Consider the following 72089-nt stretch of genomic DNA (forward strand, 5'->3'; position numbering starts at 1 on the left):
CATCACACCGGAAATAGGTAGAGAAGTTGCCCGTCAGTGTGAACTCCTCCCTTCTGTCGTCTTATTGGTCTAATTGCCCTTTCGCAAGGACTTCTGGGTTGGTAAAGTGCGCGAAGCCTGCTGCAGTGCGGGTTTCGCAGAAGACTAAGCGAGAATGCGCAATTTAAGGCCACGAGACCAAAAGTCCACATGAAGTGCGCCATTTGGGACAGGGCCAAAGTAACCAAGGGGACTATTTCAGGCAGTGCGTAATTTTTACGCCAGAATGAGAGTATAGTTCCTAGCCGTATCTGCCTAGAAAATCGCAGCTAATAATTTTTAGTCTGTCTTAGTACACGATGTAACTACAAAAGAGTCAAGTTTTAAATGGGAAAATATTGAAACTCTTTAGTTATTTTTAGCATGATGCTATACGTGTTTTACATTCAGTTTGTCCTGGGACCTCTGATGGGGCCACAATTTTTTTCACTGCTGTACAGTATGTATAGCATTACTTTTAATGTTATCTTGCGCTGCCTGAATTCTAGTGTCAGGCTCCTCCCTCCTGCTCAAGTTGTTGACCAAAACAAAATGCAACGTGACTATGTACCTGTCTTTGTAGGCTACTTTTGTCAATTTGTATGTTTATCTGTTTAGCACAGCAGCACATGTTAGCTGTGTTGACTTAAAGGTAAATTAGTTCCCTGCAGCTCCTTAAAACTCCACCACAGAAATAACTCATTATATGTTAGTGTTTCGCTGCACATGGCTTTAGTTTAACACCAGAGACAGTTACGTGTGCGTGTTTGTTTGTTTGTTGTTTCGTTTACCACAAACCACAGCTGGTTAAGTTCTCCATCACTGTTTGTGTTTGGAAACAGATATCGAGGCCATTGTAACTTTACCAGTTTATGAATATGATTTGTGTAATTCACTTTGACAAAGTATCACTGTGATGTGGGAAAGTAAATGTCATCACCTTTATAGTCATCTTAGCATTTTAACAGATTCCATATGGACAATTGAAGATTCTTCCTTGTAATTAAGGAACGTTTTCATAACATTTCTTTATAAGAGAGTGACCTTTGGATTTGTGGTTTTGACCACCCTGAACGAATCCTGGAGTTTGATGCTTTTATTGACTAATGTGGCTCGAATCTGATTAGTGCCTTCGCTTGAAGCACATAACTGTCTTTTTACACATCTTTCCTGATTTATATTCTTGTATTTTTTGCGTACAATTCTCACAAATGCCATATAGCTCTCACGAACTCCAAACGGTTCAGTTTACCACAGATCTCGTAATTTTGACTTTAACGGTGGGATTCTTCATATGTCAACTTGTGCAATTTGCATGCATCTGCTAATAGTTTGTAGCCTCAGTTCACAGACAGGATATTCTTACATTTTCATTCTTGTTGTGACATTATTTTTTAAATTGTAGAGAGCTGCTTAAATTATGAAATTGTTTGCACCTTCTTCCAGACTGAGACCGTGATGGAGACCCCGTGGGGTTGTGTCAAGCACAGCATGGTAAAACTTTGGCCTCTGATGTTTATGGAGGTGAGTGTTTACTGCTTTTTCTACTTGTGCAGTGGTTGTTTATATTTAAATGAACTCGTAAACATTGTTTTATTTGCACATTTGCACTTCTAAAGTAATAAACAGACTTTTTGGAGTGCATTTCCTGAATCATACTTTTTCTTGAGGGATTATTTTTGCAGTCACCTGGCTTCACTCTTAAAAAAACACACTTCCTAAATTGTTATACACCTTAGTTAACTTCAAATTCAAGGACCTTTCAAGGACTTTCCAGGTCCAATACCCTCAAATTCAAGGACTAAATGTGGGGACACATTTCAAGTGAGAGCAAGGTTACATCGTGTTACCTTTTAAGATACATTGTTACAGTTCCCTTTCGAGGGAACTCGCGCTGCGTCACTGCGGTGACACTTTGGGGACGCCTCCAGGGGTAAGTGCGTCTGAATGTGTATATCAAATTCAACCAATGGTGAGGCTTAACGACAAAGACAGGGTGACGCGGGAGCCAGGAAGTATATCGCTATCTGAAATATTGCCAAAGACGGCATTACAGGGACGCAGGGAGTATGGCAAGGGAGACGCAGCGTCTCGTTCCCTTCTCAGGGAACAACAGTTACATACGTAACCTGAGACGTTTTCATGTGTCAAACACAACTATGCAAAAAAACATTTTGGTATGAATCAAAATTCACATACAGAAGATATAAACATTTAAAAAAAATACACAGTTAAGCACGTGTGCTTAAAAAGTCTAGAATTTAATATTATCGTACACTACTGTAACTTCCCAGGGCCTTAAAATTATTTCCCCCAGATTCACAAATTTTCAAGGATTTCAAGGACCCGTGGGAACCCTATTTGTTTCGCTGTATGGTTCCCTATTTTGCATTGAAAAATCGTTATGCAGACTATGGAATGGTGAGGAATTTTTTTATTTTAGGAACCTTTGACTAAAATGGTGATGTGATGGTGACACCATTGCAAGGAATGATTTTTACATTTATGCATTTGGCAGCTGATGCTTTTATCCAAAGTGACACTTTTTTTTAAATGTGTGTCCTACAGAGATAAAGAAAGGGTTTAGGTGTGATGGACAGTACCTGATGATTAGAGATGATGAAAGATGAGAGGACGGCATGTGAGAATGCTGAAAAGTGCAATGCACACACATTGATTGATGACTCCCTTGGGGCTATCTGGCATGTCGTTTGGCATTTGTAGTTTGTACCTCTATCATCAGAGGAAGGAGAAGCAATACGATCACAAGCCACAGAGGACGCTCACATAAACACTACTGCTATCAGCTAAACTAATACAAACACACTGTGGATAAATAACCGGACATAAATAAACATGCCGAACTGAGTGAAAAATTGACACATGAGCAAAAAGCTTGCATGCGTCCATAGACAAGCAACCGCTAGTACCTGCTGCGTATGATCGTGGCACAAATAAACCAATGAAGTGTATTTCCATTAGAGAAGAGAATAGAAGAGCTCTTTACGCAGAAACAACAAGGTAAACAACTCATCTTTTTTACCCAGCACTCACCCCCCATCTTTCTGCACAGTTTAATGGGTTATGTTGTCTTGTGGCATCAATACTGTTGGATGGATACAGTGAGTAAATGAGCTGAAGATCAGGTCAGTCAATAATAATGATGGAAAGCCCATTTAAATGTGTATTTGTGATGCGGTTGTCCTATATGTTATGTCTATCAGTGTGGGTCTGTAAATTGATTGATACATGATGTATGGTTTTGTCCCAGAGGCTATACAGTAACTACTCAGAATTATGATGATGAATAAAAAGGTAAATGATAATGCCTATGAATATTGTTAACCTTCAAAAAACATGCTTACACAGTGATGTTGTGACAGTGCTCCTTGGTAGTGCATTGTGTAGGTAGTGCATATGTTATAGGTTTGAACCCCAGGGACCACACACTGATAAAATGTATAGCATGTGTAATGCACAAAGTCGGTTTGGATAAGTATCTGCCAAATGCATACGTAAATGTAAATGGCTTAATATTATGGTAATTTGATATAGGGTATACAATGTACTGAATGATTGCCATATTTATGCCCCAGGGTACTTTTTCATGGTCTTACTACTGAAAAATCCAGCTAAGACCTGCATAAACTGGTAGCTAGGTTAATATGGCAGTAGCTGGTTTAAAGCAACACCAAAGAGTTTTTTTTACCTTAAAATAACGCTTCCAAAACAGTTTCAGTCGTTCATCCACTCTAAACAGGGTGAACAGCACTTTCACATTCGCTTAGCAGCCCTCTATCGGCCAAAACCGCACTAAATAAGTTTCCAACCGTCGGGTAGCGGTCCTGTAGTCCGAGTGAATACTAGTGCTGTGTTCAAAATATCGATACGACGATACATCGTCATGGACGCCTTCCGTATCGATTCGGATGTACTTTTGAAAGTAACGTGACAAATTGCTGTTGATCCGTGATCCATATGGAAAGGACGCATGTGTCCCGCGGAGTACGTAGAGTTAAAGGTGGCGGGGTATACTTTCACTTTGCGTGTCTGTCTCGCTGGCGCACGTGTCTGCATAGTGAGCCGCTTACTCGCGCTCTCTCTCTCGCGCGCGCATTAAAGTCAATGAGTTCAGTATGAAAGCGCAGATATCTTAGCCTATACTACTGCAAAGGGCTTTATTAGCCATGCTCTTATAAAACAGTACTAACGCATTTGAGAAGAAACACGACAAAGATTTGCATGTGAAAAGTGTACGTCTAGAGAAGAGATACAGAGCTACTTCAAACTATAACTGCCACATTAATAATCTGATTTCTATAAAATAGTATTGAGTCTGACTGCATGTTTATAGATATATTCATAGATGTAGCTGAGAGACAAGAGTAAGGCACCATCTTTGTAAAACTGCTTAAAAAAAAACATAAGTTAAGTACTAACTCTGGGATTTAAAATATTTCTAATAGCTAATAAATGAATGGCAAAAGCACAACTGTTACAACACTGCTTATTCAATGTACAATAAACAAATAATAATAAAAATAATAATAATAATGTTACTAAATTCTGAACAAAAATGTAATTCAAAATAGTCTTGTATCGTGATGCGCATCGTATCGGGATACGTATCGTATCAGGGAATTGTTGGCGATACACAGCCCTATTGAATACTACAAAAACTTGCTTTACGGCAGACCTACAATCCAATCAGAGCCAGCTATGCCTCAGTATTTATGACAGTGGGTAATGGACAATTACGCTTCTAACCTGTAGGGGGAGCAAAGAGCAAAAACTCTTTGGTGTTGCTTTAAGCTGGTCCTCCCAGCCTGGCAAGTCTGGTGGGTTAGCTGGTCTTTCAGCAAGTCCAGCTTGACCAGAAGTGACCAAAACACAGGTATACCAGCTAAAACCAAGCTGGGAGACAAGCAAAAACCAACCCACCAGCTTATCCTGGTTTCAGCTGGTTTTGTCAGTAAGGCTCCCTGCTGAAAAAAAACAGCATAGCAGCAATACCAGCATATGTTGTGTTTTGGTGCTGGTTTGCTAGTGAACACCAGATAAACCAGCATCAAACCAGCATCAGCACCAGCATTAGCACCAGCCAAACCAGCATTAGCACCAGCTAAACCAGCACCAAACCAGCATTAGCACAAGCATCCCATGCTGCTCATACCAGCAAGACCAGCATAATTGTGTGACTGGTGACCATGCTAGTCCACTCTGGTTTGATGCTGTTTTTTTCAGCAGGGCTATGTCCAAAAAACATGATTTTACCAAATAGTGTACCATGTGTTGGACTCTTTTGACAGTGTTGGTTTCAGCAGAGAACACTACCCTGCTGAAAAATCCAGCAAAGACAAGCATAAGCTGGTAAACTGGTTCTGGGTCTCCCAGAATGGTTTTAGCTGGTATTGCTGGTGTAGCAAGCTGGTCTAGCTGTGTTTTGGTCACTTATTAAGCTGGTCTAGCTGTGTTTTCCCTGCTGAAAAACCAGCATCAAACCAGCATGGACCAGCATGGGAATTATGCTGGTCTATGCTGGTGGTCACAGCATGCCAGCACCAAAACACAGCATATTATGCAGGTATGACCAGCATGGGATGCTGGTGCTAATGCTGGTTTAGCTGGTGCTAATGCGGGTTTGTTGCTGGTTTAGCTGGTGCTAATGCTGGTGCTGGTTTGGTGCTGGTTTAGCTGGTGTTCACTAGCAAACCAGCACCAAAACACAACATATGCTGGTCTTGCTGGTATGCTGGTTTTTTCAGCAGGGTTGATCGCTTTTTAAGCTGGTCTAGCTGGAAGACCAGCTGACCCCCCGGCTTGACCATCTTTGCCAGGCTGGGAGGACCAGCTTAAACCAGCTTCTGCCACCTTAAACAAGTAAAACCCAGCTACCAGCTTATGCTGGTCTTAGCTGGATTTTTCAGTAGGGCAAAACCATCATAAATCAATTTGTGATAACGGGTGTTTTAGCATGACTGTGGTTACATAGTAATTTTTTTGGAACTGATAAAACGTGTAAACGATATACAGCAATTTCTTTAGAAGTAATTAGTATATATTGAAATGTAAGTGAGCGACCCAGAGTTTATCAATTCACAACTTTATTTCCGAACAGCGTCCGGGTAGATAGACAGCAGTGACGTCTCTTCATCACCGGTCAACCAAAATAAAGCATTTTTTACTTAACTTCCCGGATGGGTTCAACACCCTCCGTGTCGATCAGGATGCAATAATATGCGACGATGATGACAATATGTGGAGGAATGGACAGCGGCCGGACTCTTTAAAAGGGTTGAAAGGAAGGGGAGGGGGCGCGTGAGGTAGTCTCTGAGCTCGCGCTGATCTTCAGTCAGTCAGTTAGTACTGCGCGCGCTCGCTCACTGTCCGCGTTTCCTCAGCTGCAGAGTGATCACTTTCTTATTTATAAAGAGGAAAAGCAGCAAGACTTCTGTCATCATTCATTGGAGTATACATTAACCTCTCCAAAGCGACATGTGGATTTACAAAATTTTGCTCTGTGTGGCCGTTTTGGTTTACTCAGGTAAGTTTTTGGGGGGACCATCGGTGTCCACTTAAAGAACACCATTGTGATATAACACTTAGCAGTATGATGTTGTATAGCAAATATAAAATAAAACTGTGTAACATTTATTGTTGTTTAGTTATTGTTACTGCTACAATTAAACACAATTTTCAAAGGTGACGTATAATAAAATATTATGATATGCTGTATTGACAGTTTTAAATACTTTTTGAGAGAGTGACTTCAATATTACTTTTTTTAAGGTTTAGTAGTTTCAACTTAAATCTCATGTCTTAAAAACCATGGAACCATGCTTAATTATTGTAACTGTGTTCTGGAGATCTGCAGCAGGAGCGCGCTTTCTGTGCGCGAGCTTACAGCATGGATTTTAGCATGGATTTTTACATGAACGGTGTACTGCATGATACTTTCGGCAATTTTTGAGTTTTTTTTCTAGTATTAACATCTTTAAATGGTATTAAGCTTTGAACTGCTTTATTGGTCAACCATGTTTCCCGGCATTCTGCAGTTCGTGTTTATAACTTATGTATCACAATAACATTATGTTGCAATTAAACGTCACAGTTTCCAGACATTACATTGTGTTTTACAAAGTAAAAGTTCACAGATGTTGACATTCAGGTTGAGTGGGCCGTTTTTTCGTAAAACATCTGGATAAATGAGTCATGGACGATGTGCATGGAGTTTAAGTGAGAGTTAGATGAAGTGACAGAGGTCTGTGGCTTCTGTATGGCTAATAAAAATTCACAGAGAAACAAAAACAGATTTATTGCACAATGTCTTAGAAATAATATTGTCATATTTAATCAGCAGTACTTTAGTGATTTGGTTTGAATGCTTGTTGGGTTTAGATCAGATTTAGGTTTATATTTTTAATTTGAGAACAGTCTGTATAATGGGATAGTAATACCTTTGCTGAGTCATAAGAGAATAACCTGTGTGACAGTGGGGGCTTTACATACAAAATTAACCAGGAAATTTAGGTTAATGACAAAAGTCATGCTTTAATGCAATTGCTATTTTAGCAATTGGATGTTACTAAAATGCAGTGTCAGCTGCATGCAAGGATTGTAAAGTAAATGGAAAGTTCTGAAACTGCTTACTGTATCCTGTTGCTTAATCTGTCCTGTACAGTGTTTTCGTCAATAGATGTTTATACATCTTGACTGAAGCTTTAGTCTTCAAAGAGCATGACTGTCTGAGTACTTGTTTCACATTAGAAAGCACGCTTGTGTCTGGTCTTACAACATGATCTCTGTTGTCATGAAATCTGTGCTCTCCAACCATGTGCTAGACAGACAACTCTTACCGCTGCAGCTGACCATTGGAGGATAGATAGACCGAATATTTGGTGCTGTACAGCAGGATAAGAGCTGATTCCCATTGGCTTATAAAGTCATCTGCCTGTGTTACGATCCTAGACAGTGATTGATGCCCGTCTACTTACACAAACAGGATTCATTTTAATTAACCTTATTTTTCTCTCCACTGGCTTTATTTGCAATTTACTAGAAAAAGTACATTTGCTAGTGAAAACAATGCAATTTCATCATCTCACTTTCCTTTTTTATGCAATATGGTTTTTCATAGTCTCTCCTAAGAGACCTATAATGAGGCTTTTATTAATAGCGGTAAAATCAAGAGCCACCTGTTTCAAGCCAGATGTTTGGATTTTATGGTTAGTTCCCTCATTCATGTGTGTTTTGTGTGGCAGAAACTAAGAGGCATGCCCTGCAAGACTACCAGAAGACCGATGGCGTGCGTCTGGTGACGCCACCCGATTTGTCCTACATGTCCAAAGGCCGCAAGATGAGCGTGGGAAAATGTGCACGTCGTTGCACTCGCAACAGGAAGCTCCAATTCACCTGCAGGTACTGAGGTTTACAAAGTTCAACGCACAGAGACGCCCCACCTCACACACAGTCACGAACATACTGAAGGTCTAAATAAAAGATGCACATTTCTAGTTTACACCTTTACATACATATTTTGATTTGAAATAGTACCGGATTGGCTAATTGTGTGGTAGAATACAGTCCTGGAAGCAGAATATATTTTGTCAGTGGAAATCGCAGATCAGCAGTCCAACTGTTTCCTATTTTGATGTTTTAAGTCGATGACCCCTCGCTACTTCTGCATAATAATAAAATGCGCCCCTCATACATATTGCATAATGTCGCATGACAGTTGGCATTTAGCACTACTGCTTGTTTTTGTGGAAGTATCATGTGACTTTAACAGAAAAAATATTAGACAGCAGGATGAAAGTGGCAAAAATGGTTTGTCACAGCGATGCAATAAAAGAACCTTTATTCTATGCAGCCTAAGTTCGGCTGTTGATGTCACAGTCAGTTTTGTCATCCTGATAGCCATCTCTTTGTCTTCATATGCATAATATTAATATGTCTGCCATATGTCTTCGCAGAGCATTCATCTTTGATCAGAAAAGTACAAAGTGTCATTTGCTGTCGTACGACAGCCTCACTGTTGGCGTCCGGATAGAGAATGACTTCAACTTTGACCTCTATGAGAAAAAAGGTAAAAGATGCCTTATGTAATGTCTGCTGTTCTGAGGTTCATTTTATAACTTAAATATCATTCTGTTTAGATTTAGCTCCATACATTTTAGGAACCCTAATTAGAAACAGCTTTTTTGTCAAACAGTATACTAATGTTAGTCTGGTGTCTCTGCACTGTCCACTATTCTGGTGCTTTAGTCTTATAAACTATATATGTATAACTATATATGTATTGGCAACATTTCTTTATCTGTACACTGTTAGTGTTTGAATCTTTTTACATCTCAGTTTCAACACATGTAAAAGTGGAGCTTATGCTGGCATGATCCATTACTGTGGGATTTCATAATATAAAGAGCTGTTCTCATACCTAAGCCAAGCATCATTCATTGAATTTCAGTGTGAACAAATGTGAGATCAGTGTCCATGTGATGATGGCACACTCATGTAAGCACACACTTTGTCCATAGACACATTCCTTCATTCTGTCACCAATGTGACATGACAGAGCAAAATGATTTTTGCCAGTGACTCTGTAGAAAAGTCAGATTTTTCTTTTGGGACTTTTTGTGCACTGCTTTCGTCTATTTAAATCTACTGTATGTCCATCTTTATGATCGTTTTTGTGTTCATGCGTTTATGTCTATAAAATAGTTTATTTATATTTTTTCTACAATGTGCGTTGTAGCAAAGCAGCTTTAAAGGGACACTCCACTTTTTTATATAAAAATATGCTCATTAGACATTGCTAGTTAGACACTTGATTTTTATCTCTTAGAATCTATTCAGCTGATCTCCGCGTCTAGCGGTACCATTTTTAGCATATCTTAGCATAATCCATTGAATCTGATTAGACCATTAGCATCACACTCAAAAATTACCAAAGAGTTTTGATATTTTTCCAATTTTATACTTAAATGCCCGAAAATAGTCCCCTTGGTAACTTTCAATAGCTGGGGACTATTTTCGGGCACTGCGTAATATCATTGTGCCTGCTGCAGCCATGTTACGGCAGCAAAGTCTTTGATTAGTACGCCAGAATGAGAGTATAGTTTCTAGCCATATCAGCCTAGAAAATCTCAAGTTTAAATTTCTGTTCTTAGACTAGTACACAGTGTAACTACAGAAGAGTCAAGTTTAAAATAGGAAAAATATAAAAAGTCTTTGGTCATTTTTGAGCGCAATTCTAATGGTCTAATCAAATTCATTGGATTATGCTAAGCTATGCTAAATGTAGTACCGCCAGACCCGGAGATCAGCTAAATGGATTTCAAAAGGGGAGCTGGAAAATGAGAGCCTATTTGAATAAAAAGTGGAGTGTCCCTTTAAAGAAATATTTTTTTTAAGTATGAAAAAGACAATATTCTTATAACCTATTGTTGAACACTTGTCATCCTGTAGACTTTATGAAAGAGTGTATTATTGGCAATGGATTGAACTACAAAGGGAAGCGATCGGTGACGAAGTATGGAGTCCAGTGTCAACTCTGGAATTCAAAAACGCCCCATGAACACAAGTAAGTGCTTTACTCACTCTCTTCATCTCTCATTCTTCATTTGGTTTTTCTCTACGGGTAATTAAACTCAATTACCTACTATTTGTATTTTTCTGGTTGCTCTCAAAATTCTCTGGAGTGTTTTGAGGTCTCTTTGGTATGTTTTAGTTTTTTCATTTATGCACATATTTTACTATTGGATTGCTAAAGGCAAAACAGGCTACATGAGTTGTAAAAATTTCCATTAATCTCTAATGCTAATGAATGCACAGGTTTATTCAACTTGATTGACTCATTCGAGAGTTCACGCTTCTGGACTGGAGCACTGTGGAGACAATTAGGTCAATGACAGGAACTCCAAGAGCAAAGACTTACTTCTGTACTCATTTTACCAAAAATAGATATTTCTGTACAATCCCTTTACATAAACATTTTAAATCAAGTTTTGTCAATAGATTTGTTGACACAAATTTAAAAAAAAAAATTCAGAACTCGTATGGAGCGCTGGAGCAGATGTCATGTTTAGAGGATTTAAGGGTTAGTAAACAAGTGGGAGTTTGAGTGAAAGCAGAGCAAACATAAGATTTTTAACGCATAATGAGTTTTTGATAAGGGTTCATTACGGACTTCATAAGGGATGCTTAAAACTGCATAGTTGTTATTTCAGTTTACTGCCGTTACTATAAAGTGAATGTAGATTTTTGCTGTATAAAAAGCTTTTACACTAAATTTAAATGTTACCTTTCATAGTCTTTGAAACTTATGCTTTCAACTTCTCTTGTCCAATTTTTCTCTCTTCTTTTACTCATTATATCTCTCTAATGGACAGCGCTACTGTTTCAAAGACAGCTTTTGATATGCTTGACTCTGAAAGATCGCAGACACGTTTTATCAGCTGAAAACCAGTGGACCTAAACGTCCCAAAATATCACGCAGGCCTGTAGCTCACATAATTTGTAAAAGATTGCTAGTTTATCTTTGTTCATCATTCATTGTGAAATTGGTTAATTTATGTTATGAATGCCAGAGGCATACACAAAAGATAATTACTGCTTGGCTACAGGCATCAATTTATTAATGAATTACAAATCTTATAACCATGGATAAAAGATTTTTGGAGAAAAGTATCCTGACTTCTTGTTCTAGAGTGTAAAGGTGCACTGGAAAAAAGTTTTACCTCTAAAGAAATAAACAGTGATTTGAAGTCCCAATGACAGCCAAGAAAAAGTTTTATTCTGCCGAATTGAGACATACCAACTTTTCCTGCTGGAGCACCTGTTACTGAACACTTAAAGCATAGTTCAGTCCGTCAAATTTTTGTAATCGTGCATACTTTTTACGCGTAATGTAGGTTATGCCTGCGCGTACAGGAGAATGTAGGATGTTGCTCAGGAGATGCATTGCATTTTGTATCAATGCGCATTCACCGAACGTCTGTGTATACGTATGAGTCAAATAAACTATATTTTGCAAAGCTCAAATTTACTCCTTGGTTGTCTAACCAATGGTAAACATAAATAATGTCTCAATTTTAACATGCAGGTCTTTCAAATGGTATGTTTGTCATGGATCTCTCAAGCATCTGAGTTCAGTCTTTTTGATGTTTCTCTACTTCTTTCCATTAGTTTCTTACCCAAGAGGCACAAGCACAGAGATCTGAGTGAGAACTTATGTCGTAACCCAGACAATACTACAACAGGGCCCTGGTGCTTTACAACAGACCCCAGAATACGCCACCAGGACTGCAGCATCCCACAATGCTCGGAGGGTGAGTCTGCGCCTATATTCCTATATGCAATTGACTATATTATAAATGCTTTTTTTTTAAATGTTGCTCTTTCTTACCTCAAAAGACTTAATGAAGTTCTCAGTTATGTATTTTTCAAGAACCAACTCGATGTGAAACGTTCCTTTTAAACTAACTTATAATACAAATGGCTTAAGACTAAAAATAAGAATAAAAACACACAGTAAGACAGTTGTTCAAATAATCGCAAAGTTTATAATTGATTCTTGGATAGAATGTTATGGAAAACACATCCATATTGTAGTCTTGATTGCGGACTTTAGTATATTGGATGAAGATGTTTGAGTCAGCTTGATGTCTGAAACTTTAGAGGGGACATACTTTATATGATGTTCCTATGGCTTAATATTCAAGAGAAAAATCTATAAAGCACACTTTACCAAGTCTTCATTTCTCCATATACTGTAAAAAGCCTCTTTGATGTTGCTTAAAGTTATTTGGTGTATTTTGTGTAATGTGTTTACGTGGTTTATGGTTCAAAAACACATTATTTTCCACATACCGTCTCAGTGGTCTCCAACATGGTGTCTGCTTGTATTTGCCAAACTGCATGCTATGCACAAAATAAGAAATGCACACATTTTTGATGCAGGCACTAGCAGCAAGGACATTAAGACGATTTCGAGTCCCATATATGGTAAAGACAAAGTCAGCTGATACAGCTAGATGATCAGTCACATTTGCTACATCAGAATTTATTCTGCAAATTCATTTCCATCTACCATTATTCGCATTTACTCTAAAACCAACTCAAGCGAGCGTAAAAACTTTCGTTTTTTTGCGAATTTAATGGATAGTTCGGCCAAAAATGATATTAAACCCATGATTTACTCACCCCCAAGCTGTCCGAGTTGCATATGTCCATCGTTTTTCAGACAAACACTTTTTCGGATATTTTAGAAAATGTTTTAGATCTTTCAGTTGATTAAATGTAATGTAACGGGGTCCACGACCTTCAAGTCCAAAAAACGTGCATCCATCCTTCACAAAATAAATCCGAACAGCTCCAGGATGATAAACAAAGGTCTTCTGAGGGTAATCCATGCGGTGTTGTTGTAGAAATATCCATATTTAAAACTTTATTAACGAAAATAAATACCTTCCGGTAGCGCCGCCATCTTAGACTCCTCTGTATTCAGGAGAGAGTATTAGCGTAGTGTACGCACTTTTCTTAGTGACGTATGACATATTCGGAGGGCGGAGGCACAGAGCAGCAGCAGAGTAGCCTCCGTAGGCTGCGTAAGCTCTCATCCTGAATGTGGACGCGACTAAGATGGCGGCGCTACCGGAAGGTATTTATTTACGTTTATAAAGTTTTAAATATGGATATTTCTACAACAACACCGCACGGATTACCCTCAGAAGACCTTTGTTTATCATCCTGGAGCCGTTTGGAATTATTTTGTGAAGGATGGATGCACTTTTTTTGGACTTGAAGGTCGTGGACCCCGTAACATTACATTTAATCAACTGAAAGATCTGAAAACATCTGAAAACATTATCTAAAATATCCAAAAATGTGTTTGTCTGAAAAACGATGGACATATGCAACTCGGACAGCTTGGGGGTGAGTAAATCATGGGTTTAATATCATTTTTGCCCGAACTATCCCTTTTAAGACTTTTTTATATGTAATTTGGCTATTTCATCACTCGTTGCGATACATCAAAATGCACATAAAATTGGGATGATGGAAACTCAGCTAATAACTCGTGTCTCTGAGACTTTGGGATTTGTAACTTTGCAGATTGTTTAAATGTACTAACGCACACTTACACACCAAAAAAAATGTAAATGTAACAGAAAATAGGTGCTTTTTAATATCATTGCTCTTAGGAGAAACTGAGTTGACAAAGAGGTGTGTGATTTTTTTCATCTTCCCTATGTATTTGCGTTTTAACACGGGAACGGTTGAGCATGAGCGAGAACAACTAACACTATAGTTATTGTTGCACTATATAGCACTATAAAGTTATTTAGCATATTAAGAACTTCTTTCTCATGTGAATTGCATTTGCTTAAATTGGATTTAAACTTAATCTTTTGCAGAAAAGTGAAAGTGTTTTGATTGCCTGGGGATTTTCAAATCGGCCGAGAGAGACACTTAAATAAAGAGGGGCTTTCGGTAGAGATAACAATCCGATCAACATAAAAGAGTCTCTTGTCTGTTTCGAAAGTTGTGGGGTGAAATATTGCTTTTATCCAAAGCGACTTACAAAGATAATGAAACAATAAAGCGATTTGTCACATATATAAAGAAATGTGCAATTTTCTATAATCATAAACACACACAATGATTTGGTGAAAGTGTCCGGCATTAACATCTGTTTCTGGTACAGCAATCTGCTCCTAATACTGCCGTTTGTACAAGTAATAACGGGCTTTAGAGACATCACTCTGGCTGTGGTGACCCCCATCTGCTGTAACGTTTGGTTCGGCCCTGCAGTGACTAAGCTCTTACTAAGTTCTGTAATAATAATTACACATCGCTTTAACCTTTCATTATATAAAAACTGTTGGAAGCTGCAATGTACCTTTGGGGTTAAATGGGTGGTACGCCTGCCCGATAAATTGAGGTGTCAGATGATTTATTTTTACGACATATTAGGGTCACATATGTCTCATAATTGCTCATCTTTAAGATTAATATGATTACACTCCCAGAAGTCATTAATCTTCTGTGTTTAGCCTACGCATAAGTAACATGCAAATATACTAACAGTATTCTGACAGAGTTGCATTCTTAACATGAAACCCAGGGTTCAAGCCATTTGAGTCATGCTCCACAAACATCCTAATGCAGCTCAGCTGGAATCTTTTTGGTCTGGTTTTCCTGGTTAACATTCTTGGCATGTTACTTATCCATAGTGGAATGTACAACATGTAATGGAGAAAGCTATCGTGGACCCATGGACCACACGGAGAGCGGACGGGAATGCCAACGCTGGGACCTTGAGGAACCGCACAAACACCTTTTCCACCCCAAAAGGTAGGAGCCCACCGGAAAGGGGCAAATCCTAAGGGACGACATCAATCAGCTAGACTTCAGGAGATCTGAGGTGGTCAGACTGTATCAATTAGCGTGGGAGGCTTTTTCAATTTAGCATGTTAAACGTTTGTGGGCATGTTATGGTTTTCACAGAAAGGAGAAACACACCTGTAGAAAGATCTGCCGGGATTTGTTGAGCAGAGGAAAATTGGGGTTGTAAATGTAACTGTGGAAAACATCTCCGCTATTCTGTCTAAAATCATAACGTGATGGTATACAATGCTATGAAAGCATTTTGTTTCGGAAAATATAAGTCACTGTAGTCTGTTTGGACCTTATTTAAGTCCAGTCTTTATGCATTTTACCAAATTACATGGTTTGTGTACCATAGCCAAAAAATAGTTGACCTGATGTACAAGTAAGCATTTTCCGACCAATAAATAGTGTTTTTATTTAACATGACCCTCCCAGTGCCCCAGTTACATCTTTACAGTTCTGGGAAACAACAATATTGTTAATGTTGAAATAAATGTCAGTTTGTTTAAATACTCTCCCTTAAGAGTCTCTAAACACACAAAGACACATTTTTTACATGTCAGATTGTGTGCATTTACCTAATCCGGAATGGCATTTGTGAGCAACATTTAAAATATTTGAAAACTCAATACTGTGTTTCCACTTGACCTCATGAGAACTGTGTCATGTCTCTGTTTGATATAAATTGGGAAATCAAATGACTTTTCTGTGAACTTGCCCTTAGCCTAGCCTGAACTACAAGACAAAAGCTTGTCGTCCCTTCATGTTTAAGGTCTGAAAGATTGTACGTGGAGGGAAATGAGCTTTTGTCTGGATTAAGAAATGTACCAGTAGCCTGTTTTGAATTTTGATCAGGTTATCAAAATGTTATACTGACTGTGTACTGGGATATCTAATATGTGTCATGCAACTGTTCATGTTGCTCTTTCTCTGACAGGTACCCGGATAAAGGTTTGAAGGACAACTACTGTAGGAACCCAGACGGGCGCCAGAGACCCTGGTGTTTCACCACTGACCCCAAAACACCATGGGAGTACTGTAACATCAAACAGTGTGGTGAGTGTGTGCGCGTTTGTGTCTTATGTGTAAGATGAAGAGAGCGGGAGAAGGACAAAAAGAAGCGAACAAGAATCAAAAGAGGCAGAGTTTGCCAAATTTACAACTTCCTCTTCCTGAAGCCTTGGCTCCCCTCTCGTTTTGGGACCCTCACAGGAATGTTGTTTGTAACCGGCAAAGAGAAGGAGGGTCCACCTATAAAATTCTCTCTATCTGTCTCTCCACGGCTCTTGCACCATCGTTTTAGTAATGTGCCTCTGTGTTTATTTTTCCTCATCAGTGTAGTAATGCATGCCCTTATCTGCATGAGAGAAATGTGCTTAAGTTTCAAGTGCTATGTAAACCTTCTACGCCAAAGACAAAACACACGTGTGCGTTTCTTCCCCTTAGCGTTCTCAAGCAAGCTGTGCGCGCAAGCGCCCGAAAACCTATTATTGTAATGACACCCCCCACCTGCCTCCGTTTATTTTTATTAGCGAGGCGATGGCGTGTTGGTTCAAGCGGAAAGTGAGGCAGAAACACAGGCGTCTGAAGGACGTCGCAGAGCTTTGTTTTTCAGAGCTATTTGGCATAGTCGCATCGTAGCCTTAAGCGCAAATCCGTGACTGATTCCCCAAGACAGTGTGGATTACCGTCCTGGGAGAAACTTTTCAGCGCAATTTTCCCGTTTGCCAAAGCAGAGTATCTTTTCAAACACCTCGCATTTGTCTCAATAAGCATCTTAGCCATGTATGTCCCTAACCTCCCACCTGTGGAAACTATCATAGCAACGTCTACTTAGCGTCTACATCCTCCTTAACAAGACAATTTGATCCTTTATAAAGCTAGACATACTCTTAAAAATTATCACAGCTCTCAAGGAAACACAGCTAGGCTTTAAGGCACAAAATGCCTCTTTGTTTCCCAGCTGCTTGATCTTTACGTATGTCTGGATGGCGATACACACCACTGCCTGATTAAAGTGCTTGAACGGTGCTAAACAACGCTAAGCTAGCATTACTCAAATATAATAGCAGCGCATACAGTGGGATCCACTGTATAAACATTTTTTATATCTCTTGAAATGCTCACAGCATGTTGGACAAGTTCGACTTTAGGCATCATTAGCAGGATTCTGGCCCATGCTGTTAGCTACGCCAATGGGAGGTAAAACAAAAACTGTCTCTAATGAACATAATTTATTGCTATGAGATGCATAGGCAAAAACAATAATATATCTGCATTGTTTAAGCCTAAAATAGCTCTCAAGACTACTGTTTCAGCATTTTTCATAGACTTACTGATGCATTGACTCAGTTTGAAAACATTCATTGTGGACAAAGCTGTTGTTATTTCTCCCTGAGGCCATGCTGTCTTAAAGTTATAGGGAAGCCATGATTCACGTTCATCATGCCTAAGGAGTGATATTATCCTGTATTTTCTCACTCCCTCTGTCTCCATGTTTATGTCTTATGTTTATGTCACCGTTTACTCAGACCAAGACAACAGCAGCAACATTGACAACACGACAACCTGCTTCTTTGGACGTGGGGAGGGTTATCGGGGGACAGTGGGTATCACTCCCGACGGAGTAACCTGCCAAAGATGGGATGCCCAGTTTCCCCATCGACACTCATACACTCCTGAAAACTACAGCTGCAAGTAAGAACATAACTTTTAAAATAGCAACCACATGTAAAACTGTCTGTTCATGGATATTCAGACTCTCCAGGGAACACATACTGTGTGTAAATTAAATGCACAGTAAGTCGCTTTGGATAAAACATCAGCAAAATGCGTAAATACAAAACGTATTGTTCAAACCCTAATCCTATCATAAAATGTGGTTACACAATTAAATCATTTGTACAAGCATCAGATTGTTATTGTGATTGTATTTGTGACATGAATGTTTTCTTCTCTAGACTGTTAACTAATGTCATAGTCAAGGTCATAATATGTAATTTATGCGTTTATGTACTACAGGGATCTCAGGGAGAACTACTGTAGAAATCCTGATGGTCGTCAGTTTCCATGGTGCTTCACTACTGACCCCAATGTACCTGTTGCATTCTGCACCAACATCCCTCGCTGTGAAGTCACAGCCTCTGAATCTGAAGGTGAGTAGTTTTGAATTTAGACAACACACCTGCAGTTCACCCAAATACTGTATAATGCATATGACTATGCATATTGCATACAAAAGTGTCAATCTTTGCAAAATGGCAAGCTCACATACGTCTGCTGCACCTTTATTATATTGTTAAACCATGCAACCACTCAACCATTTCCAAATGTTTCTTAAAAGCATTATACTAAAACTTAAAACCATTATTTAGGGAAGTTATGTGAGTATAGTTATCATGTTCATGACAGTGGGGAATGTACAGTCCCACCCAGAGCTACTGCATTAGTGCTTCTGTGTTTGAACTTGGTGAACTTGGTGATCAGGGAATGGCATTGCCTTATTGGGTAACTTTAATGTTGAAGAGTTTTGAGTTGTTCTCAAACCTATTTGTCATGAGAAAGTGACAAGATGAAAACCACTATTTTCTCTTACAAACTTTCACATAGCATCTTTAGGTTATAATAACATAAAAAATTTAAATCCATAATTCGATTTTCAAACATTTATTATAAAAAAAATCTGCAAAATACAATAAATCCAAGTTTTTTTCTCCAAAATGCTATAAATCTATTGAATTAATATATAAATGTGCATTTATCTTTGCCATGTTATATTCATTTAGTTAAGTAATGGTATCCACTGATAAAAAAACATTAATGGCATTCATCAAAATACTTACTTTGTCATATTAAGATCACTGTCATTGCTGATGTCATCCTTGGGACATCGTCGCTTAACATTTTTCGACAGTGATCAGCTATAAAATGTTTTGGTCCTGCTCGATTTTCGTTGACTTTGAGTAAAATAATGGAAAGATTTTCATAAGATCCTCAGGGGTCAAAGTTTTATCATGAAAGAAGCTTGATGCTGTTGTGTGAGAACAAGCAACAGCCGGCATTTTTCCTTCGCCCGAGTGGCTTACATTTCTACAGTTTATCAATGCCATCAAAATTATTATTTTGTTTTTGTTTGTTTGTTGATCATGAAGTACAAAATAGATGAGAAAAACTATTAAATAAAGTTTAGTTTCACGTGCGCACGTGAAACTATTGCATGCTCACGTGAAACTTTCCCTTTCACATGCGCACGCGATAGTTTCACTTAAAAAAAATTCTGCACATGAAGGTTCAGTGTTTCCTCTAGCATTTTTTTCCAGCTGTGGCGGCAGGGAGCGCCCATGATGATTATAAATTTACTTTATTTTTTAATGTAGAAAATAGGCTACAGTAAACTAACATGTTTTTTTTTTATAATTTTCATGCTGTCATTTATATTTCCTTATATTTATAGCATATTGCTTTTCTATGTTTGATCTAAAATTGTATTTTCTTAAAAAATACGTTTTACAGCTTCGTACGGATCTTTCATTGTAGTTTTAATTTAGTGTGCAAGTTCGTGCTTGTGTTTAGCGTTACAGAGCTGTAGCAAAGTCACGCACAATCCTGTTTGATAATATGCACCGCTGTGATTGACAGAACATCCGAACAGTTATCCGACATCAGCAGCAATTTTATTCCACAACCGACCCGTTTGACATAAAGACCCCGACCCGGTCACACCGCAAATTGCGCAGTTAAATATAAACCTTTAACGGTCTAACATTTTGGTGTTGGATGTTAGACCCACAATTAACTCTATTGAGTCCCGACCTGCATCTACAACGCAAATGACACGTTAATATTATTACACTCGTTACCTCAAATATTATGCGTTTTACCCCGACCCTCCTATCTAAAACAGATGAAACAGTCTCACCTTCTGCCTCAAGTTTTTATTACCAACGTACTTCTCTTCCCACAGGAATAATGCAAGTTTCCTTCCAAACAGATTCGACTATTAATGTCTTGCAGTCCCATATAAGTAGTATTCAGTATTTAGCCTTTTGTTTTTAGACAAATATCTTATCATTTAATGTGAAACTTTGTGAGTGTCGATCTAAAGCACAGAAGATTGACAGCTGAGTGGTCAGCAGTGCGCTGCGTTTATAGCCTATATTCTGGATAACTAATGGCCTGATAAGTTGATAATATGAGTACAGTGATTACAAATGAATGTCCAAAAAACTCGTAATATGTTAAATCGAAAAGTTTAATTATGTCATTTCTCGCAGCCCTGCGCTGCGTCGGTGTAAATGCGCCGGTGAACATCATACGCGTGATGACCTTGCACCTTAAATTAGCCTAAATTTACTGTCATACAGATAAAAGTAAAACAACATTCGAAACTGTAAACTGTATTTTTATTTGTGTAAACTAACAATAAGGAGAAAACATTGTGCTTATTTAAAATAATTAAAAACATGACGTGCTTTCTGCTGCTTTGGTTTTAGAGCGCGTCACAAAAAAGAACAGAAACTCAAATACTTTTTTATTCGTTTTGTCAATCTGATAATTATTTAAGTGTAACATATTTCGTGTAGGCTTATTTATTTTATTATTATTTCTCAAAACAGAGACGTAGCCTAATCATCATCTGTTGATTTAAATCTATTTGTGCATTAAACTAAACCCGTGGGGGAAATTATGATATTTTAGGCGATTTATTTATAAACGAGTTTACAACGCGAATCCAGAAAGGAATTTATGTATTTTTAAAGACAGCCAGTCTGACAGGGCTATTTATTTTGCGAGCTGCCGCGGGTTTTGTCTAGAAGGGATACAGCAAATGCAGAAAAGTTAATGATTAGATTTGGAGGTAGGATTATTTGGATGAAAACAGCGGCTCTGGCTAAATGAGATACAAATACATCCTACAATCGTGTGAAAGTTTGTGTTTAGAGTTGGGTTTGGGCGAAGGATTAGGACAAAACAGTGCTCATCCGGCAAGATTTCGTTTGCTGTATCCCTTCTATCCACAACCGAAGGCGTGGCGTGGATGTTTTAGGCGTGGCGGGCCGCCACGGTAGAATGTATATAGCGGAAACATTGAGGTTTTTGTGTGAGCACATGAAAGTTTCACGTGAGCACATAAAAGTTTCACGTTAGCACATAAAAGTTTCACGTTAGCACATGAAATTAAACTTTTGATTTTTTTTACTCCAATGTCACCTTAGGGGCTCGGTATGATACAATACTGATTTTGGTGGTAGCTATTTTTTTTAAATGGCGTTTATTGCGTTTTGGAACCAAACTCTTCATATATTCTCCATTATGTATTAATAAAATTTGATTTAAGGGATATTTTAAATTTGCATTTGGGCCAACATTTATGTGATTGGCAGAGAGATGTGCAGTAAGTACACCTCATTTCCATGCCGGACCGATCGCCGTTTTAATTCCTGCTGGGTTGGGTGTGAGTAGGACCGGTAAGTAAAGTAAACCTCACTCCCCAACTACAAGAGGTGGTCTGGCAACAGACGCTGGAGGTCATGGCCTTTAGCCTCCTTGTTAGAGCGTCCAAATCCCATGACGGACCGATCACCGGTTCGAGTCCCGCTCGGGGCAGTTGCGAGTAACATCTAGTATACATGTGTGTTCAATGAGAGTCGAACCTGTGACCTTAGGGTTGTCAGTAGCATGCTCTACCAATTGAATTGGAGACTTGTGTGTTGGTACTAGGCAGATTAAATGTTTTAGATCCACAGTAAGTTCTGGTAGTGATGATTTCAGATATCTCTGTGCTCTTGAACAAAGTCATTTAAACCTCAATTGCTTCCAAAGTGTTAGGGCATGTTTGACCCTTACTTTGCCTCATTTCTGTATAGATGTGTATTTCTGTACTCGTGACTGTGAATTATGCAAGAGAGTAAATTCCAGTACAGCAGGCGACTACTTTGACGGCGACCGTATTACTAACTCTTATTTACTTTGCGGGAAGATGTTTATAATCTACTGCCTCAGTCTTGTTTTCCATGATGTTATGATTGGAATTCTTCCAAACCGATTTTCACTGCATGTGAAAAGCAATAAAAATGAGGCCATACCTTTTGAAGTCCTGCCTCTTTTGCATATCAAAAACAACCCTCAAAAACTTCCAGGCCTTTGTTCATAATAAACCTCGCTTCAAGACTTGGTATATATGCAACTTTTTTCATGATGCTATAGAATATCGTAGGTACTCTTTATCTTCTGTCAGTGCCGATCTCCACGGTCACTAATGGGGGTTGTTTGAAACATGTGCAGCGAGAAGGAGACACAATGTGGGAATGAGACAGCACGACTTTAGCATTAATCATTGCCGACAGCTATGTGTGACTGGCAGGACCCAGGAGATGGTTCATAGAAGGACCCGGCATTCGTTGATGTTAAGATCGATTTATCTGGTGTTCCAATTAAGGCCGTAGGGACGATGGTTCGACTATTACGGTGCACTGGGAGCCCTGTTGTCTTTCCATAAGCACTGTTTCCACAAACCCGCTGTGCTTCTTTAAGCACCATTGCTTTTGGGGTTCAATAATAATTTTAAGGCATTTATCTTACTTAGCGCTTGATAAAAGCAAAGCTCTGATTGGGCAATTAAATATGTGGATTTCCTTGAACATATGGGATTGCTCATACCTTAACTAATATTTATCAGTACTTGTTAAGACAAAACCTTAAAGGTGCAGTTTGTTTCTTTTAGTAGGATCTCTTCACAGAAATGCAATATAGTGTACATAACTATGTTATCAGTGGTATATAAAAACCTTACATAATGAACTGTATTGTTTTTATTACCTTAGAATGAGACGTTTTTATCTACTGCCATCATTTTTCTACAGTAGCCCTAAATGGACAAACAGCTCTACAGAGCGCTTTTCTTCCCAACATTGTCTCAAATGATGAAATGTTTTGTCCTGTGGCAGCAATACTGTAGATTCTCATTGCGTTTTGAAATTTGAGGTTGGTTGCAATTCGCAATCTCATTGCTAGATGCCTCTCAGTATTGCATTTTGGCTATTTTAAAGGCAGGGTATCTAATTTTGAAAAATGCCAACGGTAGCCGACTAGCAATGAAATCACGATCCCACCCTCCATTCAAATCGCCATCCAAAGTCACGCCTCTTTCAAAACACATAAACATGCATAGATCAGACGGTCACATCTCATGTCTCATTCACCAGTGAGAAAACTTTGCAGTACAAAGTGAATAACATTTCCAAAATAACCAACATAAACAACTGGTTTACATCAGAATAAGTTAAAGCACACTTTCCGTTGTGTAGACATGGTAACTATATCGTTATGCTAATCCGTAAACGAACACAAATTTCATAAGCAACACAATGTTTCATCAAAGCAGAATATCTGAATCAATCTAAATACAAACATATCGCATACCTACCTTACCAAAAGAAACAGTGCAATGACCCTTTCAGACCCTTTGCCTCCTGCAGCTGTTTGCATCTCGTGGTAAAGCAGTAAAGTTACCGATGTTAATTTGGGTTTTTGCTCTTTGCAGATCCAGGCAGTTATTGCTGTTGTTGTTATAAAAGATGTATTTCGTGTTGTGGCTCCTGTGCAGGTTGTCAATTCAGCAGGAAAGTTCTCGCTGTTTACAGACAGGAGGTGAGCGCACGTGACGCCCCGATGACGTATGGTGTCTGCGTGAACAAGCTGCGTGGTTACATTCAAATTACGCTTACGGATGAGGGACAAATAAGGCAAAGTCCGTTCGAACCGAGATCTATGATTGGTTGAACATTTTTTGGTCCTACGCCTTTCACAGATGACATAAATTTCTACAAATACATTTAAACAACTTAACATAGTGTTTGCTATCAGGATGTGAGGAGACTTTTAACCAGCATAACTAAAAATGTTTCTGGATCAAATGAGATACCCTGCCTTTAACTTGTCCCACACCAAACGTTATAAATGATACCTCAAACCATGTGAATTACGCGGAAAGGTGTGCTAACAAAGTAAAAATTTTACTTGCATTACTTTTAAAATGTATGCATTTTGCGGTTTCTTTTATCCAAAGCAACTTACATTAGCATTTAAGCTACACTAATTTATCAGTATGTGTGTTCCCTGGGAATCGAACTTACAACCTTTGCACTGCTAACACAATGAGCTCCAGGAACATTACAATGAATATCATTGAATGTCTTATGGGGAGATTGGAGCCAGTAAGCCAACCAGAAAAAAATCTATTTTACTACAATTGCACCGTTTTAATATTGTGCCATCTATAATTTTGTTGGACTGTTGATGTACTATGAAAATGTTTTCACTAGTTTTTTTTTTATTTGTTTGTTTCAGAGTGCTACACAGGCATCGGTGAAACATACAATGGCAAACAGGCAAAAACTCGGTCTGGCATCCCCTGTACTCCATGGAAAGACCACAGTGAAAAGTAAGACAGATGTTAAAGAATATATTGTATTCATGCATATACCAAAAAGTGAAAGAGTGTGATTTTGACAGAGTATGATTGGTAAATTATTTACTTAGTTATTACAGAATATTAATAAGAGGATAAAAGAAAATATTTGACCTTGAAAAAATACCACACTTCAACTTTAAACTTGAATAAATAGTTTTCTTTTTATGTAGACACATAAAAACATTTCTCCTTTAATTTTCTACAGTATGGTATCAAGCAGCACCATCATTTATATTAGTACATCACAAAGTCAGGGACGTTCACTCAGTTTCCATGGAAACAAAATCAGGTCCACATCTTCCCATGTAGTATCTCAAGGACAATCGCATGATTTCTTTGTGGTACTGTACAAGGTGAACAACTTCATTCAGTCATGGTTCAAAGGTCATGCACAGCAAGTTGCCATTGAATCAGTAAGAGTGATAAAATGGGACAGATACCATGCAGCACATCTCATGTTTTTATAAATTTTTTAATTTATTTGAACATTCAGCAACAAGCATATATCAAATATGCATGTGCAAGCTTTCTAACAGGTTTATGAAATCTAGTGAGGTCTGTTTCCTTAAATACATTTATTGTTTTGACTGTTTGATGGTGCTTTGGCACATTAACAGTGACTCACCACAGTGTTTGTGTGTGCGCATGTGTTTAAATCTCAGAGGAGACGAATTTCAGTTCCGCAACAGGTCTGTGTTTTTACTGCCGTCCACATTCACCCTGAGATGTGTGGCGTTAAATAACTTCCTAGTTTTATGAACAAGTTCCAGGTCAAAGGTCGCCCCTCCCAGACCTGCCAGACCCTGGTTGTGCATTGATGTAAACCACAAGGGCCGCAGAATTGTCACGCCGTGTTTGTTTTAGTTGAGAAAGTAGGACCCTTGTCGTTCCTAAGGAAGAAAAACACTTTTAGCGGAGGACCCACATTCTGGAGAACTCTAATTGACGGTAAATGGGTAGTGACTTAATTCCTTAAAAATTGCAGGCAGGTCATCCCAGCTGGAACGGGATTCTTTAAGGCAACCTTCTGACCCCCAATACTTCCCTTTTCTTGCTTTAACCCCTTTCTACGAACACATCAAAGCCAATCAGCTCCTTTATTTGGCTCGCAGCCTGTGAGTCGCCTCGGACAGGTTGCAGGGGTCACTGCTAAGCGAGCATTGGGCATAAATCATTTGCCGTAGCGCTTGTTGTTTAATATGAGTGTCTTTTCATCCGTGAATCTTCCTAAATCTGGAAGATTTTTAAATGATAATGTGGAAAAGTTTAGAGGAACATGAGTAATGCAAAAGCTAAATACTTTCCTCGTGTCTCCAGAGAGGAGCTCCATGCAGCTGGGGCTAAAGCTGTTTCTTTAGACTCTTTTCCTAATGGTTTTAGATGTATTTTCCTTTTACAGACACTAAATAAAATTAGTTATACAGTCATACGTTTATCTGAATGATGCACCTGTTTATGACGTTCATAGATCGAAATTGAATATGTTACATTTGAAACGTGTTTATTTAAAGTTGCAGATGTTCTTCAAATTTGCTCAAATGTTGAGATTTGTTTTTGTTCCTAGTAAAGAAAGAAATGTGGACTTTATGACGGCCGAACAGGGGAAGAACTTCTGCAGGAACCCAGACAAGGACAAGCATGGCCTGTGGTGTTTTACCAACAGTTCATCCATCCCTTGGGACTACTGCTCCCTTAAACCCTGTAAGTTAGCCGAGCTGAGAGTTGCCAGTCGAAACAGACGTTACCTGAACCAACCTGATACAAAATGCCAAAAGCTATAGTGTTTTAAATTATACCACTACTACATTTCAGTCGGACTTCCTTAACAGCACAAGTCACTTTCCATATAGATATCTCTACTTATAGTTAAGTATGACTGTTGAGTATGTTATACAATGACATGTCTGACCAAGAAAACATCTGGAATGCATGAAGTTCTAACACAACAGGGATCCCGTACATAGACATCATGCCCTCATATTGCGGTATCATGCTGTACTGTTGACTTTTGCTCTCATCGCAGGCTCACATTGAGCGTGCAGGCCATGTGTTATGAATCTACATACGGGGCATCAATCACTCATATGCATAGACATGCACTTTCCACAGAGGTTGTAGTTTAATTAAAGAGTGTAAAGTCCAGGTGGCTCGGACTGTCAACACTCCCTTTGTCTCTGTCACACACACCCGTACACACACAGCAATGTTTCACATTCATACGTTACACTTCAGTGTTGTCTGGCCTAACTGATCCCACATGCTGGACCAAGACTAATCCTCATGATGTTGCTAAAGACCTCACACACACTTTTGCACCAAATTATACTTTAAACAACCATCACACAAGTGACAACGCTTTTTTGGGGGTTCATTTTTCATGCATATTCATTGCAACATTTACAGCATGATGTTGATTTTTCTTTATCCTTTCTTTTTTAGGTCAAGCTTCACAAAACAATCTGCCACCAAAAGGTAATCATGTTTGTTCAAACGCTGTGTTGAGGACTGGGTGATTTTAATGTGTTGTTGTTTTGTTCTGTTTGCCTTTATTACCTTTTTGTCTTTGTTTTTTACTTTACAGATGAAGCTTCAAAGAGCTCATGTTTTGTACACAAGCAGGTGAGAATCGTGGGTGGAGGTCCGGTTCCCATTAAAGAAGGTACTTGGATGGTCAGCATACAGAGAGGGTGAGCATTAGGAAACATTATTATATAGCAATGCTTACTGTACTCTATTTTTACAGTACTGTATATAACATATAGTCATTTTTAAAGGTTTACTTGTTGTAAAGTACACCTAGTTTAGCTATCTCTTATGCTGCGTTTACACAAACCACGTTTTAGGCGTCAAAATTGCGTCTACCACGCCTAGTTTGCCGCTTGAACAGTGTGAATGCATTCGTGCGTGTAGAGCGAAGTAGACGCGCAGAAAAAGCCAGCATTTGAAGCGCGTCATAGGCAAAATCCGCTTCTTGTGGGAGGTGCAAGTGCTATGCAGTTGTCTGTTTGCAAGATGACTGATGTTGATTACCAGTTTGCATTTGGTAACCTTACTATAGGGGGTCGATAAACATCACGTGACTCAAAAGTGAAAAGTGTATTACAACTTACCAGGTTGCACAATGTCCTCACTGACACTCTTCCAAGCAAGGTCCTTTTTATTCCTGTGTCCTCTATAGAAATAAGGACTTGTGTGGTATAGCTCCGGGTGACTGCTTACTGACAATATTAAGCGTTCCTTCAGGTTGAATGAGTGACTCCGGGCGGGGCTGCCGCCACAGCAGCAAACAGGCTCCTGATTGGTTAACGCAGTGCGAAATTCCGCCAAAGTTCAAATTTTTCAACTCGGGCGTCAGCCGGCAATTCGCGTCAAACGCAAAATGCACAAAAGGTCACGTCAAAGATTAAAATCAATGATTGAAATTTAAACTTTGATGCTCCTTATTTCATAATTCGAGGATGAGACTTTAGCCTAGATTTCACAGACAGTGTCACATATTTCTATGATGAATATATTATGTATTCAATGTATATGATATATTATGACTATATATAACTATTCATATTTTACCATTTAAAAGTTTTTGAGCACTAACTGATCTTAAAATTCTTTTTACTTGAAGGCCTAAATGTTTAAATATCTTTTGTAGACAAAATATAATCGTGCCAACATATTAAAGCTCACGTAACACACTGTTTCTGCATTTCTGATGTTAATCTGGAGTACCTATAGAGTAGTATGACATCCTTTATATATCCGAAGAGTCTTTAGTTTAATCAGATTTATAAAAGAAAGATTAGCTTTACCGAATCTTTCCGATAACGTACGAAAAAATGAAGAAGGAGGAGTTATTCGGCGGGAGGAGCAAGTACAAGTCATGCAACACTATACAACACTGTTTTAACTTATGATTCACTACATGTTCGTGTGATTTATATAATATGCACGCGACTATTTCCAACATAAGACAGAAGTCTTACTTACCGCTTGCAACTCGTCATGACCCGGTTGGGAAAATCCAGTGCATCAAACACACACGCAAAACTCCACTGCTACCCCGAATAATAAACTATATCCATTGTTTCCATAAGGCTGGATTTCTTCTCCTTACAACCAAAAACACACTTCATCTTTCGTGCCATAGTTGAGTTTTGAAATTAAACAAAGCTGAGTGGCGTGATAAGATGTTTGCAAGCTCTAGCGTCTCCCGCTGATTGACGGGTGGGCGGGGTTTTCCGGGGGAAGTGCCCATATAAAGAAGTGATACATATAGAAAACCCCTGAAACGTCAGTTGGACCTGTAATCGAAAAAAAACTTTCCGAAACTTGTACGAACACTGGTGAAGTGCATTCGGCACAGAAATACTCTGTAACACGCCCAACTGCTTTTTTGACACTTTGCCTACGTTTAGCATGAGGAAACAACTCTATAACTGTGTTAATAAGTCAGAATGCTTGAAATACCATTGAACCCCCCCCCCCCCCTTTAACTCTTTTTCCGCCATTGACGAGTTATCTCGTCAATTAGGATGACGAGGTTTTACGGCAATCCATATTTACCCTATTTGCCCTCTTACCCAACTTATAAATCACTTAATAATCTACTGATCCAAAAATAGTAAAAACTCTGAGTATGTTTTGAAAATCGCTCTGAATCTTGAACCAAAATGCAGTTATCTCAGCTTATTGATCAAAAATTTGTATTTTTGAAGAAACCTAACAATATTGTAGAGGTGAAATCCTGCTTTGCTGAGTTTACTGTTATTTTAAGTGTTTTGAAAACTTTTGGTAATGTATATTTTCCAAATTTTTGACACTGGACCACAAAACCAGTCAAAGAGTTTTTTATTTATTTATACATCATCTAAAAGTTGAATAAATAAGCTTCCCATTGGTGTATGGTTTGTTAGGATAGGACAATATTTAGCAATCAGGATTCTGAGGATGCAAAAAGTCAAAATGTTGATAAAATTGCTTTTAAAGTTTTTCAAAAGAAGTCCTTAGCAACACATATTACTACTAATAAATACATTTTAATATATTAACGGTATGAAACTTACAAAAATCTTCATGGAACATGATCTTTACTTAATATCCTAATAATTTTTGGCATATAAAAAAGCTGATAATTAGACCCCCATGCAATGTATTATTAGCTATTGTTACAAATATACCTGTGCGACTTATGACTGGTTTTGTGTTCCACGGTCACATATGCTTATATATAATTAACTAATCTATTAGCATTGTAGGTTTAATGCAACTTAATCTCAAGGCAAGTCGTGATATAGTCATGAAATATTTGATTAATTTATTTGTGTTCATGGATACGATTTTCCGTAGTTTTTTTTTTCGTGCCGTTGAGCATGAATGTTTTTTTCGTGTCACTCAGCACAAATTTCTAGAAATAGTTTTTCATGTCCGTAGCACGACTTTCTTTTTTGTGTCATTTTATATTGCGTTTTCTCATATTTTTTCCTATTTTGTACTATTAATAAAAGTCGCTTGTCACTTGGGGTTGGGGTTAGAATGACAGAAGAAATCGGAAGAAAAACATGTAGGAACCAATACATAAAATTACATCCTAACCCAAAACTCAAATCTAACCCCAACCCCAAGCGACAATGATTTAAAAATAGGGGGGGGGGACATGAGAAAACAAAATTTAAAATGACCCAAAAAAGAAAGTTGTGCTACGGACACAAAAAAACTATTTATAGAAATTCGGGTAGCACTTTATTTTACAGAACGTGTATAAGTGTGTTTGGTATTATCCAGTACTTATTTAGAGTTACATAATAACTACCAAGTGTGTACCACTGGTAAGTACAGTAATGATACCATTTAATTACCATGTAGTTACTCAAAAGTAAGTACCACACATTTGTCTGTAAGTCGAAAATATTTACCATATATGTACAAGGTAAGTACACGTACTGTAAAATAAACTGCTACCGAAATTCGTGCTGAGTGACATTAAAAGCCTTCATGCTCAATGACACAAAAAAAATCAGAAAATTGTGTCCATGAGCACAAATAAATTAATCAAATATTTCATGACTATACCACAAATTGCCTTGATATTGTGTTGATTAATGACATTTTAAAGAAGTAGTTCATCCAAATACAGGCATTTTTATCTGCCATCTTTATCTGCCATCTTTATTGTAAGTACAGTAAAAATGTACAACTTTTTTTTCTTTAAAAGAGCGACTGGAGAATAGTCAGTAAAATTATGTCTAAATAAAGTGCAGTTGTTCATGAAGTCATAGTGCAAGCAGATCTTCAGTAGTAAAGCATTGTGCTGTCATGTTTTATGATGTGAGAGTCGTGTTGGAGATGCTTCACTGTCTCCTGTCTCCCGGTCTCTTCAGGAGCACTCACTGGTGCGGAGGTTCTCTGGTCAGGGAGGAGTGGGTGCTGACAGACAGACATTGCTTCTCGTCATGGTAATTATCTCCAGCTTTACCGCACATACCACCGTGCCCTGCCTGTGACCTCTGGATTCTCAGGGTCACAGAGTCAATGTTTAGGGGGGCATCTGCGATTTGTCCATGCATGTAACACAACAAATCAAAGCTGCGGATGTTTTTGGGAAACGTTCTGACATTCACAAAGTTTTACATTCAAGGGTTCATATTATGAATCAAGTTATCTTGTGAGATAAATGAGTATTAACTCATGTTTGTACTCTGTACATAATTGCAGATGTACAGAGGGTGTTTATATAAACGTCTTAAAGATATAGCAGCAAAAATGCCCCATTTAGTTCTAAGGGTCAGAGACAGGGTGAAAACTGTCATAAACACTAAATCATGACTGTTTTTAAGTGCAAAAAGCTAACGTTATAAGTGGACCTCGGGGAAAATGAAAATAATAAAGCTGTTTAAAAAAATCAAGATAATTTATTATGTCTTATTTGTGCATTCGGGTCAATGACGTGAAGCTAATTATTTTGTGTCCATATGGTTCGTTTAATGTAAAAGGGTTAAAATTTCAAAATAAATTTGCAGATTACTTGCATACATTCTCTTTTTTGAGGACCAAGTCAAAAATGTCTGGTTTTATTTCATTTCGAAAGAATATTTGGGGAATAATTGCAAAAATGTCAAAGTGGTGTAACCAGTCTGTGCCAATTGGTGTATCTAGTATTTTTTTAAATTAAAATATAAATATATTCATAAAAATGTGGAATAAAATATAATCATCTAGTTTAGTGTAATATGATTTTTTTACATACATTTTTACATCATTTGTCAAAGATTATTTAGAAAACAGAGCTTTTTTCAGCATATGACCTGACAAATATTACAAAAACGCATAAAAGTTTACATTTAGTAATAACTAATAAAATGTATTTTTGTGTGATATTAAATTTTTTTATGACTTATGCTTACATGCCATTAAGGTGGCTAAAAAATTTAATATTTCTCATTTTTTGGCGCAATTGGAGGTTACACCATTTGAAATTTTCAGGTCCATTCATGCTTAACTTTCATAAAAATGGTGCAAATGTAATGAAATCATCATAAATACTATATGTGCATTAAAATATACCTGCTGCATGGTTTTAAAACAAGTTTTTAAAAAGATTTTTGAATTTGCAAACTCAAAATCGTCTTTGTGATGTGTGTTTTTTTTCACAGTGTGCCTGACCTATCCGAGTACAGAATTTGGCTCGGTGTTACCCATTTGAACGAATCCGCCGAGAATGACTTTCACAGACAGGAGAGAAGAATTTCGCATGTCATATGTGGACCGGAAGGCTCCAACCTCGCTTTGCTCCGATTGACAAAGTAAGACTCCATACAAAAATCATTACTTGTGATTGGTAAAGTGAAATAATAAAATCTTCTGTGGTTATTATTTGTTGTTAACGAAATAACCTCTCTTCCTATTTGATGCAGGCCAGCCCTCCCGAGGGAACGTGTCCGGGTTATTCAGCTGCCCGTGGCTGACTGCAGCATTCAGGAGAACACCATATGCTCTGTGTATGGCTGGGGTGAGACCAAAGGTAGGTTCAACTTCGGAGGCAGTCATTAGAGACCCCCTTCACCTGACATTGCCCTCATACCTCTGTCATGACATTACATCCTTACAGTTTCCACGAAGTTCAAGTGTACAACTTGCTTTGGGCACTGAGTAATAAATGGGGTTTCGGGTTCGGTTTACGTGAAGTGCAGTCATGTTTGTTATGCTGCGGTTAGTCTCAGCCTCAGACGTCACGCCCACGGACCATTGGCTGACTGCCTGATGCATACAGCACACTTATTTAGAAACACTTCAGCATCGAAGTCGTCCTTTGAATTATACAGGATTTCCGGGAGAAAAGTGTGTCATGTTCTTTAACGCCCCGTCTGGAAACAACACAAAGCCAAAATGTATACGAGGTTCACGGCATAAAGTCTTTTAAAGACGTACAGCAGTTTTGTCAACCAATCAGCATCCCTCCTCCATCCCCTTGCCTCGCCACTTTCTGCTGGTACATCTATCCCAGTTAAATGGGGCAGAGTACTCTGGGTTCTGGCTAATATAACTAGCTAATGGCTAATATAATATGTCTTATCCCAAACTTGAATTTTGGAACATGCTGCAATTGCAACATTTTCACATGAGCTTGTGTTTCCGGTCTGCCACATTTACATGCGCAAAAAAAGGAAATCAATAGAGGGAAAAGTCTATAAAACACTCAAAGACTATGAATGATCTAAATCAGGGGTGTCAAACATGCAAAGGTGTCCAATCCGGCCCGCGTGATGATTTATACAGCATTATTAAATATTAAATACATATTTTAAAAACCCTTTTAGGCGGGTGTCTAGTTCGTTTTTAATATGAGAGACTTGCGGAAAGGAGCAAAACGCGGAACATAGACTAAACATGGTGCCCAAAAATCTTGCCGTTTTATTGTTACCGCTCCGCTAAAGATCCACTGATTCCGGTGATCCACTTCGTGTTTTCTCGCCCGCTCCGCAGCATCTCTGTGTCCACTCTCTGCCTGGAGAGCGAAGACGACCGTTTCCGAAGTTTGTTGCATTAACAGGTAGATTCATTACATTATATCAGTTGTTAAACCGCATAATTAGTAATTTGTAAGTATGTTTATGTATTTCTTCCGGTAATGATTTGTTGTCAGTGTTCAAAAAGTGCTAACATCTTAGCAAGCTAACAAAAACTAAATATCCACATTCTTATTAACGTTACAATGCTTGTCTAATCGATTTAATGTTCCCGATCAGATCTAAGTTAATATAAACACTAAATTTGCTGTTGTTGGCACACTTTGTAGACAAAAAATACAAAAAACACCAATGCCTTGCCCTCACAAAATAACGACAGAGAACGGAAAGAGAGGCTTTTAGCAGCAGTTCAACATTGCAAACATGGATTCAAAGCTCCATCAAGCCAGCAGGTAAATCATACTGAATATTTTGCAGATTGTCACACTTTAATTCTTATTATATTTCCCATTATAATCACTTGTCTAAGTTGATGCTAGTAATATAATACATAATATTTATAATACTTTATTAAAACCATAATAATAGTACCACCCCCCATAGTGCCATTTTTGGTTTGGGCCACTGCCCCATCTAGCATTTTCTAAATGACTGTTCTCATTACAAATATATTTCAAAGAAAAGTGTATGGTTTATAAATAATTTTAGCATTAAGGCAAAAGAAGTTAAATTAAAGCTTTTCAACCTATAAGGCCAGTGGGTTTTGTTCAGATGTAAATTTGTGTGTATAATATACAGTATGAGTGTGACCTTATGAAATGTAGTTTTCACACAGCTGTGTGTTTCTCTGGTTTTTTTGCTAAACAAACTAATTAATTGGTTTGTTAAGTTAATTTTAACACAATTATCAGCACACTAAGGTTTAAAAAAATTATCCGGCCCGCACTTCATGGCGTTATTTACCATCCGGCCCTCAGCCTAAAATGAGTTTGACACCCCTGATCTAAATTGTACATCGATTCGTAATTCAGCAATAATTTGTTAGCAAAATCGATAGCTGTTCTACATTTCTGACTGTCAGATTTTTAGTTTGGTTGCCTCTTATGAAAGCATTTTGCAAACGTACAGCATTTAACATTATATAAAACTAACAAAAACATGCTTGATTTTAAAGCTCACATAACACATTCTGTTTCTGCTTATCTTAACCTGATCTCAACCTGATCTCACAAAAATTATAGTCACGGAAGATTCAATCACTTTATCCGTGTCCATGTCACGGAATTCTGCTTTTTTCCGTGATGGGAACACGGATGTCTTTTCCATTTCACTCCAACCGATTTCTTGTGTCATTGTATGTATCGTTTTCTCATAGTTTTTTCCTATTTTCTTACAATTATCGCTTGGGGTTAGAATCACTTTCTGTTTAATTTTTAGACATCCTAACCCAAACCCCAACTCTAATCTTAACTCCAGGTGAGAATAGTTTAAAAAGTGAAAGAAAAACACGTAGAAACCAATACATAAAAGTACATCCTAACCCAAACCCCAAATCTAACCCCCACCCCAAGTGACATTGATTTGAAAATAGGAAAAAAACAATACATAAATAAATATGTATACATACATAAAATGACACGAGAAATCTGTGAGAGTGACACGGAAAAGACATCCATACTCCCGTCAGGGAAAAAGCTGAATTTCGTGACATGGACATGGATAAAGTAATCAAATTTTCCATGACTATAACACAGATTTTCCATGAGATCATGTTGGTTAATCTTGAGTATCTATAGAGTAGTATTACATCCTTCATATATCCATACAACAGTCTTTAGTTTTATCAGATTTAAAAAAGACAGATCAGCTGTACTGATTCTTTCCGAATTAACTCGATCCCCTCGAGGCGTATCGCGGGCGGAGCGAGCAACCAAAACACACAGAACATCACTATTTCTGGATAACTTATAATTCACCACATGTTTGGTCTTTGCAATATAACAACACTGTCTTTGCACACACACACACACACACACATAATTGTTTTCATAATGCTGGGTTCAAGCTGAACAAGCTTAAAGTTCCCTTAGAAAAAACACCACACTTAATTGGTGACGTTGATTTCGTGTCAGCCCTTGGTTGGTGTGTGTGTGTGCGCTATTCCGGGTGAAGTGCACTGTAAAAAAATTCCGTAGAAATTGCAGCTGGGTTGCCGGTAATTTACCGTAGATTTACATTTATGTTTTTTACTGGCAAGAGTTTGTTCAAAGTTAAATGAACATTAAACATTTACAAGTCTTTGTCTTTACAGAGTAAAACTAAAAAAGACAGTATCAAGCAAAACATTCTGGAAAACAAAATCTGAGGCAAAAACAGAAAAAGGTTGATGATGATTTCTGGTTCCCAGAATGCTTTGCATGAGGCTGTTATTGTATAGTTTTATTCTGTGAAGATAAAGACTTGTTAATATTTAAAATTTATTTTACTTTGAACAAACTCTTGCTAGTAAATAACATAAACGTAAATCTACGGTAAATTTCCGGCAACCCAGCTGCAATAACATTGTAATTTCTACGGATTTTTTTTACAGTGTGCCCATATAAGGACTTCCACTGTACTTCTAGCACTAAAATAGGGGATTATCACACTTCCGGGTTTCCTGGGCGGGACTTGTCAACTTTGTGCATGTCCACTTCCGGCGCAGTTAGTTAGGTATCTAACATCCTGTGGTGGAATGTAAGTTAACGAAGTACAAATACTTTGTTACTGTATTTAAGTAACTTTTCCACATATTTGTACTTTACTTAAGTAGAGTCTATAGAGCATACTTTTGACTTTTACTTTTTGCAACAAATTATATGTACTTTTACTTTACTACATTTCTACAACACCATCATTCCTTTACGTACATTTCTCAACAACTTTTCTGTTCAATCTGGACCAGCAGAACCGGCATTACGATCCACCGGAAGTGGATGTGCACAAAGCTCACTGAAAGTACTATGTATCAGCGTGATAATTCCCTATTGCCCATGAAAGAAATAAAGCAAGATTGTTACGTATAAATCTTTAATGCTCAATAAAAACTTGGTAAATGAACCCTGGTAAAGTGCATTCGGCACAGAAATACTCCAACAAAAATGTCCAACTGCTTTTTTGACACTTTGTCAATGTTTAACATGTGGAATTCAACCCCTACCTAAACAGTGTTAATAAGTCAGAATGCATGACATAGCTTAACAAGCCCCCTTAAATGTGTCTTTTGTCTCAGGTACAGGACATGAGGGTACGCTCAAAAGTGTTCATCTACCAGTAGTTAGCAACGAACGATGCCAACAGCTTCACAGAGGAAGTCTTCAGATCACCAGCTCTAAACTGTGTGCTGGTGGTCGGAGAGATGAAGGAGTGTGTGAGGTGAGTTTATTCTTAATGTATATTTCCCTAGGCTTAAGCCTAGTCCTAGACACGTTTGAGCTGTCTCAACTAAAAATAACTTGCACTGAGAGATCTTAAAATAAGCATGGCCATTTATTTGTTTCAGGATAAACACCAGTGTAAAGCTGCTTTGAAACAATCACTAATAGTGAAAAGCGCTATATAAATAAAATTGAATTGAATTGAATTAACATCTTTTTCTAAGGAATGATTAAACAACTTCATTTAAATTTTTAGTTGAAACTAAGGCCTAGTCCTGGCTTTAGCTAAGCCTTGTCTGTGAAACCAGGCCATTAGGTTAACACTCAGGGGTCGATGGTGGCGCGTGCGCCACAACCTCTTCTTTTTTTAATCACTGCACACTGATAATCACTGATTTTGGACATACAGATATAATTTATACACCATTCAAAACTTTCAAGTGTCTAGTGTTTTTGTGTCCTCTCCTAATAAAAAAAATTAAGAAAATAAACATAATGCACAAATATAACCTTGCTATCTTTTATATTGACTAAGGTCATTTCAAAGATTGACATTAATGATTAAAATCTAACTTTGATGCTTCTAATCTTAGTTATTAGATTATGAGACTTAAGTCTTGATCTTACAAATAAGGTCACATTTCTCATTTTGTTGACATACATTATTATGCAGCAGTCAATCGTATCTGATTATGTTTAACAAGGTTTGCACGTTTGTTTTATGCTTATAGAAGGACTACGGCGGCCCGCTCGTATGTCAGGAGAGTCACAGTAAGGTCATTGTGGGTGTGAGCATAAACGGCAGAGGATGCGCCCGACACAACCGACCCGCCATCTTCGTAAACGTGGCCTTTTATACCGGATGGATTCATAAAGTTTTCAAACATTACCCCAACTCGGAACTAAACTACTGATGCGAACCTTTTCAAAAGCACAACGCCAGGATCAGAAACAAATCCGATGCTATACAAGATCTCTGAACGAAAAATATCCGAACAGCTTTCGTCGAAAAAAAGTCTTGAAAACTTTCCCAGCTTGGCTGTGAGACACGTATTAACTTGAAAACTAGAACTGTGGCTGAAACTGTTTGCAATTTGTGCACCTAATAATGCCAGAACCGCAGAGCGTGGCGCCTGGGAACAGATTCTCCAAAGACTAAATTAGCAACCGGCCATACGGAAAGATAGAGACTACCGGACCGAATCGAGAACAAGCAGCCAGAATTTGTTTCGAGAATCAATAGTAACTCCTGGCCACCAACCAAAAACCTCAAGTCCTCGAAGAGAACTTCAGTGTACCGCGAAGCATTCGTATGTACATTTAATCCACACGTTACCTTTCCAGCTAAAGGTCTGGGATCTTGGAAACAGGGATTCAGACCAGGACTTGATATATGGATACAAACCCCGAGATCTCCCCCGAATCCCAGCAGGAATCGACTCTTTCCTCCTTTAAAAAATCACTCACTTGATCTATCTTCAATACATTTCGGACGCTCCTCGTATAGCAAGAGGACTGTTATGATTATAAGTACATGTTGATATAAAAATCTCATTCAAAAAGCCCCTCTATAAAGTATTAGCTGTTAGCATAGACTAAATGTTAAGTATCTTTTAGATAAAAGTATACAGCGTAGGCTTTTTGCTTTAATGCTCCTGATAATACTTGAAAACACACATGATAGATCACTGTGTCGCTCAGTAACACCTCCTTACGTCGCCTTTATGCGTTTACATAGTCATAGGTGTTCCATCAATTTCCACTGTTGATATTTCGTCCACGAGGCTGAATAGAGATGCATAACCTGAAGCATGTAATGACATACAGTAAAAATCATAGTTGTCATAACATATCAGCATCTGAGGTTCCCATACTCCATGTTTGGTTTAAAGTGGAATTCATAGGAGGTTTCTGCAATGTGTGTTGTAAATACTGTGGTCATGGGAGTGCAGTACTCACTCCCAGTTCTTCTGTAGGTCTCATAGACCTTTATAAGATGTTATGGCGTGGTGGCCTCCATCCATTGGGTGGTTTTATATATATATATTTGTAAATATATCTGTATTAATAACAAATGCACATTTTGTCAGTGTTACGATAAACGAAAGCGGGAAAAAAAGATACCAAAAAGTTAGGATTGACCTAAATTGTGCTTTTGCGAATGAGTAATTGTGTTATATATTTGTGCATGTATTCGGGCGTGTGTGTGTGCACTGCTGCAAGCTCAAATGCATTTTGCAGCCGTGCTAACCTCTGCAGGACAGAGCAAACCGATACGCATGTACCGAGTATGTTGTTGCCAACATCGGACAAGGAAATTTACAGATTAATTCCTCTGTTTTTCCAATCAGAGCAGTTGCACGATAAATCCACGAGATTTTCTCTCTTGTGTGGTCTTGGATCGCTCCAAACACGAGCTGCTTACTCTTTCACTTTGGCCCCTCTCCAAAAACAATCAGATTGGGAAATTACCTCCAAATATCTTGTTGGCTTAAACAAATAGCTCTCTGAGTGATGGCTTGTAAGTGTTTGTATTCCAGCCACTCCCAATGCTAATTATCTTGGTTAAAATGAAGGATGAGTTTCATTTGTACAGTAAGAGTCCTGAGGCACAAATCCTTATGTAAGGACATCGTTGAACACTTTGAGATTAGTGTTACTAAAGCAATAACATGGTAAAAGCCCTTCAGTGTTACCTTATTTGGCTTTGCTATTTATTCGATAAAACTGTTTTTTTTTACTTTTGTCTTGTTTGCTTTGAAACAATTTTTTTTAGGAAACTAGTTGGAATATTAAAGGGATAGTTCCTTTACAGATCTGTATACCTTTCTCGGTAGCACTTTATTTTACAGTATGTGTACTTACCTTGTACATATATAGTAAATATGTTGTTACAGACAAATGTGTTGTACTTACTTTTGAGCATCTTAATGGTAATTAAACTGTATCATTACTGTACTTACCAGTGGTACATTCTTGGTAGTTATTATTTAACTCTAGATAAGTACTGGAAAATACCAGATAACTAATAACAAACATTACTGATGTGCCAATTTTGTACTCAATATCTTTGTCCTTTAAACCCAAACATTAAATACCGTACGCATTACCTACTGGGTACATTCGCTAGTAAGTGCATGGAAACAGGACTGTAAATAAAGTGTTAACCATAAGATGCATTGTTGTCTGTAACTTATATTGTACATTTATTTGTAAGTACAGTACTGTTTCTAGTTAGTTACAGTATACCTACACTATAAGTATTTATCTGGTATTACCCAGTACTTATCTAGAGTTACATAATAACTACCAAGTATGTACCACTGGTAAGTACCTCAAAAGTAAGTACAACACACTTGTCTGTAAGTACAACATATTTACCATATATGTACAAGGTAAGTACACGTACTGTAAAATAAAGTGCTACCCATTTCTCTGCTGAACACGAAGGTAGATACCGTATTTTCCAGACTAAAAGTCGCTCCGGAGTATAATTTTCATCAATCAAAAATGCGTCATGAAGACAAAAAACATACAGTATATAAGTACTGGACTACACGTTGCATTTATTTAGAAAAACATTTCACAAAATCCAAGCCGAAGAACAGACATTTAATCTGGAAAGGCAAGTTATTCAATGAAACAATAGCACACAGCTCGTCATTCAACATTACTGAATTCGTTGAATTACACAAATACAGGAGCAGCATATATGTTGTCTCCTGGTTCATATATGTCAAAATGTATTCATACTGACTTACAAGTCGCGCCTGACTATAAGTCGCAAGACCAGCCAAACTATAAAAAATTGGGACTTATAGTCCGGAAAATATGGTATTTGTAATGAAGCAGAAAACAGGAGCACCATTTACTTCCAAAGTAGGAAAAACAAATACTATGGTAGTCAATGGTGCTCAGAAACAAACATTGCTCATAATACCTTCTTTTGTGTTCAGCAGAGCTAAGACATTTATACAGCTTGAGGGTGATTAAATCATTTTAAAGATTTTAAAAATTTAGCGTCTGAAAAGACCCGTGGTGCATCAACATTAATGCATATTTACTGTGGTCGATCGATTGCTCTGTAAATTCTACAAAATGCCACTCTCGGTTATTTGTATGGAGGGACGATGGCGGAGTTCAGTTTTTGAATGTACAGTGAGCTGCTATAAACAATGTAAAGCTGTAAAATGTTGTCTATGTACAGTGTGTTTAATGTTTTACTTATTACATGTACAGTACGGTAATATTCATACTCCGTGTATTATTCACCTCTTATTCTGAAAACAGTATTTATCATCTTTGCTTGTGTTTGTGTTTATTAAAATATTGGCAATATGTGCCTTCAACATACAGTATGCTGCAGATATTTCTCAAATAGCAATAATAAAAATGGAGGGAAAGAAACTGGCAAAAATCATTAGGATCTTAAGAAAAGATCATGTTTCATGAAGATATTTTGTAAAAAAAAAATCAACCCTCAGATTCTCTCTCTCTCTCTCTCTCTCTCTCTCTCTCTCTCTCTCTCTCTCTCTCTCTCTCTCTCTCTCTCTCTTCCATACTGTAGGCAGTCATGCAATACTATTACATGATATTTTGATGCCCTCTTCTGGTCAGTTGTCTTCAACAAACAATTAAGGCACTAAATGTTATTTTCTGTCTTTCCCTCCAGACATGACATAATTACAAACCTTCAATGACTGTCAGGACTGTCAAAATGTTTTCTGTACTAAATAATCCAGCAGAGGGCAGTGTTCCCCATAGGAAAACATAATTTTTTTAGACAATTATTGTACAGTTTTGTTGCACTACAACTAACTATTGCTATAAAATACAGCTTATCTTCCTCCTTCATAAGCATCCCACATTAAAATGAAAAAGAGAGTAATTGTAAGCATAAATTTGATTGATGATGTGGGTAAAACATATTTACTGATGACGCTATCTCCTCTACTACGCATTAGCAGAAAGCGTGTAAACACATTATCGCAGGCTCGCAAACAAATTAGCAACGTGATGCATTGTGATAAACGTTTTCATTTATTTTGTTTATCGGTTCTTTTAACGACTTTAGGAAATTAGCTCGCGGCCATAGATGCTACAGGATTACACAACCACAATTACAGTGAACTTCAGCGAGGGGTTATTTTCAAGCTTTATTTTGGGGTGCTGAATGTACTATTTTGCCAGAGTTAAGCCAATAGCACCCCGGGGTCGAATAAAAACACTTTTAAAAGCGCTGACCTGTTTCCTCTGCCTGTTTGCTCATAAAGCGAAGGTGTTAAGCGCTGTTTTTATGGAGAGAGATGGGATGTTTTTTGCTGGAAAGTGGCTTTCGGGAAGATTTTCCAATGGGGGAGGGTTGCTGTAGATTAGAGACATTGCATTCGGCACATCCACTTGCTTCCCTGGCTTAACCCGGGGGAAGGCTTTACAGGCCTTTTGGTCTGGGCGCTGTAGAGAAAGTGGCAAAAGCTAATTGGCAGTTGCAGACAATCTGGTAGTATGAGTGTAGTACCAGCCTCTAACCACTGGGTGGCGTTGATGCCACAGCAACGGCTTGTAATGTTCAGCTAATGTAATAAGGTTATCTGAATGATTAGTCTTGAACAGCTTGCTCTCTCTCTCTCTCTCTCTCTCTCTCTCTCGCTCGCTAAGCCTAGAGCAATTTATGTATCCAACCAGCATTGGATGGATGGAAGTGATGTACTTTGATCTCTTCTTCCTCAGTGCTGAGGTTGACGCTGGTGTTGTGCCAAAGCTGTGTAGCATGCGCGTGTATGTTACGTTGGCCATGGCTGGGTTTTAATCAGTGAACTGTGCTCACGGACATCAGCCAGTACCCTGCAGGAGCGGGATGGGTAAAATTGAAGGTGAAGTGATGAGGTAAATACAAGCTATAGAGCTCTGCTGGATCACAGACAACAAGAGCTCTTCACATGAGGATGAGAGGATCACCTCATGTTAGCAGGTCATGTGGCTGCCATCTGGGACAACAGTGCTGTTTACATGCTATTTGCACAAATCTGCTCAGAAAAGAAACAATAAACCTTGTTAGTCAACATGAATTAAAATTTTAGATGCGTGCATATCGCAATGGTTTGCAACATCTGAATGATTTTTATACTTTTAAAAAGTGATGTATAGTTGGAAGTTTTAGGTCGATGGAGATAGCAGAGACTTGCAAATAAATGGGATGTGTGTTTTGGCGGGTTCCACGACAATCCAAACGCTGTGACGTTGTTATAGCAAACTAATAAACCTTTTTTAAAATGACAGATATTAGATTTGTTTGTTACTCAGGCTGGGTATCACAACCAATTTAAGGATTTGACTGTTTTTTATATGCACTGCCAAAAAAATTATTTTCAAGAAAAAAAAATCTTAGTATTTTTGTCTTGTTTTCAGTAAAAAATATCAAAAAAATCTTCAATTAAGATGCTTTTTCTTGATGAGCAAAATGACCCAAAAGAATTAGTTTTTAGACCAAAAATATCAAATTTAAGTGATTTTGTGCATAAAACAAGCAAAAAATCTGCCAAAGGGGTAAGCAAAAAAATCTTGAAAATTTATCTTAAACACTAAATTTAAGAAAAAAATCAAGAAAAAATTGCTCACACCATTGGCAGATTTTTTGCTTGTTTTATGCACAAAATCACTTAAATTTGATATTTTTGGTCTAAAAACTAGACTTGTTCTTGGGTCTTTTTGCTCATCAAGAAAAATTATCTTAATTTAAGAATTTTTAGATATTTTTACTGAAAACAAGGCAAAAATACTAAGAATTTTTTTCCTTGAAAATAATTTTTGCAGTGTGGTTTTGATTTGATTTTATTTTTATCGATTCATTATTAATATTCTAATAAAAAGGATGGTTTGTTTTAAGTGAAGCAACTCGAAAGATGACGACAATCTTCTGGATGAGATGCGGAGTACAGATACAATTTACATCCTTTGAACTCCATCTGCACATTATGTTTTAATTCAGGGATTTTCTGATTCGATAGTGAATCGTTAAATTTAAGATTGATTAAAATCGTAGTCTCAGTATTTTTCTTACCCAGTATTGTGTTTTTACCGCAACAGTTAAACATGTTTCAGATGTAGTGATGCTTCATTTTCTCAGTGTGAATGTGGAACAGGCATGTTTTTATTTTTAAATGTAATTTAATTAGATTTTATGAATGTAAAGCATTATAGTATCATATCTCGCATTTAGCAAATAGTCAACATTAAACAATGCTTTACAAGAAACCAATTTGCAATATAATTGCAAATAATTACTTTTTTTACTTGCGATTGGTCTCTCTATGTATGTTGACATTTTTCTTTCGGTCGTTAATTTAATTTACACAAAATCAGATCAGCTTACTAATCACAAAACTCATATTAAACACAGTACTTTTATTGTATTGTAAGCACTGGTATTTTCTGTCTTTTATATTTTTTAATACAATGACTAAAGACTAATTCACTGTAATATCAGAAATGTGTATACAGTATAATAAAAAGAAAATGTTATATTGATTTCATGCTCCAGGTGTGTAAGCTAATGTCATCATCCTTACACCCATTTTAATTAAGGTAAAAATGATCATTACTGCCATTGTCGCTGAGACCCTGCATGAAGTCCCAGCAGTGGTTATTACTTCTGATTAGGGTTGCAAAATTCCAAAAATTGCAGAGTTGCCTATAACAGGGAACTTTAATCTTGCAGCATAATTTTGTTTAAAACAACTAGATTTAATGCAATTCTACCCTGCACATGAAGTCACATGCACACTGCTTACTGAAGGGCGATTGAGGCCACACCCCCTGCATGTACTCGCATTTTTCCATAGCATGCACAGATAATTTCTTGAATCGTGGAATCAAAATAATCATGTGCATAACGTCATCCACGTAAATTACATACATTTGTTCAAAACTTCTTTGTGATGTGTGTAAGCTATTGTGCAACAACATTATACCATTGTAAAGACAAATACACTGTCTGACAAAACATTTAGGTTAGATAATTAAAAAGTTGTGTCTAAAAATGATCCTCTCCTCACATACGCTCACTCCCCCTGAAAAAAAAATCCTCCATATATCACAGGTGCCATAGAATAAAAAACTGTATTTACCTAGGGATAGATGAATAAAAACATCTCTGCACATGGTAGTGACATATCATAAGCCTCAAACGCGTTTGTTTCCTCATTTTTATGTAAACCTTGTGCACTCAAAAGACTGCTGGAAAACAGGCCAATCTCAACATACAGTAACACCGACTGTGATGTCACAGTCGAGTCGTACGCCCCCAACATTAAATTACACATTAAATTAATTACAAAGTTGTTCTAAAAGCTAAAAACAAAGTTGTGACTGCTGAGTTAGCACTATATGCTAGTTAATGCTATATGCTAGTGTTTATTGACGTTACAGTTACGTTTTGCATGTCCAACAACAAACTTACCACTCAGAAACGTCCATTAACAATCTCCAAACAATTAGCTGTTCCTCAAAATCTGTATTTTCGTCTGATACTGGCTCAAACATATAAGGTCTGTTTACTGATGTGAGCTACTGGCATGAGCTTCAGAGCAGAGGAGAGCCAATCAGAGCAGAGCTCAATATTATTATTCATAACTCTTCCAAATAGGGCAAAAATGTCCTTTCATTTAAAGGACAAATCCTAGGGTTGTAAATGGACATGTCAAAACGTTTCTGGATAATGTTTGCATTTAAAAAAATTACATATGTAAACATCAAAAAACTATTTATTTATTTATTAATTTTAATGCATTTTTTGGGACCTTTAAGGGTACCACAGATGCCACACTTGCTGCATTAGAGCCCAATAACTACATCAAGTCAAGTAAGTTTTGATAAAACTTGGATAAATATATTTGATCTATAGTATTATAGTTTAACTAGCAAATACCGAAATGTGTTTATACAGTAGATGTGTTTCATTAAACATTTTTGAGGCTAGCTATCAAGTTGTGATGCTCTTTCATCTACATTCTGCTAGCCAGATTTCTGTTATCATACATAATTACTGTACCAAAAAGTCTCTTTTGTTTGATCAGAAATCCTAAGCATTCATATAAGAATGATTTCTGAAGAATTTTTGAGAAAATAAATCAACCATTGATGAGCGTAAGTACAGTAGCAGGATTCTTCAAAATTTGTACCTTGCATGCATGTCTGCTTACGACCCACATTTTTATTTATTTATGTTTGTATATGATATAGTTTAAAGCCTGGTTAAAACCAGACCATTCTCAGTAGTAACTGAGTTATGGTCTGGCAAAGCTTAATAGACAAATCATTACCAAAGGGACATCTCTCAAATGCCTCTGTGTCCAATTGGATAGACCTAAAACCAATCAGAGCGATGAAGGAGATGAAGTATGCAGACCTATATCAGACTTTTGCCGGATCCAATCGGTAGGACAGCTATTACATCTTTTTTTAGATATGAAGGCTTCGAGTGTTGTTCTTTGCTCGGGTTTTAATGAAAAGGAAAAGTTTAAATCGCTTAAAATAGACGCGAAAGCTGATTCGAAAGAGTCATGTTCCACGGCGGCATCCATCTTTGTAATGTACAAAATCTGCTTCATCTTCGCTACGTTGCCGTCATCGTATAAAGCCCGCCCCAACGTTTCTGATTGGTGCCGTGATTTCTCAGCATTAGAAATGGTCTTGAATGGCCTCTTTGCCAAACTACTTGCAGAGCAAATCTAGTTTATATAAATTTCCAAATATTTTCTTAAAATTCCCGTCAAGTTTCCAATTTGGAACATTTCCAAAATCCCTTAGATTAAGTTCCCATGGAAAGTTTCTGGAAATGTACCCCCCTTTGGGACCCTACTTTTGATTGGCTGGCAGTTGTCTGTATAATGAGATGCAGTATGGTTAATGAATCAGTGTTGCTGTTCATATTGTCCTTTGTGCTTTAATATTTCCCTGAGGCAGGCTGAGCCGTGTGTCTTAGTCCTGAGGCTTGTCATTGTCGGAAGATTATAAATTGCAGTCCTCTGCACGTGTCACAGCATGTGAGCCTATGATGGCAAATCAACTTCAGTCCTTCAGAATACTTCTAGTACACAAGGAAAGTCAAAATAGTGGGTACAACAACTGGTCCAACCATTCCTTCATCCCAGCCTGAATGATTGACATGCAGGTACACATCTGATTGAGCAATACATTAAACAGACTGGAAATATTATTTCCATTTTTGTTTTGTTTAATGTAAGCATCTCGTGTACTTTGCATTCTATAGCATGTGTTGCCATGTCTTCTTGCTCCCTAGTTTCCCATCATCCCCTAGTGGATGTTGAGGATTGAACTCTTTGAGGATTCACCTCTCAGTCTATTTTTGTTTTGGCTTCTTCATAGCTCTGAGGTTTAAAATAATAACAGATATGTGCTGCAGAGTTAAAAACATCCACGTTGCTATTGACCACGGGAAAATCGATACGTGTCGAGCACGAGCGTGCTGAGCACCCTTTTGAAGGTGTTGTGGGCACCAAGAGAGGGATGACTGTCAGTCAGCAATTGGTTGTCATGGAGACTCGAGGGCCAGGTGGCAGGTGTCCCGGGGTCATCATCAGAGCTTAATGAGGTGTGAATGAGTCTGACCAAGTCATCGCTCTAATAGTACACAGAAAAGGCTAGATTCACTTATCAACATGTGGAGGATAGCAATGATCGGTGTAAATGAATGTTTTAAACAAAAAGACATCTGTACAGTTTGTTTATGAATACACAATGGCACCTATATAGCCGTCTATTTATCTGTCAGACATGTTGAAATGCCAGCTGTTTATAAACGTCCTGTGTCCTGAATCATAATTTATGACCTGTCAGTTTGGCATGCTAAGTAGAATGTATTGCCAAAATGGCTACCCATAGAAAAGAAATTATTCATGAGATCTCTTAAATAATACATAATATAAATCAAATGTTTGTCTGAGATAAAACAGAGCGAATGAAGATCATAGCGTCTCCTTAGCTAAAGGAGATATTATTATGAACTCAAGCTCCTTGATAAGCTTTAATTATTCACATACTGTACTGCCAGTGTTAAAGTCTATCTAAATTCATTGCCATAAAATTGGGTTATTTCTCAACTTTTAAATTCATACTTTTAAGAAGCTGGCTGAGCCTCTGTCTTGCATTAGTCAGCATTTTACAGATTTGAAGAACTACTTTTAAACCCCTGCTTTTGTGCATGAGGAGTTGTGCTGTCATTAGCATAAAAAGCATGCATGAAAAATACTCAAATGTATAAATTGAAACGCTTACTAGAATCTGGATGTCATAGGCACTTGTGCTATTTCATTCTTTGGATGCACTATAATAGCAGTTTGTGAGAGTACGCGCTCATTTAGTTCATTTTCGAGTTACCAAGACAACACATTGTTAGTTATCTGCAAGTGCTGGTGAGACTCAAAACATTAACAAACCAATTTGGTTGATATAATTCTACATGCTTTATCTCTTTTCATTTGCTCATTGACTGTAATATGATGTCAGATTTATTTAGATTTGTTTAGCTATGAAATGCTATTAAAGGTGCATTGTGTAACTTTTAGAAGGATCTCTTGACAGAAACGCAATACTTAAAGGCATAGTTTACCTAAAAATGAAAATTCTGTCATCATTTACTCACTCAATCATGTTGTTACAAACCTGTATAAATTTTGTTGTTCTGATGAACACAAAGGAAGATATTTTGAGGAATGTTTGTAACCAAACCGTTCATGGACCCCATTTACTTCCATAGTATTCTTTTTTCCTACTATGGAAGTGAATGGGGCTTCTGATCGGTTTGGTTACAAACATTCCTCAAATTATCTTCATGTGTGTTTATCATAAAAAAATATATTTTTTTAAATTATCAAATACAGTGGACCTTACAAGTTTAGTTTTTCCCGTGTTTTTGAAGCTTTCGTTGTGTTTATTTGTGATTTATTTTTGTAATTTTTGTGATCAAAATGAAGGTAATTTCCAAGAAATTTGGGCAGAAAATGACGTATTGCCTCTAATTAGGATACCATGCACCATTAGATGGTTGCTAATATAATAAGAAGTTCTCAAGGAAATAAATAATTAGGTAAACAAAATGAAAATAAGACAAATAAATTCATATAAATACACAGCAAAATGACCCAAGAAAATAATTTTAGTTTTTAGACCAAAAATATCAAATTTAAGTGATTTTGTGCATAAAACAACATGCTCTAACCGCAACCTTACACACCACCAAAAGTTTGAAAATTCTTTTAGACATTGTATGTAGTTTTAATATCTTTCATTTTTTTTTACTTTTTGTACTGGGTAACTTTTTAACATTGTTCTTCAGTGCCAGGGTCGCCTTAACCTAATGTGAGGGTCCGGGGCTGAGAGGTTTTGTAGGCCCCCCATCCCCTCGATTTATAGGCTCATTTTTTTTATAAAAAAAAGTGTAATATCTAGGTAATCTACATCACAAAATGCATAAGTTTCTTTCGAGACATACAACAGTGAGTTTTCCCTCTTTGACCCAGAAAACACCATAATATTGTTATTATCACTGAACCCACTTGAGCATAAACACAAGACACTTTATTTAACAACACACACAGCAACTTGTGGTGATAACAAAACCAAAATGTCTGAAAGCTTATATGTTTATAAGCTTTATGTTTATATAGTTTTTGGAATATACAAATTTGCAGAAAATTGGCACTCACACTAACTAAGTGCTCACCACAGATTTAAAAATATAAGAAGTTAAAGTTAGTTTTAAAGTGAAAATGCATTAATGTTAACAAAAGATAAGTCTTTATAGACAGAATCTTGTTTTTTAATCAGTTATTTATTTTGTAGGCTATTGAAGATATAGTATGCATTGTATTTAGTATTTATACATACATAAGCATGTAAAACGAATAAGTATGAATATGCACAAAACAGACAGGGAACATACCTGTATATAACTTTAGATAAGGAGATTATAAATATGAATGCTGCGATCAGGGGATGATTATTTGAGATGGTCTTGTCGCTCTGTACTTTCTTAGACTTGCACCTTTACCTTTGTGTCTCTTTCTCGTCTTTCTAAACCAAAAGATGTACTGTGAGCTAACGTCGCGTCAAACTACATCGCTCCAGCTGCGGACGCGTCACTGATATTACCGCGAGGAAACTAACTTTATAACAACTAACAGCATTATGTGCGGGAACTCCTTTCTTTATTTAGCGGCACAGTTTCTTGCACACGGTTGGAGAGACTTCTGCATGCCAGAGACTCAGCTGCACGAGCACAGAGAGAGCGAGCGAGCGCGCACGCGAAAGAGAGAGAGACCTGCACCTCACTAGTGCTTATTATGAAATTTCAGAAATTACTCTTTCATTTGTTAATAGATTATTTCCCGTTTCTCTGTCACACTCAGTCTAACATGCAGGAATGTCAAGTTGACAACGCGCACTTAATTATATTACGCGGAATAGAAAAATATATTATGTCTGAGATTTTATTTTACCCGTAAGTTACCACGGACCAATCAGCAGCCATGTAACGTGGAATTAGAGTGATTGACAGAAAACCTGACAATTTACATAACAATATGACATTTTCAGCTCATCATGAACGCGAACATGGGAGGCCCCTGAATTTGGGAGCTTCAGCCCAGGTAAGCTTGTGCATTAAGGCGGCCTTGTTCACTGCAAACAGCAATGTAGGCTAAGATGAATTAAAATCATTGGTCCTAAATGAACTAAATGATTTCATCTGCCAAGTTCCTGAAAATCCTTAGATACTCAAATATGATTATGAATGAAGACATTCATGATGACATCAGCAAGGACAGCTGTAATATAGCAAGTGACTAAACTTAATGTGTAGCACAATGACAGATAGCTTAAGATCTAATCTCTTATCTTCAAACACCTCCACATCTACCGCACCAAATGCAGGCATGTGAAGGTCTCAATAAATACAAAAATAAGTGTCCTTGAAAACATAACATTAGAGCACTTTCAGTATTTATGCAAAACACACAGAGATTACAGGTGCACGGTTGATCAAATCCTGTCTGGTGGTCACTGAATGTATGTGCATGTGGAAAGTCAATTGAACATGCTATGAGCTAGAGATGCTGTTTCAAACGGATATTATGCACTGCCTGTTTTGAAGTTTTCCTCTGATCTCTTCTGGCCAGTGGGTAGTTCATGGCTATTTTGCATGTGTTTGCGTGCATGAGTGCCTGCAGCCTACTAAAGCTTAACCAGCTAAACTGGTTTAGTTAATCACCCGTGGATATGGTTTTTATAATACCTTATTAGATGCATTATAAAATACAGTAAATACAATTCACATAATTTTAAACACAAATGCGCCATCTGTATTGTCACATTATAACAACACACTGATCTACATAAAATGCGTGTGTTGCCATGAATTTAATCATGGCTTTAGTATCGAGTAGATGAGAGTACTGTAAAAATTCGAGATAAACATGGGTCGTAAAATGATATTATATGGTGTGATGGGTTTAATGCAATTAAAGACTGCATTATATAGTGGACATCAGGAACATTACAGCACAATTTTAACTTTTGCATGCAGTTATAAAAAGATAATTTATAATTTCTGTCAGATGGAATTGTCGCCTAATTGTGAGGAGCTGACAGAAAAAGATGTCTTGGCTCATTAAGACCAGGGAATATTTTGGTGTTATGGAAAGAGCTCCATCTCATTAACCATTTTTATGACATTGTTAGACCACACAGATTCTCTCTGTGATGCGTTTGACTCCATGTGGCCTCAGTTTGAGCTTTAATCACATTCAGCTGCTAAACACAACGGCCCTAATACAACCATTTACTCTGAAAGACTACCTGCTCAACTATACGCTTATGATAAAAGTGTTTTTTTTTATAAAATAATATATTTTTAATATATACTGTAATATAATGTACAGTGATAGCCAGTGACTTTTTTTCAAGGGCACATGATGTGAAGCTCATCACAACATGTATTTATTTAGTGGCTCATCATTAAATACACTCACCTAAAGGATTATTAGGAGCACCTGTTCAATTTCTCATCAATGCAATTATCTAATCAACCAATCACATGGCAGTTGCTCAATGCATTTAGGGGTGTGGTCCTGGTCAAGACAATCTCCTGAACTCCAAACTGAATGTCAGAATGGGAAAGAAAGGTGATTTAAGCAATTTTGAGTGTGGCATGGTTGTTGGTGCCAGACGGGCCGGTCTGAGTATTTCAAAATCTGCTCAGTTACAGGGATTTTCACAAACAACCATTTCTAGGGTTTACACAGAATGGTGCGAAACAGGAAAAACATCCAGTATGCGGCAGTCCTGTGGGCGAAAATGCCTTGTTGATGCTAGAGGTCAAAGGAGAATGGGCCGACTGATTCAAGCTGATAGAAGAGCAACTTTGACTGAAATAACCACTCGTTACAATCGAGGTATGCAGCAAAGCATTTGTGAAGCCACAACACGCACAACATTAAGGGAGATGGGCTACAAAAGCAGAAGACCCCACCAGGTACCACTCATCTTCTCTACAAATAGGAAAAAGAGGCTACAATTTGAACGAGCTCACCAAAATCGGACAGTTAAAGACGGGGGAAAATGTTGCCTGGTCTGATGAGTCTTGATTTCTTTTGAGACATTCAGATGGTAGAGTCAGAATTTGGAGTAAACAGAATGAGAACATGGATCCATCATGCCTTGTTACGACTGTGCAGGCTGCTGGTGGTGGTGTAATAGTGTGGGGGATGTTTTCTTGGCACACTTTAGGCCCCTTAGTGTCAATTGGGCATCGTTTAAATGCCACGGCCTACCTGAGCATTGTTTCTGACCATGTCCATCCCTTTATGACCACCATGTACCCATCCTCTGATGGCTACTTCCAGCAGGATAATGCACCATGTCACAAAGCTCGAATAATTTCAAATTAGTTTCTTGAACATGACAATGAGTTCACTGTACTAAAATGGCCCCCACAGTCACCAGATCTCAACCCAATAGAGCATCTTTGGGATGTGGTGGTTTGAAATGCAAATGAGCTGATCTCTGCACTAAATAGCAGTGGCGTGGTTGGATAGTGTACTTTAAGGGGTGGTATTATCCCCTTCTGACATCACAAGGGGAGACAAATTTATATGACCTATTTTTCACATGCTTGCAGAGAATGGTTTACCAAAACTAAGTTACTGGGTTGTTCTTTTTCAAATTTCACCCGCAAAGCACCCGAGAACCAGTTATAGCACTTAAACATGAAAAAAGTCTGATTTTCATGATATGTCCCCTTTAAAGAAGAAATGAAGAAAGACTTGTTAATATCTCAATGGACAGTTCTTCATCTGATAACTTGAGCTTGTGTAATTGTCTTTGTCTTGTGAATGTAAAAGGCTAAACTGTCCAGTCAAGCATAGACTGAACACCAGCACACATGCAGCAATGGTCCTAAAGCGTCACTCGTCCAAGCTCGGCCTCTCCAGAAGGGACCTCCAGGCGCAGCAAACTCGGATTGTTCGGAAAGAGTGAGGAAGAGTCACAGAATTCCAGCCCGGATCGCCAGTGAGAGGCTAACAAGCTCTGACAGACGTGGGGTCATCTCTGAGGCCTGGCCATCAGATGGTGCCACACCTAATCCAACTTGAACACTATGGGATTTTGAGAGTAGACCTCTCAGAAACTCACTTTCTGTGATGCTCTCTTTCTGTCATCAATATGAATAGACTACTGCAGAAGAGTTCATGCATAAATGTAGGATTGAGCACATGTGAGTGTGTGTGTACACATGTGAATGTGGATATCTACAGGCTTTGGTACCTATAGCTTTTTTGAAGACCTAAAAAAGCTATTAAAGGGATACTCCAGCCAATATCAAAATTACTCCATGATGTACTCACCCTAAAGCAATCTGAGATTCATATGTCCAACATCTTCAAATTAAGACCAGCACTTATAGGGCCCTATCTTGCACCCAGCGCAATTGACTTTGTCAGTGACGCATGTATCATTCGTATTTTGCAACGGCGCACAGCGGGTTTTTCCCTCCACAGACGCACGCCGACAAACTAGGGAATGAACTTGCGCTCCCTGGGCGTTTCAGCGCAAAAAAAGAGGCGTGTTCCGGCGCAAACCATCCCTGATGCTATTTTGCAGTTTCAAAAGACAATTACGCCACTGACCAGAAAAAAAAAGTTTAAAGTCAGTGGCGCGTTGCGCGTTGTTCATTATGCTATTTTAAGGGCGCATGCTTGACCATAATGTATAGTGTGCACAACGCGCATACACTTTGCATCTAATCTACACAGATGCAACAGTTATTTTTGCAAATCATAAATTGTTACACTTAAAAATATTAATACACGAGATAAGGGGAATCATAGTGGTGAACATTGTGGTGATAGTTTTTATTTATTGTGTGGCTGCGTTAAAAAATTCTCATGCAAATAACGATAAAAATATTTTCATAAGTTTGTTGTGTGGCTGTATTACATTTATTTTATGTAAATAATAATTTAAATGTTTTCATAAGAAACCTTAATGTATATGAACTTGATTTGTTAGTCTACTTTGGGGTTGGACCTTGCGTTTCTTGGGTCCGATTTCAAAGCCCCCAAACCCTTTCAGCGGTGAGGGTGGACGCAGCGATGTCCTCTGCTGGCGTCAGGTCCTGAGGCAGATCCACCTCCCGTTACACGGCGTGCCCGATTTATGCTGGCAAGCTTGGGATTCCCCCGTACAAGGACGTCGGTCTCCTCGGCTGTGAACCGCTCCTGGCGTGCGCCTGGTAAATCCGTCATAATAATAGCAACCCGCCACGGAACTTGCGCCCTTGCGTTTAAAGGGAATGTTGGATAGCGTTCTGATTGGTTTATTTGACGTTACGCCCAAACCACACCTATGAATAATGAACCTACTTCAGACCAACCCCTTATTGATTTGCGCCTGGCGCAAGAGTTATTTCTCACGCCGGGAAAATAGCAACAGCGCCCAAGATCCGCCCACAAACTCACTTGCGCGTTGCGCTTCGCACTTGCGTTTCAGATCGTTAAAATAGGGCCCATAGAGTTATTTTAGTAAATGTCTTTGCTCTTCCAAGTTTTTTAATGGTAGAGAACAGGGATCAGGGAACAACTTCTTACTTTAAACCCCAAAAAGTGCATTCATCCTTCACAGAAGTAATCCACACGGCTTAAATTAGTCACTAAAGGTCTTATGCTGCGTTTACACCAGCCGCAGTTGAGGCGGCAAGCGTGGGTGATTTACATGTTAAGTCAATGCAAAGACTTCCGCGCCACGTTAACCAATCAGGATCTTGCGCTGGCGCAAGCTGTTAATAATCTGGCCCCAAATGCGTTGTCCCAGAATCCACACACTTTGTGTTACTTTTTAAAATAAAACACAAGTAATACTTTTAAAAATGTGTAAAAATAACACATTCTTTCTTAACTGGCTTCCAACAACGTCATCTTGGACTTGCAATTCAGGCGAGAGTTTTAGCGTAGCGAGCGTTGGTTGTCAAAGGTACGTTGCACAGTGACTCTCGTGAATTGGTGGATCCAAGATGGCGCCGTTACCAGAAGCTAGTTATAATAGTTTATAAAGTTTAAAATATGGATATTTTTCTTACAATATTGCATCGATTACTAGCAAAATACCTTTATAAAAGTGACCCCTTGCCCCAAAAGTGAGTTCAGATCTAAACATTGTTGTGAAAATATCAAATCAAACTTTCCACTTTTTTTAGAATTTGAACCATGCCAATTTTACATTACAATAAATGGCAAAGAGGGGGTGTTTGGAAAACCGAACTTTTCCAATTAGATTTAGCTATGCTAGTTGCTCAAAAATTACACACCTTTATTATACGTATCCTCCGTTTCATAGCATGTCATCACCTATGTATAGTATCTTGCATCAGGCAAAGAATAAAATCATGAGAATATGAAATACAAAATTGTGTTTCTTTTCCCCCACATGCATTCGTTCTCAACGCTTGTTTTTTCAACCAGAAATGGATGCATTGAGCCTCATTCAAAACCTCATTACGTTCAAGAGCACTTTATGTAATGTCTTCTCATTACAACCAGTTGTGTTAAAGCAGATTTTTTCTAAGAATGGTTTCCAAACACATGCATTTATCATTTTCAAATAAAGAAGAGCTGAGTCATGAGCAGCCTCACTGACCCATTACAACCATAACTCTCTCAACCTGCTTTTTCTGAATGAGAGTTACATCAGCAGCGACTGAGATCACAAGACGATCGCTTTCCAGACGCAGTTGCTTCAGAGATGTGTAATGCGCTTATGGGGAGGGAAGACAAGATTAGTCTGCCTCAGGCATCCTTGATGTCTGCACGCCAACATGCATGTAGGTGCATTCATTATCCATAATTATAGTGTGAAACTGTGTACATTACATTTAAAAAAGAAAAAGTAATGTAAAAGTGTTTCAAAATTGAGTATTTTGGGGTATTTTCTCTGAAGTCTGAATGGTTGTTACAGTGTTCCAGGTGGATTCTAGATGCATGCTAAGTGATAACGGGGTTATGTAAAAATTTTATGGATATGTATTTTTATCTATAATTGAAGACCAAAAATAATATTCAGACTTCTGACAGGTGAATAATTATTGTGTGCATGTGTAAAGGATTTTCTGTACATTCTCTGCAATACCTGCACTGCGCTTGTGAATTTGGATCAAGATGGTCTTTTTTTTATTTGGCTCTTTTACTGTGGGTTCACACCATCGCGTTTGAGGCGTCAAATTCGCGTCTACCGTGTATAGTTTGCCATTTGAACATTTTGAGTTTACTTGCTTCCATTAATTCTAGTCATCGAGACATTCACACGGAAATTTGCGACATGGTAGGGGCTTCTGCAACTCCGCTCGCTTCCTGTAATCACGTCACTACTAGAGCAAGCTCCTGATTGGTTAACGCGGCGCGTTTTTTCGCCAAAGTTCACATTTTTTAAATCGCATGTTTCCCGCAGCAACGCTTAATTTGTGCCATTCGCGCGAACTAGACGCGCAAATGAGGCGGAATCTCATGCCATTCGCGAGACCTCCAGACGCGCGTCAACGCGTCTTTACATTGACTTAACATTGAAATCACTCGCGCTTGACGCCTCTACTGCGGCTGGTCTGAACGCAGCATAATGGTGCATTCACACCAGCCACGGTAGAGGCGGCAAAAACGTGCTATTCGCGGTAGTTGGACGCTTGAACCTTTGTGTTTACTCGCTTCATTCGCGCATGAAATTCTAGTCATTCGAGACATTCACGGGAAATTCGCATCATGGGAGGGACTTCTGCGACTCCGCTGAGACTCAGCTTGCTTCCTGTAATCACGTTCTACTACAGCAAGGTCCTGATTGGTTAACGCGGTGCCGAAATCGGTCGAAGTTCAGATTTTTCAACTCGTGCATTTCCTGTGGCAATGCTCAATTCGCGTGGAACGTGCCATCCGCTTTTTTTGAATTGACTTAACATGTAATCACTCATTCTTGCCGCCTCTACCGCGTCTGGTGTAAACCCTGCATTAGAATCGACTTGACTGACTTGTAAAACATTACTGCCCTTGGAAACTAACAGTGAAAGGTGAAATATGTGCTGAACTTTAACTCTTTCCCCGCCATTGATGAGATATCTCGTCAATTAAGAGAAAACGCTTCCCCGCCAATGACGAGATTTTCCGTCTTTCCGCAATACCGCTATTATCCACCAGGTGGCGCCCTTCCGCAACTTTTTAAAACCGGAAGTATTGCCCTAGGGCAAGCGGCTGCATGTCCGTGTCTGTTTTAAAGATCGCTCTGAATGGGATCTCTATGAAAAGTCCGTCACAAAAATTGAATTATTTCTGCTTTTTGCTCAAAATGTGGTGTTTTTGCAGAAACCTACCCATATTCAAAAGCTGATTACAAAATAACCACTGAAGGTAGGATGAAACGTTTTTTTTTGTTTGAAAGCAGAGGGTCTGTTCTTTCATTTGGTATATTGTATTTTTATATATTTAAAGAAGAACATTTTCTGGAAGGCATTAAACTTTGGTGAAAATCATGAAAAACGCTGGCGCTGGCTGGCAACTTTTTTTAAAAACGCTGGCGGTGAAAGAGTTAATATTTGGGGTTATACACACTTTTATTTTAAACCCTGCATTGTGTCAAAAATGGACGAGCCCAGCCCTCAGGGTTGTAATTTAACCCATGCTGGGTTGTTTTAACCCATTGTTGGGTGAAATATAAACATTTTCTGGGTTAATTTAAATCCGGCTGCTGGGCTCGTCTCTTTTTGGACCAACACTGGGTTAAAAAATAACTCAGCATTTTTTAGAGTGTAGCTTTGTATAGCAAAAGCAATATGGATACTTATTAATAAATTACAGTCACACTTGATTTACCTCAAATAAAATTTCTTGTACTGTGTTTCAGAAATAAAGGTGTGTTTTGTTTCTCGTTATGATGGTTTAGCGGCATCTGGCAGGTCTGAGAATTTTATGGAGTCTCCAAAGAGTTCCAAGATGATCGGAAGCCAGCAAACCTTAATTACTCCTTTGTTCATTTCTTCACCCATCTGTCACAAATCTCGCGTGGTGTGAGGAACAGTGGCGCAGCAGCCATGCGTCAGGTTTTAAACACACCTGCAGCAACTTACCATATTACATTTCATATTAATTACATTTGTCATCTATTCCCATTCCCAAGCACTTTGCTTTGTGACTCATTGCCGGATGTGAAATATAACATCGGTGTGAGAGACAGATGTTTCAACAGCTCTAGTAGTTTTGCGGTCATCTTTACTTCTATGAGATCGAGCCGTAGGTATTGAGTAAATCTAATGGGCGCTAAAGAACGCTTAAGTGTATTACCGCAGTAAAACTATACTCTTCCACTGCTTGGAAATGCTCTTAGAGATATTGAGCAAGGAATAAAGAGCTTTTATAAAAGCAGTCTGGTGGGAAGTGTGGATTAAAATCAGATTTTATAGCATCAGTTTCCTATCCCCCGGAATCATTTTTTTTATGTTCATTTTAGTCACTGTCCCATGAAAAAAATGCAATGCAAATATATATGGTATAAAAGGATGTATATGAAGAGTTTGGGTCCAAAATGCAATAAAGCCATTTTGACTAATTTGAGTAAAAATTTGTTTTCTATACCAAGAAAGTACGATGGAAATAACCCAGTTTGTGTTACAAACTTTTACATAGCATCTTTAGGTTATAATAACATAAAAAATTCAAATACATAATTTGATTTCAAAGTTTTATAATAAAAACTGATTAGTTATTTTTTTTCAAAATGCCATAAATTTATTGAATCAACATATAAATGTGCATTCATCTTTGCCATGTTATATTCATTTGGTTGACTAGTGGTATACACTGAATAAAAAATAAACATTAATGGCATTAATCAAAACACTTACTTTGTCATATTAATAACACTGTCATTGCCCCTGTCATCCTTGGGAAGACGTCGCTGAACTTTTTTGACAGCGATCAGCTATAAAATGTTTTGGTCCTGCTCGATTTTCGTTGACTTTGAATAAAATAATAGAAAGTTTTTCATAAGATCCCCTGGGGTCAATGTGTTAGCATGACAGAAGCTTGATGCTGTCGTGTGAGAACAAGCAACAGCCGGCATTTTTCCCCCTATTATGCTGTGTTCACACCAGCCGCGGTAGAGGCATCAAGCGCGAGTGATTTCAATGTTGAGTTAATGTAAAGACGCATTGATGCGCATCTGGAGGTCTTGCGGCATTGCAGACGTGTTTCTGCCTTATTTGCGCATCTAGTGAATTGAGCGTTGCCGCGGCAAATGCGCAAGTTGAAAAATTTGAACTTTGGCAGAAAAGCGTGCCACGTTTACCAATCAGGAGCTTGCTCTAGTAGTAATGTGATAACAGGAAGCGAGCGGAGTCACAGAAGCCCCTCCCATGATGTGAATTTTCGCGTGAATGTCTCGATGACTAGAATTTCACGCGCGAATGAAGCGAGTAAACTCAAAATTTTCAAGCGGCAAACTAGACGCGGTGTACACGAATTTGACGCCTCAAACGCGGCTGGTGTGAACCCACAGTTAGATTTTGATGGCTTACGTTTCTTCCTCGCCACAGTAAACCACTACAGGTTTATCAATGCCATCAAAATTACTATTTTGTTTTTGTTTGTTTATTAATCACAAAGTACAAAGTAGATGAGTAAAACTAGGATTCTGTGTGTATTCAAAGCCCCGCCATCATTGTTTACAATGCGTGGAATGGTGTGCTGCAATTGGTAAAGTGGATATATTGCATTCTGCAGAGACTGAGGACTGGCGTTTGTCGGGGTTTGGAAAAAAAGGGGTAAAAGATGATAAAATAACACGGCGCATATCGGATTTTGCATAAAATGAAGAACTGACTTTTAATAAAAAATCTGTATTGTATCTGGTCAGTATTAAAAAGTTTTTAATACTGACCAGATACAATACTGATTTTGGTTGTAACAGTTTTTCTTAAGATGGCGTTTATCGCGTTTTTATAAATAAATTGTGGAATATGGACAAATCCAACTGTTGGGTTAAATTAACAAATGCTGTGTTTTTAGGCCAATATTTTTTTGGTTGGTCAAATTTTGTACATTTTCTAGTATATTTGTCCAACAGTATTTCAAATCAAATTCGGTTGTCTTAGTTGTATTTATACAATTTAGTTGTATTTTTTATTTTTTGCCACCTAATTGTTGCATTGTTTTATTAAAAATATAATGTATCTTATGTTTTAAAAGATGTTTCCTAAATCGCCTCAATGCAGTCGCTCAAAAGGTTGCCATGAGTTGATATTTACCATTTCATATTATGCAGCGCTTGGATTAGCCTATTCTACAAAAGTGCAGTGTCGTGTAATGCACATTATAATCATATATTTTCCTGAATTAACATAAAAATGTTGTTTTTTCTATTCATTTGAGATGCATATTAATCGGACTCAATTTATATGAAATTCAGTTCACGTAATTGACGTTTATGTGTCAATCTTTTTGATTGACAGTCGGATGTTTACAGTTTTCTTTGATCTCCAGGATCGTAAAATGATGTTTTTCATCGCTCTGCTCAGCGGTGCACGGGCAGCACATTTTTCAGCCAATGAATAAAAGGATGTATTTGTGTAATCAAGTCTTTGGAGCTTCTCAGCATCCTTCTCGCTTTGAATCGCATGACAACAACATGACTAAAATCAGATGGTAATCAAGGTCTCAGAAAGCAGATGAGCTAATCCTCCTGTGAATGACTGTGTCTTGAGTTTCCCTTTTCAGAATATCAAAGTGAGAAACAAGAAGTTGTATGGCATCATTATGCTGCTATATGCATTCATTGGCATTTAAATTGACTTTGCTGCTTTTTCATGCTTGCAGTGTTTTGAATGCCATGCATTCACGTTTAAAAGTGCTGCTTGTAAAAGTGATTTTAGTTTATCTTTCAAAATATTTTTAATTCAACAAATGGAAAAGATTTCCAAGCAGGGTTTAAAATGTACAAATTTCATTTCACATTTTATTTTCATTTTTTGACTACTACGACCAAATGCATAAATGTAATATCATATCTCAAGTATACTGGAAACGTGTTTCATCTCTTCCCTTTCCTGGCCCTCTCATGACACCAAACTCTCAAATGCACATCAGTAGTTCCAGTACCATCACTCTTGCAATCACACCTCTCTCTTTCAAATCACATTCCCAGACACAAAAACACACACAGTGTGGACAAATGCACCGGGTCCCGCACCCCGGCATTGTGCCCAGACTTTAGATGCCGCTCCAGATTACTGAAGCTGCAGATCTTGAGCAGCTGGCTCAGGGTCCGTGCAGTTGATGCATGCCGACGTGAACTGTCACGGTGCTTCTTTTTCATCTCGTCCCTCATGGCCTCAGATCGATTGCTGCACTAAGTCATTGTGCCTATCGCTGGGTGGATATTGATCATTTATTATTTAATCTAAGGCCCATGCAGAGGACAGAAAGAGAGATCTCTCATTCTGTTATGTCTTCCCTTTGCGGTAAACATTCAGCTGATGGACTTTATCAAGATTAAAGAAATTCTCTAATCTTTTCCCTCACCTTTTTGTTGCTTTTAAACCCGTATGACTTTCTTAGTGAGCTGCTTTATGTTAAAGGGATAGTTCAGCTAAAAATGAATTTATTTTAGTAAATGATTGATCATTGACCTGTTGGCAGTGGCTACTAAATGCATGTACATTTAAAGAGGTAGTTCACCCAAAATGAGTAAAATTGTGTAATTATTTACTCCTTACTCCATTATTTAACCTGTATGAGTTTCTATATTCTGTTGAACACAAAAGAAGATACTTTGATAAATGATGGTAACAACACAGTTGACCCATTGACTTTTATAGTATTTGTTTTCCTATTATGGAAGTCAAAGGGTACTGTCAACTGTGTGATTAGATCATTTATCAAAATATCTCCTTTGATGTTCAACAGAATAAAGAAACTCAAAAAGGTTTACAGGTTAACTCGAAAGGTCACGCATGACGTATGCGAAACTACCGCTCCAGTGTTTATAAGTATGGAGAAAGAGGACTGCACCGAGTTTGTTGTATGTGGAATGATGCTAATTAATGTCTTTGTGTCTGTTTATTGATTAAAATGGTCCGCAAGTGTGCGTTTCACATATGTTACGTGTGACCAGTGTTAGGGTAACGCATTACAAGTAACGTGCATTACGTAATAGTATTACTTTTCTGAAGTAATTAGTAAAGTAACGCATTACTTTATAACTGTACACATTAATATTTAAGTTACTTTTTAAAAAAAGTAATGCAAGTTACTTTTCAAATATGATTAATTAGATTAATAAAATGATGTACTGAATTTAACTGAACATATTAAAGTAGAATTAAACACTCTATGCATGCACGCCTAAGCATGAACAGTTTGAGTCAGAAATGGAGATGGCAGGCCAAAGCTTGACATTTTTGCGATGGAAATATGCAATTTCTGAATGCAGAACGTCTGTCATAAAAACACATGCAAGGCCTGAAAGAGATCAAGCCTTAGCCAATCAACAAAAAATAACGCAAAAGTAACTTAAAAGTAATGTAAGTATTACTTTCCATGAAAAGTAACTAGGTAAGGCAATTAGTTACTTTTTTTGGAGAGTAACTTCATATTGTAACGCTTTACTTTTAAAAGTAACTTTCCCCAACACTGCGGGTGACCTTTCGACGTGATTAAATAATATGTATGGTTGCGCTGGCGCATCACATGGCTAGTGCAAAACAAGAAGTTGTGGGTAAAAAAGTACTTAAGCTGTTTCTCAATATGCGTTCTTCAGCGATCTTGCGTCCTTGTGTTCTCGCTCGACGTCATCATTAACAGTTGAAGTTCAATTTCAATTCTCAAGAACAGAGGACGCATGAAAATACCCGGGTATGTTCTTGATATCGAGAATGCATCGAATGCAGACTTGCGTGCTGAAATCGCTTTATGCCCCAGAAGTCATTGCGGCGAAACAATGGCGGAGGAAGGAAATGCAATAGATTATATTAATTTATTTATAACTATTAAGACAATAGATTATATTATTATTTCTTGACAAGGTATCTGAAATATGTACGTATTTGCCATTACAAAATGACATAATAGAAAAATAAAATAATAGTATATAATAATGCAGATAATGGTATTTTTGTCACTTTATGAATGTTGCGATGTTTAAGGGTCAGGTGACCAACAGGAAGATCGAACACATCTCAATTCTTAGAAGTGCGTTCTGTGTTCTGCCGACCGCCTAAGTTTGTTCTTCCAAGGTCGCCTGGCAAGACCGATCTTCACGAGAACGCAAGTCCATTCTTTGCATTCTTGGAATTGGGGAACAGCCTTATTTTTTGGCAAAAATTTCAATCGTTTTGCTAGATGGCCTTACAACTCAGTTGGGATCGTTTAGAGCCCTTTGAAGCTGCATTAAAAGTGCACTTTTAAACTGCATTTAAACTTTAAACCGTTGAGCTCCACTAAAATCCACTATAGACGGTTTCATCGGACAACCCTGCGGAGACGTGATTACGCGTCTGGTCAGAACTTTACTTCCAGTTTCTGTTTGTTTAATGGTCTGATTAGTTCCTGAAACTAAACTTTTGAACAAATACCTCGTCGAAAATAACAAATGTTTTGGTTTCCTAGGTAATCTACGTGTTGTTTATTTTGCTTGTTATATAAATAAACTACCTCAAAAGAACTTTGTTGTTATTTATTCTTAGCAAAGTTTTCCAGAAGTTACGTGTTGACCACGAAAGCCGCTTGTTTATGTTGTTACTACTGAAACCGTCTTTATGGAGAAAAATCCTGGAATGTTTTCCTCAAAAAACTTAAATTCTTACAGACTGAATAAAGAAAGACACAAACATCTTGGATGACATGGGGGTGAGTAAATTATCAGCATTTTTTTAATGAAAGTAGAACACTATTAAAAATATAAAAAGCTAATTCAAAATGTTAATAAAGCTACAATAAAACTAAAACATAAACTAAAATAACTCTGCTTGCCAACCCAACCATCTAACAAAGACATAATAAGAAATGTATCATTTTGAAAATATCGCTTTGTATCATAATTTGGAACAAATCCTAAAATGAATTCAATCTCACAGTTTGTCAATAACCCATCTAAATCATATTTTACCGCAAGTATGAAGACAAAATGCAATTATATTTCACTTAAAGGAAATGAAGCCTATTTTATGACTATTAACACGCATAGAGACATTATTCAGAAGACATTGAATTAGGCACATAAGTCATATGGATTGCTTTTATGTTATTTTATTGGAGCCTATTGTACTTTTAAAAGCATGACATTCACCGGCAGAGCTATGTGAGCAATTTGAACTTTCTGACGCACATCTTTGGAAAATGTATAATTTGTAATGCACTGTAACTTATATGATGCCCCCAGACTTTTGAATTTATTACCTTTATAAGTTAGGGCAGCAAAGTCACAGTCTGTTTCGAAGTCGACATTGGACAGCACTGTGCTGTAATTTGTGTGCTTTATAAATAAATCAACAAACAAACTTTGTGTAAAAGCATCTGGCAAATGCATAAATATGTAAACACATCTGTTAATTGAATAAATGTAATGTAAACATCATGGGTTTGGATCTTTAATATTAATATATAATATTAATATCATTTTAATCTTTTATAGCAACATTGCATGTGTTTTCTGTGTTAAGAGCACTTGTTTAAGTCTAGTGCACTAGTGTGTAAAGTATAAGCAGTGTTTTTAGTTGTGAGATTCAGCATCTTATTTGGTTTTGTGTTGTGTTGCATTGGGGGCGTGCACGAGTTTAAATCTTCCCTGACTGAATGTGTTTTAAATAAACTAAAATTGCATCAGTTTGTCAGTAGATACACACAGCTGTGTTGTCTTGCATAAACAGATGAGAGCATTGGATGAATGAGAAGGTTTTGGTCGTCTGTGTGCAGATTCACTATTGACCAGCATGATGAATATAATGCAACACTTTTTAACAACTCTTAAGGGGAAGATTTGGTGTGAAATACCCTATCTGACTGCAGCTGCTATTTTCAGCAAGAATCACATAATCACAGAAGCTTAATCTTAGATTTTTTATAAGATTTTTATAAGGGAAGGCTTCAATATTATGCACGCAGAGAGCTTTCATCCATCCGTATGGGGCTTGGTGAAAACATCTCTCCATCTATGTAGATTTTAATCTATTGTGAAATACAGCATTGATTGGATCGCAAGATGTTGTAAGGAAGAACGATGAGGCGAGACTAATGAGCTCACATCATTGACTTCATCATTGTAACTTCTGTACAGGCATTTGGGTCTGGTATGGCTTGGCTGCATGTTTGCGTGAGAGAGACTGTCAGGCCCTCTGTGTTGATCGGGTTCCAGTACTCCCGCGGGGACGAGCGTGTTTAGTACGTCACCTTGTCTCATGTCTCCCTAAGGGCCCGGAGTGATGGCGCATATGGCCGTCCCGCTCTCCCTGCTGTCAGACTGAAGCAGTGCTCCTCTATCATCACCTCTACTATCTTCTTTACCCTCTAATCCGCTGTCAAAACCTTCCTTCCCCTTTCAGCATGGGTGCACTGAACCATCAAACATTCATACTGTACTTTAAGAGGTAATGTACTGACCTTTTCTTTTCAAACTTACTGAGGCTTGCGAAACAAAACCCAAACATTTGCTTTGTTTTTTTAAGTCGGGAATGTGGTCACAAAAAATACTGTATTATGAAAAATGACTTGATCCAGCCCATAAAATCCCATCTAAAGTCATTTTTTTGTGATTAACTGTACTCTACATAAGATCACCCAAGAGCATCCTGTGAAAATATAATCTTTAATATTGACTGAGTAAGGTCATGTCAAAGGTTGAAATCAATATCCTGGCTCCCATTAAAGATTTGTGCAAAACTTAAGTGTAATTTTCAAAATGTCAATAAAAAACCATTACAAAATGACGCGTTTCCATTAAACGACTTAAATGTAATTTTGTTCTTTAGTGATAAGTCATTCCAAACACAATGGCGACGGGTGGCCGACACGCTAATGATATCCAAATACCGAACGATTCGAAGGCATACAGAGCAGTCGATTCTCAAATTCTCACTCTGGCTGTATTTTGATGTAATGAAGTTGAACACACCTCTTCTGTCTTGTCCTCCAACCAAAAATATTGTGCCATATTTAAAGAGTAGTCATGTGACTTTTACGCATGTTAGGTTACCTGTAAATGCGAAACAACTGTTTCCATTGCAGTAATATATATTTTTGTCAGAATTCCCTGAAAAACCAAATTTTCAATTTGCTATTTCAATTTGTGCAATTTGCTGTCTATTGGAAATGCGTCTAATGTGAAATCAATGACTGAAATCAAACTTGATGTTCCTATTTTCACAATTAGATTGCAACAAAGGGACATAGAGTTTGTGTTTGTTCATATTAAACTTACTTACTTACATGCATCCAAAACACTCTTTGTTCAATATCTTAACCAAAACACATCAACATTTTCAGAGAGATCATCTTCTGACAGTAAGAGAAAAAGACCAAAAGGACAGATTTCTCTGCCCTGTATAAATATTTAAAGTAACCGTGTTACAATTAACCCTGCGTTTGCCCCACTTACCCCTACTGCAGTTTTCTGCCACACTGTATCCCATGCATCTCATCCATTAAATATTTTTTGCATTCCATTTTTTACTGCTTATATATCTTTTTTCATTCTGTTTTTTCCATCCACATGCTGAGCTGATCTTATTCAAGCAAGCCCCCCCCCTTTTCTTTTTTTTGACTAGGGGGTCTGTCTCCTACTCTGTAAATATTTATCTACGGGATCTGGAGCTTTTGGTGCCCCCTTTTCCCTCCTGCAGTGGAGCTCCTGTGTAAGCTGTGCATACGAATGTTTCCTCCTCCGGCGCAGCTGTATCTCTCTCCATCTTCCACGTGCCACTCAGAGGGATTTATGCACCGAGGGCGAGCTCTGTATTGTTTCTCTTCATTTTTTTCTTCCTCTCCCCAAAGAGAATGGGCCAACTCCAGGCCCTGACGAATTCAAAGTACATCAATGGGGCCTTTAGGGGGTGGCCCACCCAGCGCTGCTTTCCTACCTCCGTATTTTCATCTTGAGGTGTCCCAGTGGAAAACGTGTCCTCTCTTCCTGGCTTAGTGCTGAACTATTTCTGGCAAAACCTCACCAACCGCAGGGACTTGTCATTTACTGTAGGGGGCCATGCGTCCTGGAGTGCGCACGCTGCTGTTCGTCTGTGTAGTTCGGCAGTGTTGTACGTATCTTCGTGGCCCGTTCCTTTCTGTGCAGTGTTTGGAGTGTTGTTGCTATTTATATTGGGGTGTCTGTCTGTTGGGGCTGCTGAGAGTTGTTGATTGACTAGTGCAGTAATTTGAGGAGTATTTGTAGGGCAGAAGAGATGATGCTCTTTGATGATGCGCCAGAGTCGGAAATGGAGCGAGTTGAAAATGAAGACGACGAATCTGCAGAACAACATCTTCATATGTAGGTATGGCAATGGTGTGTTAATGCCGGCTGTCTTATTTCAGAATATTAACAATTATAAAGTTGACTATTTTTCTTAGTTAATTGTAAGTTGTTGTAATATGCTATAACTTAATCCCGGGTTGATGACCACATGCGACATCCGCAGGCTGCAGCCTTCGGATTGAGAAACTGCACTGCTAAACCATGACCACCGTGTACTTTACTGTTTTTAAAGTTATTTACAGCTTACCGAAGTGCTCTGCTCGTCGTCTCCAAAGATAGAAGTAATTGACCCCTCAATCAGACGAAGTCTATCGGCAAATCTTTATACTGGTGGAGGTTGGTGAAATAGTTATCCTTGAATTGCTTTGCGCACTAAAAAATGACATTTCCGTGAAAAATAAAACTCAACCAGGCACAGGTTCAACAACCGAACATTTTGATTTACTCTCTCGTAACTTCTGCATCCTTGAGCTTGGACTACAATATCGCAGCAAGAAATTGAAAATGGCGGATTGCTCGTAGTGTTGGGCTTGGAGTCGATGTCCTTATTTGGCAGTTCCGCTGCAAATACTGTGACGTAATTGTTCAAAAAATGTAATAGATAATAGGAAATCAGAACAGGTTGGAAAATATGACCAAAACAGAATATAAAGATATCAACAAAGCACCTTAAGAGACTAATTTCAACTTTTATGTACTTCTAAACACTACAAATATACAACAAAATGCATTTAAGAGCTAAGAAAGTGGATTTCGCATGATATGTCTCCTTTAAAATGAAATGTTTTCAACTTCAAAAATATACTTTTAAAATTAACTTCAATGCTAATAAAAAAAAAATTCTATATTTTTATATATATTTAAAAAGATTAATTGCGATTAATCACATACAAAATAAAAGTTTGTGTTTGCATAATATATGTGTTTGTACTGTGTGTATGTATTATGTATATATAAATACACACATAAATGTATGATTTAAGAAAAAAATTATTTAGGTATATTTTTTATTTATATTTATAATATAAAATATATCAAAATATATATAAATATACATGTTAAAATTTCTTAAATACAAACATTAACTTATGTGTATTTATACATATAAAATAATTACACACAGTGCACACACATAAATTATGCAAAAAACTTTTATTTTGTGTGTGATTAATCGCTATTAATCTTTTGACAACCCCTAATATTTTTGGTTAAGAACAGTGTGGCCAGTGACTTCTTTTTTGAAGGTGCACGATGCAAATCTCATAAAACATGTATTTAGCCCATCATGTGTGTGGCCCGTCATGTCAAAATATGTGCTTGCTGCAGACTCTTTGAAGGAGTTTGTGATAAAAGAGACGCTCATGTTTGTCAGATACTCGCTTAATCTCATGTGTTATCAGATTTAAGTGTTGAGTTAGTGTCTTGCGAGTATTTTGTAAACGTAAGCTCTTTTTATAATAAACCCATTTCGAAATTTTTTGACATGACACATGATGCACATAGGTTCACATGACGCACTGAATTTTAACATATTTTAACATGACAAGCCACACACAACACTCTGAATACATATTTTGAATTTGCACCCCTTGGAAAAGAAGTCACCTGCCGCCCCTGATCAAGAAAAAAATTACTATATGTTTTGTAAAATTTGAAATGTATTTTCTTGATCCTAATATACATTTTGAAATGTATGTTGATATACAGGTTAACGCTAAATATATTTTCAAATTTACTTTCTACATGTATTTAGCATTTAAAACACATTTTTGGCCCGTGAATTATTTTTTTTTTGTCCTTTGGGGTAACCCACTGAAGTCATTTGGAGTACTTTAATGATGGATGGATGTGCTTTTTGGACCTTCTATATATATATTGTTAGAAGATAACACGGCAGTATTATAATATAAAATTGATCATTTGTGTTCAGCTGAAAAAAGGAAGTAATTTACATTTGTGATAGGATGAGGGTGAGTAAATAATTGGAGAATTTTTATATTTTGGAGATCTATCCCTTTAAGTATGATTTCTCAGTGAATAAGTTCTGCAGACCTGAGATCAAACTCTTTCATTCTCACCTCCTTTCGTCTCTCTCCGTTCTCCTCTGGGCCTCCGTAAACACAGGCACAGTATGTCGTATGCTAATTTGAGATTTAATGATTAATTAGTTGCTGGCCTGCTTTCTGCAAGGACAGCCACAACTAAAACGCTTTGTTTTTGGAGTGTGAGTAGCATCTGCCTGAAATCATACATGCAAAATGAGTTTCTCACATGCCAGAGAATCACCAGGCTTCAGAGAAATGTAGATGTCCCGTGAAAATACACACAACTCAGATGAAGGCGTTTGTGTGTGCCGCAGTTATGTAACCAGCTCAAACGGCCTTGGCATCTCTATGAGAGTCTAAACATGAAGTGGAGGTGTCCTCTTAAAGAGTATGACAAAGTCAAGCACTCTTTTGAGAGCGTTTGTAGTCCGCACCGTCGCTCGCCTGCACTCTTACATCCGCTCGGCTAACTAGCAGACATCAAAACTGAAAGCCCGGTCATGCACGGTGAACTCGCTACCAAGATGTCCCAGCTGCAGACATCTGATAAAAATGAGGATTAAAGTGGTCAGTGGGTCAGTGCTTTGCAGTGAACTGTGTTCATGTACAGTCTAATACTACAGAGATTTTGTCTATAGATATTCTCAATATTGTATTCACAGGCTGGAAATACATCACACCTTTGTTTTGAATGATAAGAAATTACACTGCACACTTTTGATATATTTGGAATAGCATACTAGATATTTTCTAGTTCAATCATCAAGAAAGATGTCTTGCAAACAAATTGTTGTGGATATGCTATGTGTTTTACAAATGCAAATTATCAAAAGAAAAACACACATATGATGTTGTACATACTTCAAGGTTTAATCAAATAATCTTCTTCATTCTCTTTGTCATCCCAGTATCTCTGCTATCTGCATTGACCTAAAACTTTGACTGTAGGCTACATATTTTTTGAAGTGTTCAAATTTTTGAGTTATTGCAAACTATTGCACAATGCATATTGTTATATGCATAATTGTAACTTTGAAATATCTTGCAGTCCTAATCTTTAGTGGTAAAAGTCACTTTCGGTAAAAAGAAGGGAACGGAAAAAAACACAGCTTTTCCACATAATACCTGATTAACCCCTGGTCTGCTTTTGTAGTCGAACACCTTTTCTAGCTTCAACCAATCCTACTTATAAACATTGCTTTGTAAACTTCATTTTTTTAGCTCTGTCATTTGTAAGTCACTTTGGATAAAAGTGTCTGCTAAATTAACAAATGTAAATTTCAAAAAGGCAAATGCATACAGGTATACATCCTGTAATGTAGTAGCTTTAACCCATGCATGCAATTTAGTTGCTTTAATGTGTACTACATACTGTTACAAGCTGCAGCATACAACTAAAGCAAATGCCATGAACTAAATTTCCCACAATGCATTGTGCTCAGATTGACCTTCAGTGTAAATTAATGATCCAGAAGTAGTATCAACCATGATTTTTAACTTAAAGCATGACCCCCATTCAGTAAACTGGAGTCTTGTTTTGTTGCTATTTCTGTGCTAGGTTTGTGATTAGTTACTTACCTAATGCTCATTTTGTTTGAGTTTTATTGACTGTAATAAATAATTAAGACAACATGTGTTGTTAACAGCCTTTAGTGTAATATAATTAGTATAGGGTGACCATACATGTAATTTTCCCCTGACACGTTCTGGGGTGCAATTCCCA

General features: G+C 37.7%; 1 protein-coding gene across 1 annotated transcript; it reads left to right on the top strand.

Moving 5' to 3' along the window:
- Positions 1–6354: 6354 nt before the first annotated feature.
- Positions 6355–40587, top strand: hgfb (hepatocyte growth factor b). The gene is made up of 18 exons (XM_065283533.2): positions 6355–6562; positions 8280–8436; positions 8991–9103; positions 10486–10600; positions 12205–12347; positions 15255–15375; positions 16349–16467; positions 17943–18108; positions 18433–18566; positions 24760–24853; positions 26448–26584; positions 27323–27355; positions 27465–27570; positions 31258–31332; positions 32530–32679; positions 32791–32897; positions 37115–37257; positions 37991–40587. Exons 1-18 carry the CDS (start codon positions 6514–6516, stop codon positions 38171–38173), a joined length of 2145 nt encoding a protein of 714 aa, XP_065139605.1. The 5' UTR covers positions 6355–6513; the 3' UTR covers positions 38174–40587.
- Positions 40588–72089: the final 31502 nt, after the last annotated feature.

The sequence above is a fragment of the Paramisgurnus dabryanus genome, chromosome 9 (assembly GCF_030506205.2).
Source record: "Paramisgurnus dabryanus chromosome 9, PD_genome_1.1, whole genome shotgun sequence".
In the NCBI taxonomy this organism is placed as follows: Eukaryota; Metazoa; Chordata; class Actinopteri; order Cypriniformes; family Cobitidae; genus Paramisgurnus; species Paramisgurnus dabryanus.

Bases quoted from the DNA above. Each gene is read 5' to 3' on its own strand.
- hgfb (XM_065283533.2), top strand. From the start codon at position 6,514: ATGTGGATTTACAAAATTTTGCTCTGTGTGGCCGTTTTGGTTTACTCA. The intron at 6,563-8,279 runs GTAAGTTTTTGG...TTTGTGTGGCAG, and splicing joins GGCCGTTTTGGTTTACTCAG to AAACTAAGAGGCATGCCCTG. The intron at 18,109-18,432 runs GTAAGAACATAA...TATGTACTACAG, and splicing joins CCTGAAAACTACAGCTGCAA to GGATCTCAGGGAGAACTACT.